Source organism: Micromys minutus (assembly GCF_963924665.1).
Source record: "Micromys minutus genome assembly, chromosome: 21".
Lineage (NCBI taxonomy): Eukaryota > Metazoa > Chordata > Mammalia > Rodentia > Muridae > Micromys > Micromys minutus.
In genome coordinates, this window is record NC_137956.1 from 9,644,141 (window position 1) to 9,705,088 (window position 60,948).

At 37.5% G+C, this 60,948-nt stretch overlaps 1 protein-coding gene across 1 annotated transcript; it reads right to left on the reverse strand.

The window, feature by feature from the left end:
• Positions 1–4,864: 4,864 nt before the first annotated feature.
• On the reverse strand, positions 4,865–48,974 carry GFRAL (GDNF family receptor alpha like; the record flags this gene model as incomplete). The annotated part of the gene is made up of 9 exons (XM_080934346.1): positions 4,865–4,928; positions 7,084–7,156; positions 7,613–7,705; positions 27,004–27,254; positions 28,447–28,777; positions 29,513–29,569; positions 43,386–43,538; positions 46,086–46,220; positions 48,836–48,974. The coding sequence occupies 9 exons, from the start codon at positions 48,972–48,974 to the stop codon at positions 4,865–4,867; spliced, it is 1,296 nt and encodes a 431-aa protein (XP_080790472.1).
• Between the last annotated feature and the right edge of the window lie 11,974 nt (positions 48,975–60,948).

A 60,948-nucleotide genomic window follows, 5' to 3' on the forward strand; every position in this document is an offset into this window, starting at 1 on the left:
AAACAGTAAAGAAAATACAAAAAAAAAAAAAAAAAAAAAAAAAAAAAAAAAAGACAACCCTGGAGATGGAAAACCAAAAAGAGAAATCAGGAGTCACAGATGCAAGCATCACTAACATACTACAAGGGATAAAAGAGAGTATCTCAGGAGCTGAAGACAACATAGAAAACATAGACAAAACATTCAGAGAAGATAAAAAAACCCAAAAATCTCCTAACCCAAAATGTCCAGGAAATCCAGGACACAACGAGAAGACAAAACCTAAGGATAATATGTGTAGAAGAGGGCAAAGAATATCAACTAAGAGGCACAGTAAATATCTTCAACCAAATTGTAGAAGAAAACTGCCCTACCCTTAAGAATGAGATGGCCATGAACATACAGGAAGTCTACTGAACTCCAAATAAATTGAACCAGAAAAGAAACGCCTCTCGACACATAATAGCCAAAACATTGAATATTTAAACAAAGAAAGAATACTAAAAGCAGTAAGGGAAAAAGGACAAATAACATATGAAGGCAGACCAATCAGAATTATACCACATTTCTCAACAGAGACTATGAAAGCAAGATCCTGGACAGACGTCATACAGACCTTAAGAGAACACAGGTTACTATATCCTGCAAAACCCTCAATCACAATATATGGAGAAACCAAGATATTCCAAGACAAAACCAAATTTACACAATATCTGTCCAAAAATTCAGCCCTATGAAGGATGACAAACGGAAAAAATCCAACACAAGAACAGAAACTACATTCAAGAAAAAGCAAAGAAAATAATCACACTAGAAAACCAAAAAAAAAAAAAAAAAAAAAAAAAAAAAAGAGCAAGTAAAAATAAGTCTACATCTAAAAATCAAAGTAACAAAAAAAATCACAATTTCATCATTTCTCTTAACATCAGTAGACTCAATCCCCCAATAAAAAGACATAGACTATCAGACTGGATATGTAAACAGGATCCAGCATTTTCATGCCTTCAGGAAACTCATCTCAGAGACAAAGACAGACACTACCTCAGAGTAAACTTCTGGGAAAAATGTTTCCAAGAAAACAATCCCAAGAAACAAGCTGGAGTAGCCATTCTAATATCAAATAAAATAGATTTTCAACCGAAAGTTATCAAAAAAGATAAGAAGAACACTTTTTACTTACCACAGGAAAAATCTATCAAGATGAATCTTGAACATCTATGCTCCAAATACAAGGGCACCCACATTTACAAAAGAAATTCTACTAAAGTTTAAAACATATATTACACCACACACAATAATTATGGGAGGCTTCAACACCTCACTCTCATCAATGAACAGATCATGGAGACAGAAACTGAACAGAGACACTAGGAAAGGTTATGAACCAACTGGAATTAACAGACATCTGCAGGACTTTTCACCCTGAAACAAAAGAATATTCTTTCTTCTCAGAACCTCATGGTACCTTCTCCAAAACTAACCATATAGTCGGTCACAAACCAGGTCTAAACAGATACAAGAAGATCAAAATCCTCCCATGCATCCTATCAGATCACCATGGAATAAGACTTGTTTTTAATAACAACAAAAACAACAAAACGCCCACATACACATGGAAGCTGAACAATGCTCTGCTCAATGATAATATGGTCAAGAAAAAAGTAAAGAAAGGAATAAAGGATTTTTTAGAATATAACAAAAATGATACAACTACATACCCAAACATATGGGATGCAAAGAAAGCAGTATTAAGAGGAAAACTGATAGTTGTGAATGCGTCCAAAAAGAAAGCATACACTAGCAGCTTGCAGCACAGCTGAAAGCTCTAGAACAAAAAGAAGCAGATACACCCAAGAGGAGTAAAAGGAGTAGACACCAGGAAATAATCAAACTCAGAGCAGAAATTGACCAAACAGAGACAAAAAGAACTATATAAAGAATCAACAAAACCATGAGCTATTTTTTTTTTGAGAAAATCAACAAGATCATAAACCCTTAACTAGACGAACTAGAAGACAAAGAGAGTATCCGAATTAACAAAATCAGAAATAAAGGGGGAGACATAATAACAGAAACTGAGGAAATTCAAGAAATCATCAGATCCTACTATAAAAGCCTATACTCAATAAAACTTGAAAATCTGAAGGAAATGGATAAATTTTTAGACAAATACAGAATACTAAAGTTAATTGACAATCATATAAACCATCTAAACAGTCCCATTACACCTAAAGAAACAGAAGTGGTCATCAAAAGCCTCACAATCAAAAAAGCCCAGGACCAGATGGGTTTAGTGGAGAATTCTATCAGACTTTCATAGAAGACCTAATACCTATACTCTCCAAACTATTCCACAAAATAGAAACAGAATGAACACTACTCAACCTGTTCTTTGAAACTACAATTACATTCATACCTAAACTACACAAAGACACTACAAACAAATGGAACTTCAGACCAATTTCTTTTGTGAACATCAATGCAAAGATACTCAATTAAATTCTTGCAAACGGGATCCAAGAACATATCAAAACAATCATCCACTTTGATCAAGTAGGCTTTATCCCAGGGATGCTGGAGTGGTTCAACATATGGAAATTCATCAACATATTCTACCATATAAACAAACTCAAATAAAAAAAAACCACTAGATGCTGAGAAAGCATTCAATGAAGTTCTACACATCTTCATGATAAAAGTCTTGTAAAGATCAGGAATCCAACGCCCATACCTCAACATAGTAAAAGCAATATACAGCAAACCAGTAGCCAACATCAAACTAAATGGAGAGAAACTTGAAGCAATCCCATTAAGATCAGGACTAGACAAGGCTGCCCACTCTCTTCTTACCTATTCAATATAGTATTTGAAGTACTGGCCAGAGAAATTAGACAACAAAAATAAATCAAAGGGATTCACATTGGAATGGAAGAAGTCAAAATATCACTATTTACAGATGATATGATAATATACTCAAGTGACCCCAAAAATTCTATCAGAGAACTTTTACAAATAATAACTACAGATAGGGAAAGGATCTTTACCAATCCTACTAAGTCCGATAGAGGGCTAGTATCCAATATATACAAAGAACTCATAAAACTAGACTACAGAGAATTAAGTAATTTTATTAAAAAATGGGGTACAGAGCTAAACAAAGAATTCTCAGCTGAGGAACATCGAATGGCTGAGAAGCACCTAAAGAAATGCTCAGCATCCATAGTCATCAGGGAAATGCAAATCATGAAAACACTGAGATTCCACCTCACACCAGTTAGAATGGTTAGGATAAAAAAACAAACAAACAAACAAAAAAAACAAACAAACTCAGGTGTCAGCAGATGCTGGCGAGGATGTGGAGAAAGAGGAACACTCCTTCACTCTTGGTGGGATTGTAAGCTGGTACAACCACTCTGGAAATCAATCTGGTGGTTCCTCAGAAAATTGGATATAGTACTACCTGAAAACCCAGCTATTCCACTCCTGGGCATGTACCTCAAAGATGCTCCAACATATAACAAGGACACATGCTCCACCATGTTTATAGCAGCCTTATTTATAATAGCCAGAAGCTGAAAAGAACCCAAATGTTCATCAATTGATGAATGGATACAAAAATTGTGGTACATTTACACAGTGGAGTACTACTCAGCTATTAGAAACATTGACTTCCTGAAATTCTTAGGCAAATGGATGGAACTAGAGATTATCATCCTAAGTGTGGTAACCCAGTCATAAAAGAACAAACATGGTATGCACTGACTGATAAGTGGACACTAGCCCCAGAGAGCGCTGAATCTCCTATACCCAAGAAACAATTCACAGACATTATGAAGCTCAAAAAGAAGGAAAGCCAAAATGAGAATGCCTCAGTCCTTCTTAGAAAAGAGAACAAAATTCTCATGGGAAGAAATGCAAGGTCAAATGGAGGGGCAGGAATCAAAGACAAGATCACTCAGAAGCCACCTCACCAAATCCAAGCACTATAGCTGATCTCAAAACGTACTTACTGGCAGGAACCAGACAGAGATGTCCCCTCAGGGACTATGCTAGAGTCATAGAGATACAGCTGAGCCTGCTTGCAGCTCTCCATGGGTCTGAACTCAGGGATCCCAATGAGGGTGCTAAAGAAAGGACCTAAGAGCTCATGGAAAGATAACATTTTCAACCAACCAAACCCTCCAAAACTCCCATGGAGTAACACACCAAACTTTGTGAGCACTTTGAGAGACCTATTGATCCAGTTGAGTATGTAGCTGAAGTTAACAGTGTCTGGCTTATGTTCCAGAGAGGGCATGTTTTCCAAATATAGGGGAATTACAAGGCAATGAGGTGGAGAGGGGCATCAGAAGGGAGTGCACCTTTGTGAAGGCAACTGGAGAGGAAAGGGGGATGGGAGCATGGTGCAGTAAAGGGATAGCATATCAAATGTGGAAAGTATCTAATTTAAAAAAAAGAGAGAAAAAGAAAAAGAAGAATATGGAAATAACAAACATACTCACCATCTCATTCGCATTTTAATTTTGTCAACTCAATAGGAGACTGTAACATTGTTCAGAAAAATGCACACACTAATTATGATGAGTCCTATAATATAGAAGTTGATGTGTGCACTGATAGTCTTCCAGCAAAACTGTCACATTTTATATGACACCTGTTGTCTTTAAAGAAAATGTTATCAACTAGTTGTGACACAACTCCAAATATTTACTCAAATATTTTCAAGAAAACAAAATGATCTGTGATCATTATACTATTCCACTGTACCAGGCATTGTTATATATAATCACTCAATATTACCAAATCCATTTTAAATTGGATTATTGGCAAATGTAATTTTCTATTGGCTAGCCACACAGACATATGGCTGATAGTGATCTGCAGCTCACTGAATGGTGACACCTCCAGCTATTTCGGTGGGTGAAGGATCTCTTTTCCTATTTGGTATCCTATAAGAAAATAAGAAAAGACATTAAGATGTTAGTGTCAGCTCCTCATAAATGTGCATGCTTATATTTGGGGATGGCATCTTTGTTGAGGGATGGGGATAATTAAGTTCCCAAGCACAAAGTTTCAAGAGTGGAATATTCTAACACCTTCCAAGAACTATCATATATTTTACTGTGGTTTCTAAATAATCTTATTTAATGGACTATTTTCAAGTAAGTAAGTTTTCAACTATATGTTTCTTACAAACTTATTTTAAGACAGTATTTCAATTTAGTATGACTATATAGAGCACAGGAAAAGCTCTTCATATTGACAAAGGATATGTATCCACGTGGTGACACTGGCTGTTTGGTATCTGTGACTGAAATCTCTCGGGATTCTCTAATTCTAGATTGTAGGTAATGGAAGTATTGTTGCTGATTATGTTTTATTCTGTTCTGTTCTGTTCATGATGCCTTTGATTTTGACACTTTAAAAGAATTCTGGGACTTATTACATAACACAGCAAGTTATAAATTATGTGGAAAGTATTTTTAGTCAGTAGTATGACTAGGTTATCCTAAATATATGCATGACAACCAAGTCTGTGACCCAGGAGTAGAGTTTGACCTAGCACACAGCAGACTATGTTCAATCCTCAGTGCCACAAAAAATTAATAAGTAGATATTAGAGCAATTTCAAGATTCTGTGTATAACAACAACAACAACAACAACAACAACAACAACACTCTCTCCTCTGGTGCAAAAAATCATATAATTTTGCTCAAGCAAAAAAAAAATGAGGCAAAATTATGTCAAATTCATGGGGAACTCCAACATATTGTCTATGTGTGGTGTAGGTTTGTATGTGAGGCCTCTTGAGCCCATTTAACCAACGTTAACTTTATATGATGTGTGTGGGTAAAAAGTAACATCAAGAGCCATCTGTGTATGGGTTTTACTGAGATAGCAAACTATGTTCTTTCAAATCATGGTGCTTGTCTTGAAATAATAAAGCAAGCAGAATAATTGAGAGGTTTTTCCGAATATTTTAAGCCATATAAAGGACATTCAGTTTACTGTGAATTCCTCTCCTTAGATACTGATATTAACTATTTTGTCTTAAAAATACATTGTAATCTATAGAATATGCTTTTAGACAATGCTTAAGATCTTGGATAATTCGGTTTGTTTTGGTAGATGTTAAATTAAGTGTTTAGAACATTTAGAAGCATTGAAGCCAAGAAGTAGATATACTTTTAAAATTGTTGTTGCACTTAAAAAAAAAAATGAACGAACTTGAGTGTCCTTAGGCAAAGCATCTATCCATCACCTACTCTCCCCTGTTATAGCTGGTTGCATTATCACTTCAGGTTTTCCTTAATAATACCTGCCCAGCTGCCAAGTCCTGTAATTAGATTCATTATCTTGCTTCTAGGGAAGCAATCTGTGTACATGTACTCTGCTGTTGACTGAACAAACCTTCATTTGTAGTCGATTGTCTAAGAGAAACACCTATAAAGATATGTGTTATTCAACTAAGCATACATGTGCCTACATGTCTAATGATTGGTCAAGCGGATGTACTTTATACAAGGTTGCCTTTTTCAATTAAAAGTGAGCAGGTTATCTACTTTTCAATACTAAATAGGTTAAAATATTTTAAAATCCAGAGATTTGAAACAATAGAAATTAACACATTGTGGCAATGAACGCAGCTAAGGTAAGAGAGAGTATTTGCAAAGAGTGCAGACAGTAGCACTCTTTTTACAGGTAAGGCATGAGGCCTTATTGAATATGTCTCTCAATAAATATTTATTAAAACTTGAACATAACTTAGCAATGTACGACAGTGTTCAGGTAAATGTCATTGAATCATACAAACGCATGACTTATGTGAGTTGATCAGTTTTCTAAATGAGTGAACTGGAAACAGCACAATTCAGTTTGTTGTAGGGAAGTATAGGTAACTGATTGATAAACATTATAATTGGAAGGAACTCATAACCCATATATACCTGCAAGTGAAACATAAAACTGATTCCCCATGGCCACATTTTTCCCTTACACAGGAGACTAAAAATCTATAGACTTATCCCACATACAGCTATATTTAATCTTCATTCCCCGCTCCTGATTTGTCCACTTCCCTCTTCTAAGTTGCATTCACATACCTTAGTTTGAGCATCACCGAAAAAAGAATGCCCCAGGTAACTACCATACACACAGAGACATAGATTAGCTCTCCTGGAAGAAAAGATTAGAAATCAGCTGGACGTGTTATTGTGTAGTGATGGAAGTCAGGGGTTTTCAAAGCTACATGAAGAACTACAGGCAACTGAGCAATACTGAGAGCTGGAGAAATGTTTGTCTTCGGTGAGGGCCACACTGATGGGTTATCCAATACCAAATGGCCAGTGCTGAAAACATACATACGAGTAGCATATGGACTGAGGATGTTGGGTTAGAACTATATGCACATATAGTTAAATGTATATAACAACAATTAATAAATAAAGAGGCCATGAATTTGAAAGAAATGAGGGATATATGGGAGGGTTTAGAGAAAGAAAAGAGAAGCTGAGGTGATATTATTATATTATAATCTCAAAAAATAAAATAATATTTTTAATTCACTATATTTTTAGAGACACTGAGCACTTTTTTCTTTTTTTTTTTTTATAGATAGAGTTTTTAACTGACCATTGAAGGGAGAATTGAATCCAGTCAGAGTCATTTCTTTGGAATGCTTTCTTTCATATGAGGATATGTCTTTGACATTAGGAGTTGGGTAATCTGAAAAAAAAGATTAAAAATGACACTGAAGCATTTAAAATTACACTTTGGCTTTATCAGATTGTCATAATTTGTTTCATATCAAATCACAGCAATTCGGTTCTATGCCACCTGTTTTATAAGTCCAATGATCTGTATAAAAGTACAAATGCTAAATCTTTAAAACCTTGTCCCTGCCATGTCTGATCAACTAAATTATGGAAACCTTCTTCTTACAAACCATGATTAGGAAAAAAGACCCCACTTTATGGCATAACTCACTGAGCCTTGGATATGGACAAGAGAGACAGAAGACAGTAATTTGAAACTTCAGGTTTGGACATTGAAGAAGATTCCTTCTTCACACAAGTGATTATTTCAATATGTTTTAAAGATACCATGTTTTTCAAGGAGCTACTGATACATGGTTTCCTATAAAAGAAAGTCTATAAACTCTCTGGTGCCCCCTTCTGCTCAGACCTGGAACCTGGCTGTTTAGTTCTACTGTTCTAGCTCCTCCACTCTCTGATCTCTCTGTTCCCCACTTCAAAATCTAAAGACCTTCAGTTTCTGCTGTTGAACCTTTACCACTCTGAAGGACTACTGCTAGCTTCTCTGGGGACACAGTCTTCTTGAGCATCTCTGAGAATATAATAGTTCTAAATGCCCACTACTCTGAAAGGCATGCTTCTTTGTGGCTAGGTCAAAAGCTATGTATTTTTCCTGTGGCGTATATCATTTCCACTGACTTTTCTCCTTTAAGAAGATAAAACCCTGTTGATAAGTTAGTGGATTTATTTCAGTACAACCCCTCCCTACCTATTTTATTATAACTGTTCCTTCCTTCTTTCCTCTCTCCCTCCCTTCTTCCCCCCCTCTCTCTTTTCCTTCCTTTCTTTCTTTCTCTCTCCCTCCCTCTCCCTTTCTAGTCTCTCCCTTCCTTCCGTTTATCAAACACGTGGCATTTATTGCTGGATCGCTTAACATTTGCTCTTGTCTCTTTCAAGTTCCCAATATTTGGACAGTTTCTTGGAGAGATCTTCCTGAGCCATTTTGCTGAAATGGGTCTATTGTCATATATTTTAAAAACCTGAACTCAAAAGGCACAGTATTTTAAAAGATTTTAGGAGGCAGTATTCTCAAACCATTTCCCACAACACTTGGTCTGTTTGCTAAGAAAGTATAAGGCGCCAGAAGAGAATGGTTGAAAAAAATCTGTTCCAAGATAACAATTCATGCACAGTTACATGCTACAAGTGTTTCTCTATGTGTATCTCTCTGTCTCTGTTTATCTTTCTCTTTCTCTGTGTGTATTTATGTAATGAACATAAACACATTAGTTAAAAATTAAAGTTCTCTCCCCCTGATCATGGACAAAGAGACGACTTGGGTAATGTTGGTCTTATATCAGCAGGGATAGAGCAGATGGAAGTTTTTTGTTCACCCTAGCATGATGCCAGGCTTGGTGGTCAAAGCTGCTTATACCCAAGACACATTAAAAAAAAATCAAACCAAATCGAGGCAGCAAAGTGTGGAAGGCAGAAGACAGAGACCCGCGTTCCATCATGCCAACGGGTGCAGGTATGAAAAAGATGCCCACAGATCTGCCTTCTGCCCCATGGGATGGGTGGGCCATAGGATGTACAGAGCCCCGCCTACACCTATATAATTAATGCAGGAAGAAGACAGAGACCTGGGTGCTGCTCTTCTACCCACAGACCTGCCCCTGAGCCCTCCAAATAGGAGGGCCACAGGCACCTGCTTGCTGGAGGATGTCACCCTGCAGCTGCTACCCAGGTGGCCAGCCTGCAGCAGGAGCTGCCACAGTGTGAGAATGTGTGGTGGACAGATGTGAGAGAAAGAGAAGTAGGGCTGCTTAAGAACTGTGACTTGAGAGAAAGCGAAAAGAAAGTCAGCCTTTATCTCAAATGTGGAGTGAATGGAGAGGGCCAGGACCTCTTATTAGGCAAACTGTTTAATCTTATAATACTGGGCTTTCATCACTTTTAAAAGTTCCAACCTGTCACTTCCCCGTGCACACTCACAGGGTCCATGCACAGCCACAACAGGAAAGGGAAGAACTTCCGAATGTGTCACTAACTGTTCAGATGGAGCAATGAATGCAGGAGGGTTAGAGAATGAGAAATGTGGGCAGTCAGCTTTTAGTGACCTTTCCACAGGTTGCTTACTAGAACATGTTTAATTGAAATGGTGAGGGCCATTTTATACAAATATAAGCATGAAAGGTTTAGAACAAACCACCTCAATCAGAACTGCATTGTCGTTTTTCACAAATACTTCACATTGTATTACAAGGTATTTTCTTCTTTTGTATTTTCAATATCCTGTTACTTTCTATAACTCTGAGAGATATAATGATAATTAGAAATAAAAATAAGTCAGAGCACTGTAGACAACAGAGTTAGTGAGGCAGGGTAGCATCATAGGAACAGGCCAACTACTGGTGTCTTGCCACAGATGTAAGACCTCCTCCTAATTTTCTAAATGTTTAGCTTGGACTAATTTTTGTTTTGTTTTTAAGTCTCTGTTCTCCAGTTTTTCATTCGACTAAATTAAGATAATGCCTTTTAGCTAATAATGAAGATTAAACAAGGCAAAACATGCAAATGATCTTGGGGATTATAGGCATAAAGTAGAAACCATATCTTTTCTCTTTGTGAGAGAGAATTTGACAAGGGTCATGGGAAGGGTTGGAGGGATGAGAGGAATAAATAGAAGAAATTGTGTGTATATATATATAAAGATAGAAAGATAGATAGATATAGATATAGATAGATGTATAGATATTTCAAATGTGAATGTGACAAAAATAAAATATCAGAAATAGAGAAATTGTAAGCCTTAGAAACTTCTAATCATGTTAGCTAGTGGAATGAAAATTTTTAATAAGAGAGAGCATATAGGGGAGGGACAGGGAAAGTCTAGGTTTAGGTTTATTACATACAGGAGCCAAGCAACATGCAATTGGTAAGGAAATGTATTCAGATATAAGGACAACAACAGCTGAGCCAACACTGAGTTAGAAGATGGCACTCAGTTGAAAATCTTTTCAGGTAGCTACCTGGCTATATTTAAAGAAAAATAATCTTCATTTACAGAACCCATAATACATCACAGTGGAGCAGTACATCAAATTGCCCCTTGAAACAAGCCCTGTCCACCGATTTATGTAACCTCCCACTTGTCAGAGTGCCTTGCCGTTCAACCTACGTATCAGAAACACTATCAGAAACTAGTGTCCTCTAGAGTCTTATATAACTAAGCTGTTTTGAAAGTCTTTATCATATGTCTTTGAGAGTTTTTAACCCACCAAACTCAGGTGCTGATGCAACAATATAATATAAACCCAACCTCTATAAACTTATAGAATACTGTTGGTGGGGAAAGTTAGGCAGCCATGGTGGTATTCCAAAACAAAACCAACCAACTCACCAACCAACCAAAGAATCCTTCTCACCCTAAGTAAAGAAATAGAAAAGAAAGAGACAAAGAAAAAATGTTGGTATTATAGAAGCACATTGTTGAGACATTATCGTGAACTTGTACAGGTCACGATGAGATTTATGTCATTCCACACTGTTTCATCGAGTTCAAAAAATGGTTCAGAGCCATGAATGGGAAGAATAAAAGCTGTCTGAGCACTTTACAAGCTTACAAGCTAACAGGGTGATTTTTTGAATATTCTTGCAATGTTTTTTAACGTTGCAAGGATTTTAATAGGCTCATGAGAAGGGTTCCAAGAGAAAATTTGGAAATCCTGATATCAATGGAAGATAAACTATTTGACTTTACCAGTAGAATCCTAGGAAAGCCTTGCTTGCTGCTTACTGGCCTCATCAAAGAGGCTCAATTTGTCTAAGTACCAAACATCCTTTTCCGTAGAAGTTCCACATCTGAGATAATGTCCCAGAGTGTAGGTGCCAGAGCAGTAACTACTCAATGCCCACATGTGGTATTTTATGGGAGGAATCTGATGCTCTTGGGTTGCTGTCACATGAATACTTGTCTTTTAAGCCAGGGATACACACACTCATAATAAATGGCTTTTATGACTTCACATACATAACCCCGATGTGCAGAAAGTACAGAGGAAAGATTGCTTATTTTATGCAGGCTTGGCATGAACTCCATCCCCAATTATAGGCAATGAGAGGACTGGATGAAGCCAATGAAAGCATAGACTGGAAAATGGAAAAGATAGCACAGTGCCTCCACATAAGAAAGACCGTTATTGTTCAAATTGCAACAATATTGTCTTGGTTTGTTTCTTTATATTCCTCCATGATCTTAAATGTTTCTGTCCTCTATAGTGGTGCCAAAATGTGAGCTGTCTCACTCATCAGTGGCAACTCTTTAATCTTTCTTTTTCTGGCAGAAGCACACAGCCAAGGTAGTCACGGATGATTCATGCGTCATTTCATGCTCGGTGGCAGACTTTTCCTTCTCCCCTCAAAACACCTAAGCCTTTAAGAGCAGAGTTGGGGAAAAAAAGTGAAGGTTGAGACAGATGTTCTCCTGTTGTTTCTGTTGAGGGTTTGTATACTTCAGTATTTCCAGATTTGAGCCGTGTGAAACATTTTCTGCAAAATAAGAAGCCAAGCCAAATTCGCTGGGTTTCAGATCTGCAGACAAAATTTGAACCAGCTGGGTTTTATTGGTAACGTTTGTGAGCAAGAAAACCGAGTGGCAAAAAGAAAGCCAGTATTTTCGCAACCTCGAATGGACGTGTCTTTTGGCTATCCCTTCCATCTATCTTCTCTCGAGAATATTTTGAATCTTGAAAGGACCTCAAATAAAATATGCCAGGTAATTCCTTGGAGTATCTCTTTGGAATATTAGCTAACAAAGATAGAAGATAGAAGCAAACCCACTGCCTCTCATGGTCAAAATTCAGAGGAAGATGAAAGAGGCTGTGGGTCTCTACATAACCTGGATTCAAGTTGCTCAAAGCATGCTCTCTGCATATACTTTCAGAAGTAAAAACCAAGAGGCATCTACTTAAATCCACAAACATACATCAAAACCTGACAATAACGGTACGCTATGGGAACTTTACTGGGTTGGTAGATGGCAAGGCTCTGCCCCATAGTTTAACTACATTTAGGTGAAAACTATTATGTTTATTATAACAACATATGCAGTATAGATTTAAATATATAATAGAAGCAAACAAACATGTCCTATTATGAGGAAGGGCAAAATATTTGCAATGATTTTTATCATTTTAAAAACAAGGCAATAAAAAGTAATCTTAGCAAGAGGGTACTTGCTTTTCTCCAAATTTCAGTTCTCTGTTACCAGAAATAATAAATATTCTCATGCAAATAAAGAAATGATGTAAACTTTCTTTTTTTATTTTAAAAAATTTTTATTTATATTTTAAAAATTGATAATAGAACCTAGTAAAGTATACACAAATATATTTGATGTATCCTGGAAAGCAATCTGTATGACTGTATATATATTTACTCACAAGACCACAAGGCCTCACCCTTCCCTGATGCCTGAAGTCTTTGGAGGATTAAGTGTCTCCTCTCCCACTGAGGCCACACCAGGTAGACCTATATATATATGTGCCAAGGGAGGAAAAGACACTTATAGGTGAGAATGGGAAGTGATCATAGTTTCCATTGTGCTAACCTACACATTTAGGAAGGCTATTATAATATAACCATATTATAGGTTATAGTTTCTGAAACTGACAGTTTTTATTATGGATGCTTTTTTTCCCATCCTATAACTTGATTCAAATATAAAACAAAATTTATTTTTTATTATACATTTAATTTATGCCTTATGAACTTCACTTAACAAAAGTGAATCTACTGATAGAAATATTTGGAACATGAGTGCGAATTCTATACTTAATACAGCATGAAATTTAACCTATAAATTCAACCCCAAATATTCAGGACATACCAGCTACATGTTATACCAGATTCTTTTTTTTTTTTTTTTTGATTTCTTTTTTTTAACCATGATATAATAACCTTTAATGAATGAATAATGCAAAGAAGAAACAAATAAATAGAAATGAAATTATAACTAATGAATCAAAAATACACATTTCTACATATGACCAAAATTATTATAGGTTTACTAATTCAACTTTTTGTTTTGTTTTGCTTTCTTTTCTTTTTTTCTTGGACTTCACACAGTCTGTGAGTTGTTTCTGGGGCAGTGCGAGCCTCTGGTGTTAGCATCCCACTATCACTGACTGCATATTATATCTGTTCTTTTGTGACTGGGTTATCTCACTCAGGATGATACTCTCTAGATGCAGCCATTTTCTTAAGAATTTGGTTAAGTCATTGTTTCTGGTGGCTGAGTAGTATTCCATTGTATAAATGTACCACAATTTTTGTATCCATTCATCTACTGAAGGACATCTGGGTTCTTTCCAGCTTCTGGCTATTATAAATAGAGCTGCTATGAACATTGTGGTGCATATATCTTTGTTGTATATTAAAGTGTCTCTGGGGTATATGCCCAGAAGTGGGATGTAAACTTTCTTAAAATTTTATCTAGTCTTTGAGAGGAAAAAAAATTCTCTTGCCCGATTGTCTATTGTGAAGTTTCAATGTAGGTGACAGCCACTAGGACAACATTATCTGGTCAAAGCTGAAAGTGTTTCCATGGCAAATATGACATGCCCAACTATTTCGAGCTCCATTTTAATGTGTGCAAACATGTACTATTTTTTTTCTTTTTTTTGAATTTATATAATTTTAATTAGAGGTCAAAGTTATTTACACATGCTCCAGATATTGAGAAGACTTTGTTCATTTACCAGGCTCGAATGCGGCAAGTTGTCTCTCCGTGATCCCAGAGAATCTTTGTGGCAGCAAGGTTTTATTCTTTCAAACACTGCAGATGTTTCTACCAAGCGAGTGATAGATCATGATAGTTTAAGCGAACCAACCACTCTCTCTCAGTTGGCTCTTCCTTAGTGGAAGCACATCTTGGAACTAAGAACTCTGACCCAAGAGGGGCCTGCCTCCGGGCTTTTTTTGGGAAGTGTTGAGGCTGATGTCCCATGAAAGTGACTGCCGTGTCTGTTGCTGACATCAATGTTCCCACTGGGTATGTTGCTCATTCCTCGGGAATTTAAAAGAATAACAAGTAACCAACAAATCATCAGAAAATTATAACATGTTACTCAATTCTTGAGAGCAAGCCAGTGACACTAACATCTGCTTCGGTGTCATCGGTATGAATTCCCAGTGTTTGAAGTGAGCAGTTCCTACCACATGCTGACCAGTGGCAAATCTATACAGGAGAGGCGAGTGATCATGGCAACATACTTGACCTTGAAGTGCGGGATAGGTAGGGCCCTAGAGGGAACACAGTCCAGAGGCCCATGACATATGAAATGGATTTGAGGTTGGCTGGTCTCAACAGCTAACTCTGCACTGGATCAATTAGTAACAATACATAGGCACATTATGTTACAAACCATAAGCGTGAAATATGTCAGAGTGAAAAAATGAACTTTTTTTTTTAAAGCAAACATGTACTATTGTATTGCCAAGAGGTGCACTTCTCATCCAAGCCCAATTTTACAATGGAAAGTATATATTCTGCACAGTTTTCTGGCTATTGTAGGGCGTGTCCTGATACTCAAGTGATGACAATATTCTGCAGCTGGCATCTCAATTTTCATCCATTAGAGCGGTGAAGTCAAGGAGAATTCTCTGAGACCCAAGTCATCCAAGCTCTGTTGGATGGCCATGTGCCCGTGCAAAAATGGGCAGAAATAATGAGTTATTTGAAAGAGAATGGAGATGGGGGACACATGTAATTGTGAGGAGGAAGGTCGACATGTAGCAGAAATCCAAGGGAAGTTGGAAGGAAGAAAAGGTGGCTGGATATGATCAAATTCAATTGTATAAATGTATAACAGTCTCAAAAAATAAGAGGTTAGAACTAGAAAAGTCTATTTTCTTTAAATAAATATATCTGAGATGATGTAATCACAGTTTATTTTTACTTAACAAAACATATCACCACATTAGTTTTTAATCACGTCTCTTTTGGTTGAATTCGAGGGTGTGTTTCTATATTTGAGATTATAGTATAATTATAACATTTCTCCTTTCCCTTTCTACCCGCAAAAACCCTCCCACATACCCCACCCCTTTTCCTTTCAAGGCCACTTTTATTTCCATTAGTTGTTGTTCAATGTTTATAGTTATGTTTTCTATTGCTGTAGTTAAACACCAAAATCAAAAGCAAGCTGGAGAGAAAATGGTTTATTTCCCTTACACTTTTACATCACAGTCCATCCACAGAATATGTCAGGACAGGAACTCAAAACTGCTGTTGCTGCTGCTGCTACCTTTTACTGACTTACTTATACCTCCCAGAACCACCTGCTCCAGGGTGGCAGAATCTGGCTTTACCCACATCATTACCAATCCAGAAAATGCCGTAAAGACATGCCCACAGGCTAATTCTATGAAAGTATTTTCTCAATTAAGAGTCTGCCTTTAGCCAGCACCAAAAGATACTTCATTCTGATCACAGGGTGATCAACCAAGAAGAAATTGCAATTCTAAACACATACAAATTGAACTTGGAGTTAAATGATATCACAGATCAAATGGAGCTGACAGACATCTAAAGAATGTTTCACCTGAGCATCACCTCATGTACGCTCTCCTCAGCAGCCCTTAGAGATTTTATAAAATAGATCCCATGCTGAAACACAAAATAAATCTCAGGAAATACAAAGATTTTGAGTTCTCTCCAGTGTCTTCCCTGACCATGATTCAATTAGCTCAAAATCAATAGTAAAGATTATTTAGAAATTACACAAACTCATTGAGATTAAGCAATACTAAGGAATGACATAATCAAAAAGAACATTTTTTTTAATTTCTGGAAATAAATGCATATAAAAGTTCAAGATGCCAAAACCTCTGGGACACACTGAAAGCAGTGGTAAGAGGGAAATTTGTTGTGCTAAGGTACAAATAGTAAAATAAACAAAACTAAGCAAAATGAAATGCCATAAAGATGCACCCCAAGAGTTTAGAAAAATGAATAATAAACCAAGCCTAAAGCCAGTAGACAAGAAGGAAGAATACCAAGTCACTATCAATAAAGTAAAAACAAATGCAACAACAAAAATAATTGAAAGATTCAATGAGATTCTGTTAGTTCTATGAAAAGAAGAATAAAATTGGCAGCTCCTTAACCAAATTAATCAAAATGAAGAACGACAAGACCCAAATTAATAAAAATATAGATTTGTGGGGAGCATTATAACAGGATTTGAAAACATATATGCTTAAGTTGAAAAACCTAAAAGAAATCGATGGATTTCTGAGTACATCTGAAACATCAATATTAAGCCAAGAGGAGATCATCAATTTAAACAGATCATAGATATAAAGAGTAACAAAAAACCTTCACACACAAAAACAGGTCCAGGTACAGACGGCTTGAGAGATTAATTCTACCATACTTTCAATGGATTAAAACCAGTGCTTCTCAAAGTATTAAAAAATTAGAAGTGATAGAAGCATTATAAATATATTTTTGTATATTATAAATATATATTTTGGTGTACTTTCATGTTGCTGCAATAAGCATCATGAATAGAAACAACATGGAGAGGAAATATTTATTTCACCTTATGGGTTAAAGTCCATTGTAAGAGGAAGTCTGCGCAGGAACTTAATGCAGGAACCGAAACAAACCATGGAGGAAATCTGCTTACATGCTTGTTGACTGGCTTGATCTTTCAGCTTTGCTTTCATGCAACGCAGGACCATCTGCCTCTGCTAACTCTGCCCACAGTGGACTGAGCCCTCTCACATCAATCATTAATGAAGACAATGCTTCTTGTTTTGCACATGGGCCGATTTGAGGGAAGCATCTTCTCTGTTGAGTGTACTTCTTCCCCAAATGACTGTAGTTTGTGTCAAGGTGAAAAAACTAACATGCATAGCCATCTACCCCCAATCAGGTTGACTTTATTCCTAGATGTAGGGCTGGTTTAAGTTAAACAAAACAATAAATATATAGTGAAGACTACATACATGTGAGACAAAACCTCACAGCCTGCATCATCCTAAACTGAGATAATCTAGAGGTAATTTCATTAAAATCAGAAATATGACAGCGCTATCAATATTTCCACTCCTTTTCAATATAGAATTTGAAACACTAGCTAGATTCATAAGACAAAATAAGAAAGTTGAAGGGTACAAAAAGAAAAAGAAGTCATCGAATAATTTTTATTTGCAGATAATATAATAGTGTCTTAGTTAAAGTTTTTAGTGCTCTGATAAAATATCATGACCTTCTACATCAAAGTCAATCATGAAAGAAAGTCAGAGCAGGAAGTCAAGACAGGAAATAAGACAGAGATCTTGGAGGAATACTGCCTACTGGCTTCTGTCCAGTGGCTTATTTGGCCTGTTTCTTAGAACATGCAGGGCCACTTGTCTAGGAATGCTATCATCTAGAGTGAATGAGGCCCTCCCACTTCATTCATTAATCAAGACAACCTTCTATCAGCTTCCCTTCAGGCCAATCTTATGAAGGCCTTTTCTCAGTTAAGACTTCTTCTTCTCAGATATGTCTAAGTTTGTGTGAAGTTGACAAAAACTAACCAGCACAGATAGGATCTATCATAGAGTACAATGATTTCACCAAACTCTAGATGATCAACACTGTCAGAAAAGTCACAGGGTCCCAAATTTTCCTACAAGGGTGAAGAAAAAATGGCAGACTACAAATTGGGAAGAGGTATTCACTAACCAGACATCTGATAGAGGGTTAAAATCCAAAATATATAAAGAACTCAAGAAGTTAGACTAAAAAAAAAAAAACCCAAATAACTTAATTAAATATGGAGTACAGAGCTAAACAGAATTCTCAACAGGAATTTTAAATGACCAAGAAACACTTAAAGAGATGTTTAACATCTTTAGTCATCAGGGAAATAGAAATCAAAACAACCCTGAGATTCCACTTTAACCCAATCAGATGGCCAAAATAAAAATCTCAAATGACAACACACGCTAGTGAGGATGCTAGAACACTTGGTTGGAGAGAACACTTTCTCCTTGCTTGTAGGAATGCAAACTTGTACAACCAGTCTGGAAGTCAATCTGGTGGTTCCTCAAAAAATTGAAAATAGTTCTACCAGAATATCCAACTATACTACTGTGGGGCTGTGGGCTGTGAAAAATTTCCTGATTCCTGGTCGACATAGGTCGAGGCCTGGGTACCCTAAGGGATCGTAGGAAGCTTCCTAATCTCCCAGGAGATTAGGCCCTTAAATGTAGCTATAGTCCCCCACTGCCCACACAGGGCAGTGCCCCAACCTCCTCCTCCACAGGTAAGAACATGACCACAGGTCACATAGACTCAAGACATACCAGTCACGTATAAGCAGGATGACTTCCCCAAATATATAAATGAGATATTCCCAAGCTTTCAGGCCAAGCCAAGAGGAAGTATCTGTTGTCAGACCCTGACCCACCCCAAAACTCTATATAAGAATCTTATTCAGAAGGATTAAAGGTGTGCAGGAATTACTCCATTGTCTGAGAGTTTCTGTCATAAGAGCTGTAACACAGCTGCTTGGGGAAGAGACCTGCTCTCCCAAAATTGCCACCAGAAGCTCCCCTGCACCCCTTGACAGCTAGTCAGTCTCCCGCTGGCTCAGCTAGGCTCATGTTCTTCTGCTGCAGTGGCAGAAGTGGAGAAGGGACAGCACCAGGAGTGGAGGCAGTGGAAGCAGTTCCCGCTCCTTGGCTGAGTCCTCCCCCTTCATCTGAACCAGCACACCTATCCAGACCAGAGATCTCTGTGTGAGGCCTCTGGTACCCAGGCCCAGATACCAATTTTGGGAATATGTTCAAAAGATGTTCCATCATACTACAAGGACACATGCTGCAATAAGTTCATATCAGCCTTATTTGTAATAGCAAGAAGCTAGAAGCAATCCAGATTTTCCTCAACCTAAGAATGAATACAGAAAATGTGGTACATTTACACAATAGAATACTATTTATCTATTAAAACCATCATTAACTTTGCAGGCAAATGGATGGAACTAGGAAGTATCACCCTGAGTGAGTTAACCCAGACATAAAGGTCATGCATTCTACATACTCACTAATAAGTGGATATTAGCTAAAATGTACAGAATGCCCATGGCACACCCCATGGACCCTAAGAAGTCAAACAAAAAGGAAGGCCCGAGTGAGGATGCTTCCATCTCACGTAGAAGAGGGAACAAAATAATTACTGGAATGAGGTAGAGAGAGGGAAGGACCTAGAGAGAAGGAGGGATATGAGTGAGAGAGGGAAGGGAGAGGGAAAAAATCAGGTATGTTGGGAAACAGGAGAGAAGCCTGGAGATCCAGGAGAATGAATGTAAAATATGCCACGGCTGGGGGTGGGGGTTGGAGGGCCTGAGGTGTGAGAGGCTCCTAGGACTTAATGGGGGAGACCTTAGCTGAAATTTCCAAGAGTGAGGAGATGAGATCCAAAGAGACCACCTTCAGTCCTAAGACAGGGCCCACTGGCAGGATGGGACACCCACCCTTTAGAAGATTTAGAGTGATTTGTCTCAGGCAGAACTAACATTATGAGAGATAATTTTGTACACAATAAATGTGTGTCTGTTCACCCCTTGTGGAACACATTCCCTACCTTTGAACAACTGTAACACTGTATTTAAGAAACCACTTCTCTTTTGTGGAAATGATTGCCTGCTTATGATATCATTATGGCAGTGCCATGCCTATGGATTTCTGTGATTTTCCATATTCCTCAAGTTTACTGTTCACTGAGCTGCAGATTCTTCCCATGATTTAGCTAGGTAAGTTTTGTGACATTGCTCTAGTTTAGGGATGATGAAGATTATGCCCGTTGCTGACATGTTGGTGCTATGTTGCCTCTACAAAACCACAGTGTACACTAAAGTCTGTTAATTTCCAAACACAACATTCAACCATTAGGGTTTTTTGTGTTGGTTTTGTTTTAAATCACCATTTAAAAGTTAGCCTGACAGAAAGGAAGGAAGGTAGGAAGGAAGGGAGGAAAGAAAGAAGAAGGGAAGAAAGGTAGGAAGGAAGGTCTCTGTTTATATTTTAAGTTTGAAAGGTAATAAATGTTAAAAAAAAAAATCTAGTTTTCTCTTGAGATCCAGGCCCAAAGAAACCCTTGGAATTCTAAGCCTATAAATTAAAATACACAAAAGGCAAAACGTACAGAATTTACCACTGTTGTATGTTTCTACATTGATTTGTAACTCAACTCATTTAAAAATTGTTTGTTTGGTTTTATTACTCTTTTCGTTACTAACTTAAAATACACATGCTTGATCTTTTAAAAGAGCACAAAAGCCTTTTCAAATAATGAAAAACAAGATCCTAGAGGAATAATCACAGAGTTCTAAAAGGAAAAAACATAAATTTATAAGTGGGTGTCTACGAATTTGATGACCTACAAATTCACCATGGAGCCACTTTAACCCAGAAAATACAACATATCTGAATGCTTAGAGACTACATAATAAATATGAATGTAGACTAGAGAGAGTCTGTTGAATGTTCCTTGAAAACCAGAAGACTATTTTAGCACCTGGACTGAATTTGAAGGAAACTAAACTTGAATTAAAGTTTTGTGTACACACCAAGAAAAAGTCAGTGGTTTTGGCTAGTTCAGGTGGTTTATTTAAAGACAGAACTTAACATAAAGTTCCTGGAACACTGCCTTATATTTGGCTGTAAGAAATAGATGTGTGTGTGTGTGTGTGTGTGTGTGTGTGTGCGCGTGCACGCGCGTGCGTTTATGAATATATGTTTGTGTGAAGGAGGGAGAAAAGACAAAGAGAGACAGAGTCAGAATTGCAATAGAAATGTCTTTTACTTGCTCATTTCTTAATTTATAGTATGTTATTCTCCTTCTCAGCCAGGCAGCGATTTCATGACACTGAAAATTAAGACAAACATTTTATAAGGCAAGCCCAAGCCTTCACTAATACATCTACACAGTCTCCAAATTATCTTTTAAAAGATGAACACAGTTTTATAATGCACAGAGAAATATGCAGTGATGTGTTATGCACCACCCCGTACACATGGGCGGGTTTAAGAGGCTGACTACGAATGCACTGACTGATGGTATAGGATTCTGGATCCAGGCCTTCACTGGAAAAGAGGCAGATGAATGCTGTAAAGAAAGAATAAATCATATATCCATCGCACACACACAAACATGATAAATAAAGCAGTTTTACTAGCATCTTGATATCTATGAGAAGGCATGAACAGACGGATGAAGAAATAGGGCTATAAAATGAAACTAAATGCTCGAGCATGGAATGGCCAGAAAGGTCCCCTTTTAAAGACTATGACCTTACTTAATATAAGCACACACTATTTCATTAAAGCCAGCTGTATGTAGAAACCCTTTGGAAACAGTTTTCTTCCATCTGTACATTTTCAGGTAGATACAGTGAAAACATAGGCGGCTTAGGTGATGTACACATTTAAGAACAAAACTGTGTTTGGTTGGTGGTTTACTTGCAGAACTGAATTGAGTCCAAGCACTGAATTGCAATAGACACTTACTATTCAGAACTTAAAGAGGTAAATCATCACAAAACAACAGCATTCGAACATAAAAACAGCCAATGTTGTCATTACAGTGAACATCTGCAGCCTGTGTGTGTTAGCTCCTGATGCTTTTACTTAAACATTTGAGTTGAAAATTTTTAGTTTAAGATGAAATAAAAGGTTGAGCCTGTTAATCTTAATTCTAACTAGAGAAAAAGTCACTTGTATTCAAGGACAGGGCTGCCACCAAGAACGAATTGCTGTGTGTCTGCAGTTGTTGGAAGAACTAGACAAAGTTTGCCACTAGAAGAGCTTCATGGCCTTGTGCTTAGCAACCTTGCTTTTCCCCACGCAGACCTCTCTACTTCCCTGAAAGGTTTGTGTGAAGGAGGCTCTTGGACTTCACACTGAAGACTAAAATTTTCCATGTGTGGATAAGAGTAGTGGCACCCAAACTTGACTACAGTCAGAGTTATCTGGAGAAGATTGGTTTTATATAAGAAATTCCGTAAATATTTCTGAGGGTGATTCAAGTTTGGGAACCAAATATTTAATGTTAATGAATTTCCTTCGATTTGGAGTTATGTTTGACCTATCAGGGGTTTCATTTAGAACAGAGTATTTATTCCAAATAAAATTAGGAGAACCAACTAGCTTCCATGAACATGTCATAGGAAATCTTGAAACTGTGTATGGCTCCTGTAAAGTATATATATATATGTGTGTGTAAAGATACAAAATCTGGAAGCCCAATTAATGGACTAGTTTTAAATTCAAAACCCAAACCAAAACCCAAAAGTTTTTAAAATAATGTATTTCGAAGATATACATTACTTACTATATATTAGTCACTTGAGACATGGAATGTTTTCTCAGTGTGGTGTACAGAATCTTTGATAAGCTATATGAGAATAGCTACAGGACACATCTCTATGATATGGAATAAAGTCATCCCCCACGCAAAGCCTGCATAAGCTGAAGTTTGCTGGAGAAAGAAGACAAAGGCCCAGGTACAAGTTGAAGCATCACTAAGTTGCTGGTGCACAAAGGCAGACTAGTGTTCTGTAGAAAGTGTTATAAGTCTTATTGTACGAAAAAAAGAAAAACTATGTATCCAAAGTAAATATACATTTCAGCTATAAGGCATCCTTGAATGTTTGCTGTTTGAAATATATCTTTGGGTATTATCAGATTACTTAGGTAACTGGTTCCAGGAAAACTGGGAGTAGTAGTGTGTCATTGCTCACTGTTCATGGACATTTGCCACAACCACAAACTCAGAGGTAGCCCTAGAGATCAGGCTGAAAAAGAAGCCCTCACTGCAGTCAGTGTGTGCACGATACTCAACTTCTTTGTGTAGAAAGGGAAGTAGCTAGATATAAGACTCACAGTTGGTGGTTAATTTCTAGATCAATGAGAAAAAACGAATAAATATGGAGATTCGTAACCATGGAAGGGAATGGGAAAGCAGCATGTACAAGGCTATTTGCTGGTGGTAAAAAGTGGTCATATTTTAGAAGACTCCATCCACCACAAATGCCCCCCATATCAAGGTGAAGTTGACAGGCTATGCAATGTAAGTCTGCAGGGTCTCTTTACAACCTCTCCATCCCCATGGGATGGAGTATAATATTGCTGTAATGGAAAGAATAGGAACTAGCTCTGGGTATCACAGAATGTGTTTTTCTTCTCTAAGGCTGGCTAGTAAAGATCCTTCTAATGATTGCAACTCTTCCAGCAACATTAAAGACCTGTAGGTAGCCCTTACTTTGGCAGATTAACAGTAAATTGATGAAACAATGAAAGGAGTCAAGGATGCCTTATAGCTAAAATGTATATTTACTTTGGGTACATAGTTTTTCTTTGTTTCGTACAATAAGACTTATAACACTTCCTACAGAACACTAGTCTGCCTTTGTGCACCAGCAACTTAGTGATGCTTCAACTTGTACCTGGGCCTTTGTCTTCTTTCTCCAGCAAACTTCAGCTTATGCAGTAAAATGTGATTGTTGATGTTGTTTGTTTTATATTGCTATGATATAGTCTATGATCAAAACAAATATGGGAAGGAAAGGGTTATTGAGGTTATATATCTCTATAAAGGTCTGTCTTTGAGAGAAGTCAGGACAAGGAAGAACACGGGAGAGGAGGTGTGCCTCTTGTGGCTTCTTGGCTTGGTTCTTCATCTAACCAATGACCACTTGCTCACAGCGGCACTATTTACAGCTTCAGCTCTCCCATTAAACATTAATCCAGAAAATGTCTCATAGACTTGCCTACAAGCCAATCTGATAGAGGCATTTTTTCAATTAAAGTTACCTCTTCCCAGAAGCCTTTGGCTTACATTAAGTTGATAAAAAAAATTAAAAAGTACAGGGCTTCATTCAGTATTTTGCATGAACATACTTAAGAGTTCCTGAAATCATGGTTAGTACAAAGAGGAACAGAGTTACAAGGATGAATATTTTGACTTTTTTTTCTTCTATGACATAGTCTCATGATATATTTGCAGAGCATTACAGAGAGAAGAAAACTACATATATCTGTACAAACTAATGACTCCTCCTGTTCTTCAAAACTGGTCTCAAATAGACTACTACCCGTGATCCATTGTTCTATGCTTCTATGCGTGACAGACATAGTCAGACATGAATTTGAATTTCCCAGCATAATGATGAATAAATTGGATCAGTATTAGGGGGGATGTTGCTTTACATATTTTGTTAGAGATATAGTGGCAGAAATTGTCTAGAAATACACAAAATTCATTTCCCTTTGTACCAGAAGCAAACTGATTTTCACAGCTTCCCTTCCAGCTAGGCAAAAGTAATATGCAAACCACTTAGAAGAGACCCAGTGAGGTGTCTGGAGCACATATTGTGGTTTTCGTTAGCAGGGTAGATGTGTAGGATGGGTTCTATGATCCCTGAAAAACGTGCACTTCATCCAGAAGAACATGCACTTACTAAATAGCTCTGTGAGACCTCAATTCCAATAAGCATCAATTTCCATCCTAACTGCTCTCTTTATAATGATTTTAGGTTGCTGAGGAATTGTATCAAGCTACTTATGTGTATTTGGTGCCATTACTCAAAAGGAGCTGGCTATATAGACACCTATCTGGAAATGTGCATGCTACAGTGTGATGTTGTCATAGTGTATGCCTGAAATACATAGGAATAAGCTGCCAGATGGATTGTGCCTGCTAGAGTCTGGGAAGAAAGCTGTTCTTTGTGTTCTACAGAGGCCAGCGATTCTGTACAACATGAAAACGGAGAGTCAGAATCCATATAACCCACAACTCAGGTCAGGTGCTTTTACTAGACAGCACGAACAACATTTCGAAATGATTATTCTACACTAGCACTGTGTAAGATTTTATAACAAGAACAGTGACTTGAACTAGGAACGCATTAGTTTTTCAGAGTTGAGAAGAATTAAAAATGTGAACTAATATTTGAAAAAAAAAAGATAGCTATAGGTCCCATTTGAGTAAGTGAATTGAGCAGTTTCTCAGTCCTTCACCTACAAAAGCCTGAACAGATGCAAGGCTAAGGCTGACAGGTAGAGATATCTGGTTCTGGAAAACTTCCTGTCACTGGCAAGAGAGGAGTTTCCGCAGATAGACTCACACAAGCTGAAGCTCCAAGCTCCTCTAGTATGTCCTATGAGCTGTTTTCACAAAACTGTTTTGAAAATCTCAAGTCAGTGTACTCATCCCCCAACCAAGCCCAGTGCCTGAATTTCAGTTTTCCTTTCCCTAAGTTAAAGATTCATTTTGAAAATATATTTGTGCAGTATTACTGGGAGCTAATAAGCGTGTCTGTGAAAGCACAAAGGGACAGAAAAATAAATCACAGGGAAGATCTACTCCAGGGACAGGTTACCTGCAATCGTGGTCTTTTACATCAACCAACCCTGGTGAGCCCATCTTGGCTATCCACATCCTTGTATAGTTTGCTCCTGAAGTCACTCTGAGGTTGCCATATGACTTGCTTTCCTCACTGGCACAGTCACAGCATGACAGCAGGAGACACTTGAGAAATACCTATGTGTTTGGTCTTAGTCACTAGGAATTCTGCCTTATCATGTAAATGGTCCCAGGCTGTCATGCTGGAGGAGACACCAGAGGAGAAATAGCCTACACCGGTTGACAGTGCTTGCTGAATATAGCAGCGTGGCCAATCCAGCCTCAGTAGAGACATGAGGTATCTATGAGTGTCAGTACACGAGGAAATCTAGACAAAAGGCAATTCACCCAAGGCCAGTGTATAAAACTGTTCAGCTAAGCCGCTAAATGGTTAATGACTTTAATCAATGCTTTGGAGTTGATTTGTTGTTACATAACAATGAATAATTGATAATGTTAGCATGTAAATGAAGCCTTTTATGCTTTTCACAATAAAAATCAGTAAATGATAATAAATAGTAACTTATCAATTTAAACAGTGTATCACTTTCCGATGAGAGAGAGAGAGAGAGAGAGAGATTGAGAGAGAGAGAGAGAGAGAGAGAGAGAGAGAGAGAGAGAGAGAGAACAAAACTGGAACATAACCAGAATAGCAAGCAGAAATTGTCTTTATGAACACTTTTCATTTTTGGTTCAGGTTGGCTGGATTATCTTTTTTCACCATTTTGTTTTGGTACAGTGGAAAACCATAGGTCTGTAAGTAAGTGGCACATCATAGACAGTGTTTTCATTGGACAACTTACTGAAACATGATTTGCTATGAAGCATGTGCTGGAAAGTCATGCACAAGGGTTCTTCATTCTGTGCAACGCTCCTGCAAGCACATGGCACTTGAAGGACTGTCCCAAAGATTCCCAGGTAGGCGGCCCTGCAGCTGTCACTTCCAGAACAAGTGAGGTCTTGCTGGCCTAACATGCTAATGCAGGTCTCATCAGCATGGCACTTTCCAGCCACATGGGGCCAGCATTCTGTCTGGAATGTTTGATAGTGTGCCCTAGAAGAAGGAGTGAAGGACTGAATTTAGTCTATGGATAGAGCGATTTCACATTAACATGTGATGGTCTCTTACCTAATGAAACTTTATGAGATCCAGCTATAGGGCTATTTTCTCAATTAGTAATCAATGGGAAGTGGTGCCATCCCTGGGCTGGTGGTCCTGGGTTCCATAAAAAAGCAGGCTGAGCAAGCTGAGGGAAGCAAGCCAGTAAGGAGTACTCCTTTATGGTCTCTGTAGCAGCTCCTGCCTCCAAGATCTTGCCCTATTCGAGTTCTTGTTTGGACTTACTTCAGTGAAGAACAGCAATATGGAAATACAAGCTGAATAAAACCATGCTTTTGAGTCATAGTGTTTTGTTTTACCAATAGAAAGCCTGACTCAGAGAATAACAGAAAAAAAGAGGATGGAGAAGGGGGAAAAAGAAACATATTTTATGTCATGGGCACACAGATATGCAAGGAATATCCACACCATACTCAAACTACCTTGTTCTTCTCAGTTTACAGCTGGAGAAAGAAAGGATTTGTTCTGAAGTTTAAAGAGTTACCTTGCCAAAATAAACAGCCTTATCCACACAATAGACCATGTGTGGTGGTGGTTCCTGCCTCTTAATCCATTACTCAGCTGAGGCAGGAGGATTGTGAATTCAAAGTCAGCTTGGTATACAGAGAAAGATCTTATCCAAAATGAACAACAATCCAATAACAATAAAGATTCTATAATCAAATCAATGAAAAAATCTAATTACAAAGCTGATTGTGGACCAGTGAAATATAAGGGTGATGAAAAGTAATTTCCAAATCCCTGACCAACTGAATTCAGATCATAGGACCAACTACGATCTGAAATAAGAAAGCCAACTCATAAAAATTGTCTGTCTGTATGCATACACACACGCACACACATATACACAATAAATATGAACTTTAAAACGATGATATACAGGACATTACTCTTCCACATAGTGAGTGTCTTTATTCTAAAATTCTACTCTGCATTTTACATTTGAATTTCAAAAAGGGTACCACACATGCACCACAGATTCAAAATGTGAATTGTCTGGCTCTATTTATACTATTTTGGATGATTTGTGGGAACTTTAGCAATGGAAGGAGATCAGATGTTAGGACTGGACTATAACAAATAAGGTGCCAAAATAAGAATGCAAGGTATGCGTGTTTTTACTCACCTGCATAATTCATCATTTCGGCAAGTGTGAATAACGCTGAGGCAAGTGGGGGGTGGAACTATGTTCAATGCACATGGCTTGCTGTGAAGAGTTTCTTTGGATTGCTGACAGGGTATATCGGATTGAGCGCAGTCACAAAAAGCCAACATCTGGGCAGTGTTAAACGGCATATTTTGATAGAAGTACCGTATGGCTGCTTGGCAGTGTTTCATATCACACAGATTTCCACTTGCTGAGCATGCTTTAAGGTAAAGGGCTAACTGTGCATTACAAACCACATCCCCTACACACGCCTCTGTCACTTCCAAACAAGACCGGATCTCTTTGAATCCTGAAAGCAAGAAAATGCCCAGGTCATACAAAAATAAGCTTAGGGTTGTACATATAGAACCTGCAAATAAAACTATGGGAATTCTACACGCTGAGTACAGAAACATCCCAAGCACAATGTCTGAACCATCTTTTATCAGCACCATACATGTGTTGTGATCCAGATTGCTCAGGAATGGACAGGGCCAATGTGGAGCTCTGGGGGATACAAGCATTCAGTCTTCAGAAATAGAAATTGAACTGTGTACCTTATTATGAGCTCACTGTCTCAAGTCAAAATCCTCCTTGTTCTGTCTCCGTTAATTGGGAATGTATGGATAGGAAATTCTGAACAAAGGTTAAGACAGTCTTTGCTGTCTAGGAAGATGCTCACATCCTGACAAAAACGTGTATGACTACTACCTCTGATAGCACTGCGGGCACACGCATAAACAGTTGGCTTTAAACCTTTCAGTTTGTGTGATCAAAATATCTTTATAAATTATCAAAACCTTTGATTTAGTAAAGTAGTATTTGATTCCTCAGACTATCCATAAATAGAGGATGGAAGAAAAAAACAGTTGCCTTCATAATTATTGTCAGAAAGAATGCCATAGTTTTGTTGCATAATTTTTGCAAGCTTTAAGCCACACAAATTATTTTGTATTGGCATATTATTGAGAATCCCCATAACAACATTTAAATCATAACACCGAGTTCTTACAATGTAGGTTAAATGGTAGTTTATACATTTTACCATGATATAAAGGAGTAGTTAGATTCCATTTATATTTATTATTCTTTTTCATGTTATTTAGAAGGAGAACAAAGAAAGTTTTTCACTATTGAAAAATTTTCTAAATTTTCCAGAAGCTCTAAATGCATAGGACAAATATGTACAAATGCAGACCAATACGTACAAACTTGCACAACACTGATTTCCCTTGACACTTAAAATTAATGATTGATAGGTGAAGAAATAAATTACTGAATGATAGGCAAAGAAATATCATGCAAGTAAATTGAAAATAAACCTATTCTGTGAATTCACTTACTTGAAAATATAAATTAATGCTGATGACTAGATCACGTACAATTGTTCAATGAAGCAAAAAAAAAAAAAAAAAAAAAAAAAAAAAAAAAAAGCCAAAGTAAAACAGAAGGAATATTCTCTGCACAAAAAAAAGAAGAAAAAGAAAAAGAAAGAGAAATGTCCATACCAACAGGATAATAAATCATATTGAAATGCAACTCAAAAGTATTTTTAAACCTGATTATCTTAGTCTCTAAGAATTCTTATGATTCATAGCTTTATAATTCAAGCTGTTCATTGACAGAATCCCTCATTGTGTAGTCACTAATTGGATGTTTACTGGGTACCAGAGAACATACTTGAGAACAATTGAGATGGAGAACAGCAATCCTCGCTGCTGGCATCCCTCAGTTTCCAAGGAAATAAACGTAACTAAAGGCAACACACAATTCAAGAAACAACAACAGCGGTGTGCAGTGTTAAAAAACAAGCAATGTGATCATAATTTTGTTTTAAAATATTTAATTAATGTTCTTATTTTGAAAGTGTTAAGACATCAAGCTTTTGTCTGATATAAACATTTCTTATGCTTGTCCTTCCTGAGCTATCTCTTTTTGCACATCAGCCCACTGCAAACTAAGAGTTGTACAACTGTAGGCAAGTTCTTTCCAGTGCATTGCCCTAGATGTTGTTACTGTACATTTCTAGTTTTCTATTGATTAGGTCAAAAAAAAATCATCATTTCTTCTTGACCCCAACCTCTAATCATTCTGACTAAGAGCTGACTTCTATCTATGTATTATTGCACCACATTAAATAAAATGCCAATCAATACATAAATCACTCATTCAATCAATCTACCAAAACAACAAACAAAAAGCAGACTTTAGTGAATTATACAGATTTCCTAAAATACAAGCCCAGACCTAGTAATACAGTTAAACACCACAGCTTGCCACAAACGGACAAGTGTGTGCCATGGACTAAAACATATTCAAGAAACTGCCTTAAACCCACCAAATTGTAAACACTTTATTGTTAATAACTGGATGATTCACAAAACACCCATATGCTTCTTCCATCCCTCCCATACCCATCCTCTAACACACACCAAGAAAGAGTCACATAGTTGGGCACAGTGGTGCATGTCTTTAATCCCAGCACTTGGGGGTGGGGGGCAGGCTAATCTTGATGAGTGTAAGGCCAGCTGAATCTACGTAGTGACTCTCAGGATAGCCAGACCTATATAGTGGGACCCTGCCTCAAAACACCAGAGAGAGGAAGAGAGATCACATAATGTCATAGCAAGAGACCAGGAAGGAAAAAGATTTCATCAAGAGAACACCCAATAGGGCAATCTGAGTTTTCTCCTTCTAAACTCAGAGCTTCCTTCTTCAAGGCCAGTTAGTCTATGGGGCTTTGTTTTCAGCCCTAGAACAATCAGCTCATTGTGTGAGCAGTTATCACCCAAACAACAATCTATTTATCTTTAGTGTAAAAATACATTTCATTACAGATAGTGTACTATTTTTTGTATGCTGTATGTCTTGCAGTACAATAAACTATCTGTATGTTAAATGCAAGCCTCATGTGACTTTAAATGTATATATGTTATATTTGTGTATGTATATATGCATACACTTTTCCAAGAGGGTATTTTAAACAGTAGGTCCATTTTTGAAAAGTAGTTAAAGGATAGTATGTTCTAGGAATAAACAAGTATGTGCTAATCATACCTTCACTGGAGTTATACAGTCAAATAGAAATGCATCAAAAATTATAAAACATTTTCTATTTAAAAATGGGGTACAGAGCTAAACAAAGAATTCTCAACTAAGGAATACAAAATGTCTGAGAAGAACCTAAAGAAATGTTCAACATCACTAGACATCAGAGAAATACAAATCAAAACATCCCTGAAATTCCACCTCACACCAGTCAAGAAAGGCTAAGATAAAAAACTTAGGCAACTGCAGATGCTGGTGAGAATGTTGAGAAAGAGTAACAGTCCTACATTGTTGGTGGAGTTGTAAGCTGGTACAACCACTCTAGAAATTAGTCTGGCAGTTCCTCAGAAAATTTGACATAGTACTACCTGAGGACCCAGATATACCACTCTTGGACATATACCCAAAAGATGCTCCAACATATAACAAGGTCACAATGTCCACCATATTTATAGCAGCCTTATTTATAATAGCCAGAAACTAGAAAGAACCCAAATGTCCTTTAACAAATACAGAAAATGTGGCACATTTTATACAATGCAGTGTAACTCAGCTATTAGAAACCATGACTTCATGAAATTCCTAGGCAAACTAGCAGCTATCATCCTGAGTAAGGTAACCCAGTCACAAAAGAACACACATGGTATGCACTCACTGATTACTGAATACTAGTCCAAAAACTCAGACTACCCAAGAAACAATTCACAGAACTTATGTAGTTCAAAAAGAAGGAAGGTCAGAATGTGCATGCCTCAGTCCTTAGAAGGAAGAACAAAACACTCATGGGAGGAAATACAGAGACAAATAGAGGAGCAGGGATTGAAGAAAAGATCACTCAGAGACTGCCTCACCTGGGAATCCACCCCATATGCAGCCACCAAACTCAAGCACTATTGCTGTTATTAAGAAGTGCTTACTGATAGGAACCTGATAAGGATGCCCCTGCAGAGGCTGTGCCAGAGTCATACAGATACAGAGGAGGATGCCTGCAGCTAAGCATAGGACTGAACACCAGGGACCCCAATGAAAGAGCTAGAGAAAGGACTGAAGGAGCTGAAAGGGTCTGCAATCTCATGGGAAGCACAACATTATCAACCAACCAAACCTTCCAGAGCTTCCAGGTACCAACCACTGAGTACACATGGAGAGACACATGGCCCAGTTGCATATATAACAGAGGATAACATTGTCTGGCATAAATAAAAGAAGAGGCCTTTGGTTCAGCGAAGGCTCATTTTCCCAGTATAGGGGAACGCCAGTGCGCTGGGGTGGAGAGTTGGGTGAGGGAGCACTTTAATGGAAGCATGTAGAAGAAGAGGGGGCATGAGGGTTGGGGGAAAAGAATAATATTTGGAATGTAAATACAGAAAATATTCAATAAAATAAATAAAATTGTTTCATTTGTACATCACAATTTTCTTCATTTCAGATTATTTTTTACCCATTTTAGTGAGATATAATTTGTATCCCATAAAATGAGTTTGTAAGTTTATAATTTATTTAAGAAATCTAGTAATAAAGCTGTAGAACCCTAATAAATAAAAACAATATTTCCTAAATTTGGGTCAGAATCACTCCTGTTTGTCTTCTCTTCCTTAATATGACTGTATCTGGAGCTGAAAGCTTTTGAATATTTTGATTTAAATGTCATAATCTCATAAAATATGCTTATTGTAAGCCAAAGATTTATTTTATAAGATAATAAATTGAATTAATTATAACAGAAGACTGCTTTCCTACTGATATTTAATGTAAACAAGATCATCAAAGGCAACTGAAAGAATCATCAATGAAGGAGAGATGAGTTTGAATAGTGGAGCCTGGTTCTTCTCTCTCTTGCTTTGCTACGGATGGCTACTTTCTCCCCATGTGGCGTCAGGCAAAGCTGTTTATATTGACTGTATCAACTTCTGCATTTTTCCTACATTGATCTACTTGAATTTACAGATTTGAAATTGGGCATTATCTGACCCTGCTACCATTCTGGCCAAAGACACCATAAACACTTTTAGTCACCTAGACTCGTCCAATAGAATTGTAAGTTATAAATAAGTAATCCCTTCTCCTCAATTTGCATCTTCTATGTAAATCTCATGTCTCTGCACCAAACTATCACCTATAAAGTTCACACTTAGTACTTGAGATCATCATTCACATATCCAGTAAACACTGCAGTCTCAAAAATGTACACATTGCATCTGGGTATCTCTGTCCTTTTTCTCCAGAAACTTCATATTACTGAAAGAATGACAATGGTATCACTGGAGACAGCAATTCAAAAACAAACAAGGAAACAGAAAACAAAACACAAACCCCAAACAAGACAAACACTCAAAAACAAACAAAGCAAAACTAAACAAAATAAAAACCCTGGAAAACCTGTAGGATCAGCTTCATCTCTTGCTTATGTGATTCATGAACTTAAATATAGATCCAGAATCTAACACTTTTTCTTATTGGTCCATCATCCAATATATTTTTGATGCAGAACCATTAGTCATGTAACAGTTATGAATACCACTGGAGGAGAGCTTACCTTTACAAGTGCTTTTACCCAGCAGGTCACTGACTTACTAGAGATCTTCAAGAGGAGGGCCGAGGATCTTGCCCCAATAGAGAGGAATTCTGCAGGTCCATGATGTTCTGTGCAAACACCTAAGCTCTTGCAGCCTTCACATTGCATTTCAGCTTCTCCATTAAAACCTGTGTTTGTTTCCAGGGCTTTCCCTGCTAAGCAGTTTTCTCAGGGTGTGCTGTGCATGCAAGCCTGTATTGCAATTGTTTTTGAGAGAAATGGCACAAGAATCTTCCTTCCAAGAATATAAGAATCCAGAGAGTTGTGATTTTGCTTATTTTATTTTTTCCTTATCTCAAGGGTTTAGAACCTATTATGGAGAAGTAGAGGCACTCTAAATAAATCAGGCTCTTGATGAGTTCTCTCTGTGTGTGTGTCAGTGTATCTCCCTCCCTTCCTCCCCGTCTCTCTTCTTTTTCAAGGTAGGGTACCATGGTGTAGCTCTGGCTCTCCTGGATCTCAGTATGTAGAAAAGGCTGGCCTCAAACTCACAGAAATTCACCTGCCTCTGTCCCCTGAGCACTGGGATAAAAGGAACGCACCACAACACCTGCCTCATTAATTTAAAAGGTCCCTAAAACAACAATTGACTTCAATGAAGGACAGATTTCCTTCTATCGCTACATTGACCTAACACATTGTAAATGTTTCTTAACTGTTTGCACAATGAACAAATGAAAAAATAAAACTGGCATTGTGCCAAAGAATTAAGTTCACTTTGCTTCATTTTTTCCTGATACTCTTTGTCCACTGTCGTGCTCTGGAGATCTACAAGCATTTAATTTCCAAGAGAAATGGCAAATAGAATCTGAAATTAAATATTCTTTAGTTAACTCTCTCATTGTTCTCTTTAACGTTTCTCTATTCTTCCTTTAAATACCAACCTGAAGCAATGTCCCCCTTAAATCCATCTCTGTTGTCTTGAAGGAAGGTGGGAATTGGATTGATTTGAGAATCCTGTATGCAAATGTCTCCAAACAAGCTTTTCCAAATCCGAACGCAGTCTTTTTCTAAAGGGAGACCACACCGACAGTCCCACAAAACGGTCTGTCTCAGGCTCTGTCTTAGGCCCACACACATCAGTCGGCTACTAAGAGTGTGACAATGCGCTGTTCCCGTGCCACAGGCTTTCTTGAAGTTCTCATGGAGCAGAGCGCATTGCTCAGATTCCTGGCAGGCCGCTGCAGCCCGGACACAGTCACCCCCTCTTAGAGCATGTAAAGATGTTTCTCTCTTTGGGAACCATCGGGTCATATTTGACCTTGGCACCACATCGGAAGGCAGTGGGGACGTCTCCTCTATGTACAGAATAAAAGAACGGTTCAACGTTAAGTTCTTTTACCCTTCAGGTATTCATCAGCTCTTTAGATACGTTTTAATAGTATTCTACTTTCAAAATATTGGAAAATCATTTCGAGGGAATGATTTCAAATGATCTGTAATTTAGGAAAACTGAGACGATAAGTTTCAATTGTGGATGTACATAACGTTATTACTGAGTTTTTCCTGTAAATACATTGCCTTTGTTTACCCTTGTCTACATTACATTTTGATAACTGTCACAAATTTTAATTAACTTAAATGTGTAAATTTAATATATTGTTCATAAAATTTTTATGGGTTCAATTTTTTTCTGGAAAAGTGTCTTTATTTAAGAGTCTCTCACATTTTTTTTTTTATTTCTCCCCTTACAAATTTTAGGAGTATTTTTTTCCTAACTCCCTTAGCTCCTCATATAACTTTAATTCCACATTTACACTATTTATTCATAAAATAAGACAGGGTAAATTAAAATATTTACATAGTTATAATTTATACTTTGCTTTTATGTGTTTATAAAGTAAATTACTATTTTGCCACTCTGAATTATCAATTTTCACCCTTTGGAAGCTATTTTAGTCTTCATAGAGCCAGTAACTCATACTGTGTTCATTCCATAGACAGAAGAGGAGAAATACAACTTCCCCGTAAAGCTCTGCGTTAGTATAGGCCTTGGGGTATGTTTCCAAAACATCTGTCTTCCTCTGAGGTACTTCAGCTTACTTCCCTGGTAAGCATCTCCCGGACATTCACATTCCTTCAGCATCTTTTTCCTAGTGGATTGTGCTACCCCGACTTATGCTTTAAAGGCTCTATTTATTACTATTACTATTTTTATTAGTTATTATTACATAAATGTCCCTCACACTCTCATTTTTCATAGTTAATGTCATAGTTCAAGATAATTGCAATATAACTAACTTCATGCTATGAAAATGTTTAATTATAATCTGCTATGATTATCAACATAAAACTTGTCCTTACTTATAACTACGGACTGTGTTTTGTAACAGCCACTATTGTAGCAGGTGAATATTTTTTTCAAGTAAGAGCTCACCACAAATTGCTGTAAGACAGATCCTTTAATAAGAATAGAGACCACGTTGGCTAGTAGCCTGGGAATGCTCATTAATATATATATATATATGTAAATGAAGGCTGCCCTCATAAATTAGTTCCTCATATCCATCATTAAATTTTTAATAAGCTTTACATCTACTTAAACATCAATTTTTAATGATATACATAAGCTATAACTACAAATATATATATGTATGTATGAACTAAACCAGGTTAAATTATATAATTCTAATAAATGTCTATTTTACTCTATGACATTAGCCACTAAATTGCTTTACTCAGCTTTATACCCATGTGCACCAGGTCCTAGTTTGTCTTATCTATATTAACTAAATCATAAATATCTTATGAATCAATATATGATTTTGATGTTCAAACGTTTTTGGGAAATGTTTATGTAATGTATTTCATGATAGTATGTTAAGTTTCAGTTACTCTTCTGGAATCTTTGGCACTATCAAAATTGCCCAAACTTGAAAATGCAGGTGTGAATGTACCTGGAAGCACTTTGGTGATGCCAAGAAGAGAGAAAGAGGTGATTGGTTTTGTAGTTGGTTGTTGTTATTGTGTTTTGTTTTGTTGGGGTGTTCTTTTTGTTTTTTTCCCCCTGCAGTGTGATCAAAGGCCATGTGGGAAGTACTGAAACTGACCTGGACCTAGAGGTGAGAGCACAGCTGTCAGAGCACAGCTGTCAGGAACGTTTTCTCTCTAAGAGAGTCGTAGACAGGCTGCTAAGAGCTCATTGGAACTGCAGCCCTCAAATAGTCTGAATTTCTGTTCTGTGAAAATGGTCTTTGCATGTGACATACTTTCAACCTCTTTGAATTTGTATGTACATGTTACCTGATGCTATTTTGTAAAAATGGAATGAGGGTGGTTATTAAGTTAAGAGTTTTTTGTTTTGTTTTGTTTTGTTTTGTCCGCCCCCCCCCCCCGATACATTCTTTATGGTTGTAAAAAGAAAAAAAAGAAAGAAAAAAAATATAAGGGATTTTGCTTTAGGGTAAGAGACTGGTGGCTTGTAAGATCAGAATTTACCTTGAAAACACTGATAAAAATTTGGACACATTTTTCGTAATTATAGAAATATTCCTGGGAGTTGAAACCAGGGCTTAATACCAGGCTAGTTGACTGTCATTGAGCTTTAGCCCCAGGATTTTCTATCTTTGTTTTCTTTTTTTTTTCTCTCTTCTCCTCTTTTCTTCTCTCTTTCTTTCTCCCACCCTCCCTGCCTTCCTTTCTTTTCCTTCCTTCTTTCCTTCCTTCTTTCTTTCTTTCTTTCTTTCTTTCTTTCCTTCCTTCTTTTCTTCCTTCCTTCCTTCCTCTTGTTCTTTTTTACGTTCCTTTTCACTCTGTGACAGCTCTCCTCCAAGGTGCTACGGTGGCTGCACTCACTTTGTAGCCCAGGTAAGTCTTAAACATGAAATTCTCTTGCTTTGGCCTCCTGAGAACCCAGGATTATAGGCCTGTGTCCCCAGCTGATCCAAAGTAATAGAGTTGGTAAAGTAAATGTTGAATAGTAAAAAACCCTAAAAAACATCTTTAAAATGTTAGGCGATAAAAATATAGTTTATTAATATCTCCTCAGTAACTCATGCTGAAATCTGTTTAGTAGTGATTATTTGTGATATTTTTGTAATATGTGGAGTATTTTTTAAAAATATTTTCAAAAATATATGAAGATCTGCCAGCATGGGAAAATTAAGAAATCAAAATAGAAATATTGAAATTTTGCTGTAAAAACAAAGAGTTTATTCTCTTGGAAAAAAACACTGAGTTACTATTTGAGTAAACGTTTCAAATGATTCCAACTCAGTCTACTTGTAACCTGAAACAAGGAAGGAAGACACTAATTAATTAATGGTATCATCTTTACTACCCATTGGACTGACTTCCTAGTGTGTCTGTAACTATTTACTACTTTTCTTTGTCTTCATTGTTCTGGCTTTTGAGATGTGATAATTCACAGTTTCCCTCCCTATTGCTAAATGAAAGAAAGAACATGGACTGTGGAAAGAACTTGTAGGAAGAATAGGGAGGGGACAAGGGCTGGCGAAGGTAGGTGTTATGGTAAGGAGATTCACTCTCCCAAGTAGTCCTTAATCAACTTGACAACTTGTGGGTTCCTCAATTAAATTGTAAGATTTTTCTAGCAAGTGTCATTCTTCATAATTTTTTAATATAGTGTCACACTCAAAGCCAGCTGGTCACCAAGTCTTCAGGATTATAATTCATAATTCCACTGAAGTATATTTTATAATTCTCAGAACCACTGTGTTAACTGGAAATTGTGTCACCTCCCCTAAATTTGAACAGGTGACCTCTCACCTTTTTTCCTTTTATAGTCTCTTCTAATCCCCAGATGTGACATTTTCTTTTTGAAAAGTCGGTTCTGCGTTTATCTGTTAAGTTCACTACAGCTCCTCACAGCAAAGCATTAAATCTAATCTCTTTGGAAGATGGTTCAGTTTTCTTGCTTTATAGCATCTGGTTTCTTTCTCACACGAGATGCTTCTGCATCTTCCAATCGAGCAGAACAAAGGATCTGTTGTGCCCGAAATGTTTGCTGCTTCATTTTATTACCTCTGCTTACAACTATCTTTTCATTTTCCCTCCCTAATGAGCCCAGTTCACCCTCCTTCTATTGCTTTTATGAAGTGTTTGAAGTCATAGTTATTCCCTCTGCTAGGATGTGAAGTACTCTATGTTCATGCTCATTGCAGATGAGCGCATGACCCTTCTGTAGAGCACAGCACGGTCTGCAAGGGGATACTTGGCATTTTCCCCTTTAATTCAAGCTTAAGATAATCTGAAATGGGGCTCCATGTTAAGGATAGGCTCCAATAAATGGTTCTAAGCCATGGTTACACGAATGACCCTAGTTAAACTCAGTGGGCAAGGGGAGAAAAAAAAGAGAAAAGAAAGGGAAAAGAAAATAAATGGAAGAAAGAAACAGAGAGGGTTAATAGGATGGAAGAGGGATTGATTGGATAGGGTAGAGGTTACCATAATCAGAATATACTCATGCTGAATAGTTTCTGTCAATCTGACACAAGCTAGAGTCTTCTAGGAAAAGCCAGCCTCGGCTGAGAAAATGTCTCCATCAGGGAAGTCTACAGGGAAGTTTGTGTGACACTGTAGAACAGCCAATTAAAGCTTATTCCTGATTACCTTATAAAAATGAGACTCAGGCTATGGTTATTTTATTTGGCTTTCACAATTACTGGTGTGTTGGGGGGGTCACCCCTAATCTACTCTTCTAACTACTGGCCTGACTATCTCCTCAGAGGTGTACCCAAATACTTGTTGTTTCTTTTGTCCATATGCTCATGGTTCCTCTCCCCTCATGGTGGCTTCCTCCCCGCTCTCATTCTTCCTCCTCCCTTCTCTTTGTCTCCCACAGCCAGGCTATTGCAAACACACCCTCCTCAAATCCCCCAGTAATTGGCTGTAAATAAAACCGAACAATTTTATTTACAGTCACTCATAGGCCTAGACCTACATAGGTATAGAATTCAGCATTACAATACATAGCAACAGACCAAAACTCAACAGGACACTTTCTTCAATAATGTTTGATGAGGGAAGGTCCAGCCTACTGTGAATGGTGCCATCCCCAGGCGAATAATCCTAGGCTATCCAAGAAAGCAGGTTGAGATTGCCGAGGGAAGCAAGCCAGTAAGCCTAACTCCTCCATGGACTGACTATCTTTTGTTTCCTGCCTTTATGTTCCTTCTTTGAGCTTTCTTTCTTTCTTTGGTGATATACTCTAAAGTATTAGCCAAACAAACCCTTTCCTCCCCAAGATTGTTCTGGTTATAGTTTTTATTCCAGCAGCAGAAAAGCTCACTAGAAGAGAAAGTGTTTCTAGATAGGAAGATGTTGATGTAATGGAGCTGATTGTGTGTTTAGGGAATTATTCTAGTAGCCTTTGTAATTAAGGGCTAGAAAAGCCATGGCGTGCTCGGAGCTTAGTGACCTGTTCTGTGGGATCTCGTCGGGTATGACTGAGAACAATACAGACAATGAAGGGCAGCTTGAGAAGCTTCAGATAGGAGTTGTGATCCTTCAAAGATTCCATTGAATCCTTTTGTGTGACAGAGGCTACCACATATTTGCTTCGGTTTGTTTTGGTTTTATGTTTGTTTTGACAGCATGAAGCAGTCATGGCAAGCAACTGAGGCTTGGCACCATGTGATTAGGATGGAGTCTTATTGAGAATCCAGGAGGCCACTTGCCAGGGTTCAGCCTTAGTTGAAGTGTAGGTCTGAGGATTGAAGGGGTCCTGGAGAGAAGCTGAGGTATGCTACCAAGTACCAGAGTCCAAATCCCTAAAGAGAAGCCAGATGCCTATTGGTGGTTGTTCTGCCTCAGTTACAGGAGACATCCCAGCACATTGGAGATGCATGTGATGTCCATCAAAAGATAGCAGTATGCTTGGGACTAGGCTATAAGGTGAGCTGTGGGTCCTGAGGATGGCAAAGGCAGAGATGAGGAGCTTCTTGAGCTCTATGGGGTCCAGAAAATTAAGAATGAGTCCCAGACTCAGACACTGAGTTAGTTAAATTTTTAGAGTTCAGCTTTACTTTGACCTAACTGCAACTGTGACCTGCGTTTTCCCTTTTGGAAAAATAAAACTTGTCAAAAACAAATTTATTCAATGTAAAAAGAACAGTTCTACCAAGGCTTTTTATAAGATTACCTAAGCCGAGTACAAAGGCAATTTTTTTTTTATTTTTGTATTATTATGTATTATTAGTTAGGGTTTTACTGCTGTGAACAGATACCATGATCAAGGCAATTTAATTGGGGTTGGCTCACAAGTTCAGAGGTTCAATCCATTATCATCAAGGTGGGGGAGCATAGCAGCATCCAGGCAGGCATGGTACAGGAGGAATTGAAAGTTCTACATCTTCATCTGAAGGCTGCTAGTAGAAGAGACTGGGCATCCTCAGACAGCTGGGAGGGGGTCTCCAAGCGCACCCCCAGAGTGACACACTACCTTCAACAAGGCCACACCTTCTACTAGTGCCACTCCCTGGGATGAGCATGTGCAAATTATCACAATGTTTTATTATTCTAATCATAAAATGTTATATTTTATTTATTTGTTGAAATTTTGGTACATATTTACAAAACATTCTGATCCTATCCACTCCTTATAAGTTTCTCTAACTTCCCATAAAACCCACCAAAGTGTCTCACTCCAGACTTCATATATTCTCTCTCCTTTATTAATATTATTAGTAGCTCATAGAGTCAAATGAAATGCTTTCTGGAAAATGGGTATTGAAACATCCACTGGAAAAACTACCAGCACCAATATCTCCAGACAAAGGTGATTGTCTCTGTGTTACTAACCACCAAGTTCCAACAACTTCAATATCTCCAGACAAAGGTGATTCTCTCTGTGTTACTAACCACCAAGTTCCAACAACTTCAATATCTCCAGACAAAGGTGATTCTCTCTGTGTTACTGACCACCAAGTTCCAACAACTTCAATATCTCCAGACAAAGGTGATTCTCTCTATGTTACTGACCACCAAGTTCCAACAACTTCAATATCTCCAGACAAAGGTGATTGTCTCTGTGTTACTAACCACCAAGTTCCAACAACTTCAATATCTCCAGACAAAGGTGATTGTCTCTGTGTTACTAACCACCAAGTTCCAACAACTTCAATATCTCCAGACAAAGGTGATTGTCTCTGTGTTACTAACCACCAAGTTCCAACAACTTCAATATCTCCAGACAAAGGTGATTCTCTCTGTGTTACTAACCACCAAGTTCCAACAACTTCAATATCTCCAGACAAAGGTGATTGTCTCTGTGTTACTAACCACCAAGTTCCAATAACTTCAATATCTCCAGACAAAGGTGATTGTCTCTGTGTTACTAACCACCAAGTTCCAACAACTTCAATATCTCCAGACAAAGTTGATTGTCTCTGTGTTACTAACCACCGAGTGCCAACAGCTCCTGTGCCAGGGGAGGGTGCTTCATGAGTTTCTCTCCTGCGCATGCTGGGATGTTGAGTGGCTTTGACTAGTAAGGGACTTGAGCAGGCACCTCTAGCTGGTATGGATTGAGTTGAGGATCAGCTTTGTCTGGTCCAGAGGACAGCATTCTCTCCCTCCCACCTTCCTGCATTTACATTCTTTCTCCTCTCTCTTCCTCCATGTTCTCTGAGCCATGATCTAAGAATGGGTTTATTACAGGTAATTCATCCACAGAAGAGCATTTGTTGCCATTTTTGTTAAAAAAAGGAAGTTGAAAATGAAGCACACACACACACACACACACACACACACACACACACACACACACAAACAAACTATCAATACATGAATAAAAAAGAAGACATTAGTGAAACCTGTAAAGACATTTAAAAAAATCAGAAGATGTTAAAAGGGGCAGATTACAGAGATCCACAGAGATAGAAGTCATAAAGAGTCACATAGAAACTAAGAAAACAAGCAAACTCTAATATCAATACATCAAATGGAAAATAAATTACAAAAACTAACTCATGGCACAGAAACTAGGCCAATTCTATGACATTAGATATACAAATTTACATTTTATATATCTCATGATGAATTGTGCAGATATAATACTCACTATTTAAACGTGTAAGTGAGGCAAGAGAGAATATCAGTTCTTTCTGTACTGTTCTCAAGTGTGGAGAAGAATGTACCTTCTGTTTATTTTTCACAGCTGGCATTAGACAGATAGCAGAATCCATAATACAAAATTATGCCAGTACCTTGCTTGAACTCAGGCATATAACCACTAAATATTAGCAATTTTAATAAGTTACACCACCGCAAATGGACACACATTGACTGAGTGGGGCTTAGGTTTGAAATAAAGAGTTGAATCAACACATGTCACCTGTCATATTGGTGCAGTTTCTCCCCAAGAGTTTGTTTATTGTACAGTGTAGGTCATCGGCACACAGACACTCTTTAAATTGAAAATTCTTTTCCACCAAGGACTGGATACTCAGGTTACAATTCAACGAATTATTTATCTTGCAGGAGTCACCTGGATTTCATAATCACATATAACACAGAAGATATTAGTCTGGACACAAATTTTTATTTTTTCCTCTCAAAGTGCTTTTAACATATCAACCCAAGAAATCAATAGATTTAGTGAGATTATCTTGCTTTGCTAAAGGTTCTTCATAAAAGTAACCACCCCTCCCAGATTTTTAACAATAAATAAAAATACTGTTGCCTACGGGGTGCATTTTACTATGTGAATATTAAATTTGTTATGGGGACAAATGTTAAAAGTACCAAGCCCTTTTGTCCTTAATTTACTCAGAGATCTCCAAAGAAGTCCTGTCTTTTGTCCCCCTAACACTGAGTCAACACTGGGAGGGTAGGAGGAAGGGGACTTGAGTGTAGTTTCAGGAAGGAAAGGGAAGAGGAAACAACATTTTAATTAAAATGCATAAATATTTAAAAGAATAAAATTAACCCTGGGGCAGGTATGCTGTTCCATAGTAGGCTATTGCCCTGCTGTGTAAATTGGGAAATTATGTCCCTCATGGGAAGGTTGGCAGAGGAAAAGTATGAGCTGACCCTAGCAGCTATGGCTGAAGGTATGTGATGTTGCCGTATAGCGAAACGCCAGTGTTTTCTGGTCAGTGATATTAAAGCTGATCGTACACAGGGTGACTTTATTCCAGTCTAGCCTAAGCTATCTTATCAAATTGACTATTTTGTTTGCTCTTTTTTCATAACCTGCTATTATATTATGCTTTTATTCTCAATTTTTATGAAAAGTTAAAGTTCTCCTAATACTTATAAAGCATCTTATAAGTAATGTTTAATAAAATAATCATTTATAATTATCAATATTTTATTTTCTGGTTTAAAAGTAGATTTCTTTTATCCTAATTTTTTATTTCTTATTTTGAAAAAAACCTAATTAAATTAGTTATTTTCTATATTTGCAGATATTTCTCTCTGCTTTACTTACAAAGTAATTTCTCAAGTATTGTAATATGCTGCAAATCACTCAGATTTATATAACAACATAATTTAGTTCTAATTAATGACATATTAAGTGTATTTTAACACATTTAAAGTTGCCTTAACAAATATAGATACACATTTCATCATCAAAAATATGTTTTTTAAAATTAACCTCTGACCTCTTCTTGAAACATTTTATAATGAGCAATTGCATGAGCACTTGGTTAGATAATTGTGTAAATATTTCTGTTTTTTTTTTCTCCAGGCCAGGGAAGAGAAGCTTTCTGGAGCATCCTGTAGAATCCTTGTGGTCCTGATGATGGAGACTCTGGTGTTGTTAGGACATTGCCACTGCCTTTCACCCAGAGCACTCTGTGTGGGAAGGGTGAGGGCCACTAACAAAATACTATTAAGCATTTATAGGTAGAGTGGAGCAGCCCCATGTCATGTAATACCTTTTCATTTCCCCTTTCAAATCTCTCATTGAAGTTGCACAATAAACATTAAATGTTTCATTATAACAATCGCAGTACAGAGATAATCAAATTTATAATAATGTTAGAATATAGTTTTGTAAAAGGCTTTGGCGTGACAACATCAAGGAAATATTTCTATCATCACATATTGCATAGTTGGCTTCTAGAGAGTGATAAATTACTCTCATCAATATTAACTCGGCTACTGGACCATTTGGATGACATTTGTTGATGTTTGACAAATACTGGACATTCATAGACAACTCTTAGCCAACCCCCAGCAACAAAACAAGCCAAAAAACTGGGGATATAAAAGAGGCTCAAGATTTCATGGAAATCTGAGAGCAGCTAACCCTATCATTGTACCCAGAGGTTGAAAAACCAGGTAATTCCATTTATCTCTTACCTGGCATTTTTTATTTGGCTGCCTCCTTCCAACTCTTAATCTCAAAATCTCTCAGAACTGCATTCAACGTTACTAATCGTCTGCACCCTTTAGAGACTGGGCCTCTGGATGCTTCCTTCCTCTCAGACCAGAACTCTGCTCTCGAAGGCTGAGGTGGAACTGAATTTCCATTTCATCATCTTCCTCTGCCTGAACACTTCTTACATGTTTCTGCAGTTTCTACAATCCTTGCTGTAACCCTGCCCATCCCTTCAAATGTTTGCACCATAGTGCAAGCTTTTAAAATATTTTAGTTTGTCCATGACATGGTAGGAATAAAAATAGTATACAAAATATCTTACAAATGGACAAAGAATACTTTTCAATCAAAAATATTTTTCTATTTAACCATGGATGAATTAACATAACTAAAGGGGTTCTTTGTAAAATTTTAGTCAAGTTCTGAGAAGTAGTCGTGTAATTGTAGGATCTTTTAGAGGAAAAAATTATTATTTTAAAGTTTTTGAAAGTTACTTTAAATGTCACTTTTCAAGGGCCCATTAATAATTAAGAGTGCTGTTTTGCAATGAAGTTTACTGACAACGAGCCAAGTATCAAGATTAAGTGGTGTTATTTAAAGTAAAAATAATTTAGCTCATATGCTTCTATAAGATAATATTGAATCTCACTGCTCTGTTGGAAAAATGAAATTATTTGTCTGGCCTTGAAACTCTGAGGTCTTTACCTGGAACAAGGCAGGTGTCTTCCATTGATCTCCATGACTGCCTGCAGCCGTTGGTATCAATTAAGCATCGCTGTATTAAACGCTCACAATCATTTGTTTGGGAGGAGGACTCATTTTCTGATGTTAGCCTCACAGCTTGAACAACAGGAAGAACGATAACAAGAAAACACCATGTTTGCAAGGTCACAGTGTGTGGAAATCACTGAGGAAGATTCTCAAATGAACAATCCAACAAAACCCCTAACCTGGAACTAGACCAAGCTCTGCCATTCCTGGGTCTATAACCAAAGACTCTTAAGTCCACAGGCCACAGAAATACTTACAGATCCACGCTTGTTGCTGTGCTGCAAGAGATTCTTAAGCAATGTTGGACAGTAGTCGTACACATCTTTAACCCTAGCACTTGGGATGAAGACGCAGGTGGATCTCTGAGTTCAAGGCCAGCCTGGTCTACAGAGTAGGTTCTAGGACAGCCGGGTCTACACAGAGAAACCCTGTCTCGAAACTGCTCCTCCCAAACGTTAAAAAACAAAAGATTCTTAAGCGAGATTAATGTTTGGCTGCTCTGCTCCTCTCCTTCCATTTATTCGTTTACTTACAATGTTGTTACCGCTACTGTTCCATCAAAAAAACCTCTAAAAAGATACCCATTCTAATTTATGTGTGCATGCCCATGGAGTCCAGAAGAGGGAGCCAGATCACCTGGAGCTGGTGGTAAAGTGACTGCAAGCTGCCCAAATGGACTGTGGGAACTCAGCTTACACCTTCATGGAGAACAGCGGGAACTTTTGAGCCCCTGAGCCATTTCTCCAACCCCTAAACTACTTTCTTTAAAAATGTTTTTAATCACTCCCTTAACATCAAATACAACACCTCTAACACTCATCCCTCAGTCTCTGGTTGTTTTGATGATCTCTTTAGAGTGGAGTCTGTCTCTTCTTCTGGAAATGTTCTCTTCCAGGTCTCTTGATGACTAGACCTTATAGAATCACTGGGGGAGGGAGAGCTTCCTGCTTAGTTCTCTTTTTAAGTTCTATCTTCCTTGTCGCCCCCTGACCCCCGCTCTTCATAGAGAAACCAATTTCTCTCATGGCTTGATGTGAAATATGTAGACTACGGATGTTCTAATATATACTTTAATCCTAAGACTGGCTTTAAACTCATGGTCCCTGTCTCAGATTTCCCAATGCTGTCATTGCAGTCATGCACCATCTCGTAAAAAACTCACTTAGAAAACTCACATCTGGTTGCGTGTCACCCTCCTCAGGTCCTGTGTGATCTCTTCCCTAAATCTGCTTTCCTTCCTTTCTCCTTTCTATGCCTTGTTGAAAACTCTATTTGAATTTCATACCGTTTTCTATACTCAATGATGCACTCAATGAACTAGAGAATTTATCTTAATGATCCAGCCCCCAAGAGTCGAAAACACCACTCTCTCGCTTCTTACTCTGCCTTACTTGTTCCTGGCCATAGTTTTAGACAATAGGAATTGGCTTTGTCATAACATGTAATTGTTTAATGCTGAACAGGAGCTGTGTAGGATGCAGAGATTTTTCAGTCCTAATAATGTTAGGAAGAAATTCCATTTTTTTTTTTTTTTTTTGTGTGTGTGTGCAACTTGGTGTCTGTGTGAATTTAGAAAAGATGAAAGCAAATGGCCACAGCCTTTCCACTGAAAACTTTGCGGAGGAAATGATATCCTTTGTGTAATCTGATATATTGCTGCAAAAGTAGAAAACTCCTAGATTTATCTTTATAACAAAACTATAAATACTAGAAACTAATAAAGAAGCAGGGAGACATTATTGGAGTGAGAAGAAGCAAAAGCTCTCAACACAAAAATTTCCGTAGAGACACTGAAAATGTGCAAAGGACCCTTCACTTTCTGGCTAATTTTCTTGGATTTGATTTATTTTGCTTTTCCTTTTAAAAAATGTAATTTAGAATAACATACATTATTTTCCTGGATCTTATTTAGCCCCATTCATCAACCACTATAGCTAACAGTAAAGAAAATATTCTGGTTTTGTTTATTAATATCCAGTGTGATCACAATTATCCCTCATACTGAAATTGAGACAGAGCCTAACATATCCTGAATAAAATATTAACTTTCATCAATCACATATCTACCAAATAGAGTTTTGTGGGTTGTCTGCTAAGTGAAAATGATTTAGACCAACTTCTTATAACAACCTAACCCAAAAGCGCTAAGCCCACACTTTACCTGTGGGCTGTGAGGGTTACTCAGGGGCAGGGTATTGAAGGCAGAGTTCAGTTTTTTCTCTCAACTCAGCCAATCATGATCATTAAGGTTGAAATTTAGATGGGTCTGTTTGTGTAGTTCTAGTTTTTAAAATCTGCTTTCAAAGCTAAATAGATATTTAAAACTTTGTCATATATACATAGTGTATGTATATATAGGACAGGTCTATTTTCAAGATATTCTTGCACATATAGGCGCTGCATAAATGTTAATAAATAGCCCAAAGTCATTTAGGTTGCTTTGCAGTACCAGGGGCAACGTGGGGAGCAATAAAATGCTTGTTTTTCTATCGAGCAAGAAAAAAGTGACTGCAGGTAAGTGTACATTTCTCAAAAGCATTAAATAATATCAAAGTACAAGGTAGTAACATTGAATAGCATTTCTTATTACATACCCCCATAAGCTTGGGCTCGATGGTACAGCATTCAGTTTATAAAGAGTTAATACGGTAACAAATTCAGAACTAGCAGCACAGTTCACTTACCAAGGAAAATGAACACTAGCATGTTGGACAACTTGAGCTGGTCACCTGGGAGAAAGGCAGATGAACCGACGCCAAGCAACATCCCAGCTGAAATTTCTGAATATCGGTTTCTGTGTCTGCCTTTGCTTCCTAAGAGCATATCCAGTTAGAGTCGGCTTCTGCTGTCACGAGGTCCTCACCAACCTGCTTTGAGCTGTGAACTTTCCTAATTATATACAAATTCAATTGTTCTCCTCGGTGTGTGAACACAGGATATTATGCTTCCAATAGAGCTTGCAAACCCAATAACCCGGGAAATGATGGATTCTCAGTACATCGGCTAGAACATTGAGCTTTGCCCCAAAATGGAACAGTCTTTTAAGAAATTTGACCATGAAGTCTCCTACTCATGAATAGTTCTCATAAAATTAGTTTCTTATAATGCAAGCAAATTAAAAATACAGAAAAGAAGCAAAGGCGACCAAGGGAAATTATTGCAAATCCAAGTTACATTCAAATGAGGAACCGACAATGCCTCATGTTTACAAATGCTTCAAAGCCCAAGATGACGAAAAACGATGCCACTTCTGTGATATGTCATTAGTCCTTCAAAACTTGGGGTGAAAAATGACTCTTTTTGGGGATGCATAACTTCTTTACAGGAAGTGAAGTATCCACCATTTCTGCCTCGATCTGTCTTGGATGCTGTAATTCACCACTTAAGTCTACAACCTCCTTGATGGGTGAGGAGACAGTTTCTCCTCTGATTCCTTTGTAAATCTGTGCCTAGTAAATAGAACATATTTTGTTTGGCAAGAACTTAAGGTAAAAATGGGCAAATGAAAAAAAAGCACCTGTTCCCACAGCCACATAATTTATTGTTTTTATTACGCTGTTAATGTTCATCTTACAGAAGACAAGTTAGATTTTATTTTCAGAATGCATAGTTTCCTCAAACCCAAAGAAACTATAACATTATAAATTATGTCTATAGATTTAGTAAATGACTTAATATCAGACATTACTTCTCTTAAAATGGATTGGTCAGATCATGGTTGTAAATCATAGTATGCTTGAATATATATTTTGTATAACAGAAGTCTCATTTGGCAACATTATACCCAGAGTTTGATTTAACAGGAGAAATACAGAACCAGAAATATTAATCTCCTGCCTTTCTGATGGCAAGAGTTAAAGCAAAGGTAACAGATGCCAATAATATACAAAATACAGCAATGAGTTTCATGAGAAGCCTCCAGAATCAGGATATGTAATTCACTGTAATGTTTTGGGAGAGGCAATTACACTGAGTTCCAAGGGGAAACAGGCCTAGACTCCACCTCCTGATGGAGAAGTTCCAGCACATCATTGCAAACACAGTATATGACATGAGATAGATCTTGGTGAGGCAGTAATTGGAAGATAAAACCTGGCATACCTTTTAAGCACCAACAGATTTCCCCATTGACTCATGCTGGGTCATTCTGTTATGCGATTAGACTTTAATATAAAACCTACTATAATTTCCATCATGTTCCTGCTGTTTTCATTACCTTCCCTCTCAGTTTAACCCCATGTTACACATTGTTCACCTTTTTCCTTCTGGTAACCATTGTGGTCCTCAAATACAGTAAATATATTAACCTCTGAGTTTAATTATCTTTCTTTCTCATCTGAGTATTCATACTAAGTAATTGAGAAAACAGTATTTCTCAATTTACTGGCTATATTACTCAAGGTTTTCTAGAGTATTGATACTTATAGAATCTCTGTCTCTCTCTGTGTGTGTCTTTGTCTTTTTGTCTTTCTGTCTCTTCATTTTCTGTTCATCTCTCTCTCTCTCTCTCTCTCTCTATTTATATATATATATATATAAAACAGGGTGTGTGAAAGAGAGAGATGGGGGATTTACTAAATGATTTACAGACTGTGATCTAGCTAATACAAAAATGGTTGCCACGGAAGGTTCAAGAATTCAGTAGTTGTTTAGCTCAGGAGACTGGATATTTCATCTGGTCCTCAGTATACACTGAAATCCCAAAGAAGCAGGCTTCAATGTCCATGAAAAAAAGGATTGCCAGTGAGAGCAAGAACAAGCAGGCAAAGAGCAATAGCTTCCTTCTTCTATGCCCTTATATAGACTTAGAGAAGAAGGTATGGATCAGATTAGAGGCGACGACCCTTCCCATCTCCAAAGATCTAACTTAAAGATGTCTCCCCACATCAAAGATGAGGATTAGAAGTAGACATTCCCACTTCAAATTAAGCAAAATTCCTTTTCAGGTGTGCCTCTTCTGTTTTGTAATTTACTTAATTCCAGATATAGTCAAGTTGACAAGAAGAAATAGCCATCACCCTGGTGATTTTTGAACTCACATTGTTTTAATTTTTGCCTTGACCAGGACTTTTGACACGAGTACCATTTTCTCAACTCTACTAACCTCAATTGCTCCTACAAACATTCACATGCAATTGAAATCTGCCCCAGTGCACCTCTCCCCATTTGGCAAACATCTAACTCCCTGTTACGGAATTTTTTCAGTTTTCTGACAATGTCCCCAGTCTTTAATTTCTAAAATAAACGTTCAGTTCTTTTATCATGGAAATGAGGACATAATTTTTGTTTGTATGAACTGCTGCTTTTCATCTACTGATTTAAAAATATTCTATTTCTCTGTGACCTACCTCATTACCTCTCTTTTTATCTGTCATGTTCTGTTGGCCTCTCTACACCATTCTCTGTTTTCATCTTCTTTTCCACTCCAGATGCCAGTGTTGATGATCTGAGTTCAATCTCAGGGATCTTCGTGGTAGAGTAAGAAAACCGAGTCCAGGAAATTGTATCTTTTCTTCCACACATACGAGCTCACACAGAACAAATAAATGCAAAAAGACAGTTATTTTGAATTAAAGCCACTTTATGTTTTGTTTAGTTTTAAATTGAGTATCAATAAAATGCATGCACTAGTTTTTCTTCCCTTGGGTCTCCAGGTAGCAACCTGAGGAAGAGGAAGAAGAACAAGTGTAAGAGTTAGAAAGGATAGAGGACACCGAGAAATAAAGCCACTAAATGAACATGAACTACCAGAGACTAAAGCAACACGTCTGCATATAGATTATGGATTCCGGCTGACTGCTTTCACATAACTCTTGAATGTATGACTAGCTGAGTCACTCATGCGCCTTCTTGTGGGCTCCTTTCCATTTGTTGCTTTGTATTGTCCAACTTTGACATGAAAGCTTTCGTTTTATCTTGTTATATTTTATTTTGTTATATTTTGTTTTTTATCGTTTAGAAGCCTGTTCGTTTCCAATGAGAGACAAAAAGGAAGTGTTTCCAGATGGGAGGGGAGGTATTGGCTTATAGATGATTCCATGAGGCTACTCCCTGGAACCTAGCAGATACTTCGCAACAGCTTACGTCATCACTGGCCACCAGTGCCAGCCAGCCAGGCGTGGCAGCTTAGAAGAAGACTGCTCTCCTTATCCCACTCTCTCCCTTTCTTTACTTTCTCTTTTCCCACACATTCCCAGTCCCTTCTGCTCTTCCTTTCTCTCTTCTTTCTTTCTCTGTTCTTCTCTGCCTTCCTTTTTCTCTGCCTCAGGTCCCTGCTTTCCTCCCCCACCCCAAAAATAAAATCTTTATACTAGGACTGATTCATCAGAGGGACAACTGAGCATGGACCCATCAAAATTTTCTCCCCTCTGCATTATACTGTGTATGAAACACAAGTGCAGGGAAGAGCCGGGAGGAGTAGAGGGAGGGAGACTATAATTGGGATATATTATATGAGAAAATAGCCCATTTAATTAAAAGGGGAAAACATTGTCAGATAATACTCCAAAATATTGATCTTGAGAGACTCTAATAGAATTTAGGTGAACATATTTCTTTATGCTACATGATAAAACTGCACACAGGCTGGGTATATCTGAGTGGAATTTGTCAAGTGGCTTTAGTTTTAAAAGGCCAAATAATAAAAGCAACTCTCAGTAAACAAACTAACAAAATGAATTTTAAGTTTTGAACTAATATTTATACTAATATTATTTGTGTATACCATGAGCTTTAATTTATGCTTCACCATTTTCCAGATTGCTTCTGAAACTAGGGTTTCTATGGGAGGAAAGGCTGAGTCGGTAAGTTGCCTACTGTGCAAGTTAGAGGATCTGAGTTTGGATCTCAATATCCAATAAAGGGGAGAAGAGTGGAATCCACCTATAACCCCAGGACTTGAGGGGCTATGACGTTTTGAAAAAAGTAGAAACTTGGAGCTTACAGAACACTCAATTTGGCCAATTTGATGAATGCCATGCCAAGGTAAGTAATAGGTGTTGTTTAAGTTTTTAAAATAAATCACTTGAAGAAGAGCCTTGAGGTGGATCTCTGACCTCCTACACACACACACACACCCACACACACAAACACACAAAAAATTCTTATTTTACTAATATTATTGGTGGTCAAATAGATCATGCATACATACATAGAAGATGTACAATTCTCCAAGGTTTAATTTATAGAGACAATTATTTTAGTTTCATATTTAACATTTGAATTGTATCCAGTTCTTTTATTTTTACAGTGTCTATGTTTGGTTAGTATATTCTTAAATTTATAGAAGTTTATAACCTTGGGTTGTACATCTAATCCTGGCATATTTCCCCTTTTGTCATATTTTCATCTTAAAGTTTACTGTGCCTACTTAAAACTAACAACAGTTTTGTTTGCACATGTCATACCCAGAGGTACCTTTGCTCAGAAGTTTAGTTTAAAATTTTTATTAATTTTTTAACAACTTTATTTTAAAGAACAAAGATAAATGTACAGATTTTAAGCATTTTTTACATAAAAGTATATAATACATTTTTGTCAGTACTTGCTTTTTAAATTTTTATTAATTTAACTATACTTGTTATAAATGACTAGTATCTTCGATTTTAGTGTTTGGTTTAATAATAATAATAATAATAATAATAATAATAATAATAATGTACATTTGTTTTATGCTTTTGTTGACATTTTCTTACTCTTGGTAGCTTTCTTCAAATTATTTTTAACATTTATTTTTATTTGTTTTATTAGATCTGTTTGTGTAGCAATGTGCCTGAGAAGGCATGTCTTAGGGAAGACCAGTACCATCAGATCCCCTAGAACTGGAACTGCAGCCATTATGAGGTAACACGTGGGTTCGGTTCTGGGAACTGAAATTGGGTGTTCTCAAAGATCAAACAACAGCTCACCATCTCTCCATCCCCTTGAAAACTATGGCTCTAATTTTCCACCTGTCTGACAACTCTCCTAACCAACATGTATTTTAAACACTGGTAGAAATGTGTTACTGCAGAAGGGTTGGTTTCACAGCAGATGCCTATGCAGCTGTTCTCTTCCAGTCTTACTTGAAGTACCAGTTAGGCCCTGTGAACTGCGGCCTCCTTGAGAGCTGGAGCTGGCAGTCACTCTTCCCAGAAAGGCCCTGAGAAGTACAAACACAGATATCATCCCTCTCTTCATCTTCCTCCTCCCTTTCTTTCTCTTATTCCACTGTCATTTGTGCATCGTCGATGCCATTTCCATGGCACTCGGATAGTCTCCAGACTGAGAGCACTTAGGTTTCCAGTCTAAGGGGTGGAATCCTCAGCCCTACCCTGCAGGATGGATGTGAAAGCACACCCTCTCCTCTGGACCCTGTATTGCCAAAGGGAGAAAGATGCAAAAACCTCTGTAAGCCACGCACTCAACTTTGTGTTCTGCATGTAAAGTGAATCCTACCCAGTAAATACTGAATTTCAGTTTGACACTGTGAATGCGGGTAACAAGAATTGACACTGTATTTATTTATCGTCGCTGTTTTCAAACATTTTTAGGTCCTTGTTTTAGCAGTATTTAGGTAGTATTTTAAAGATATCTTCCTGAGAAGTTTTCTTTTAGATTGATCATCTCAAATTGTCAGCCTTTGATATATTATGATTCAGAGACCACAGACCCATAGTTTCTTTTCCTACTCATACATAAAATCTAAGGATTTAAGGATTATATGGTGAATTGTAACACGTCAGCAGACAGGTGTAGCTTATTAAGAGACAGCAACTTAGGTACATAGTACCCTCCTAAAGAGCTTCAGAGACTAGACCCAGGGACAGGTTTTTGATATAAGACGCTCTTGGGTAAGAATTCATGAAAGAAAGAAATGTGTCTGATTTTCTTTTATTGATAGTAATACACACTCCTAAGAAAATGGGGGAAAGGGACGAAGGTAAAAAAAGAGAGGGGAAATGAGACAGAGACACAGAGAAAGAGGGACAGAGACATGGACACACACACACACAGAGAGGGGGGGGGGAGAATATGAGTGCCTCATTCACTCACTGCACTGCCCTGGAAACACCACTATTACTGAGAGCAACAAGCAGAGCCGTGGTTCAGGTCCTAACACGTTTGGCTAGAAGACTAGCAAACTGGCCGGCTTCGGCTGCTTGTGGCAGCACATGCTAGAAGAAGGTTAGGCTGCACTGTCAGTGGGGAGAAAAGAGTAAATGGACATTTCAATGGAGTAAGCTTCAACATGTGCTCACAACTTAGCCTCACTGTCCACACAAGCACACAGACTGAATGTAAACAAGGGTGACAAATGTCACTATGTCTTAGCTCTCTCAACTCTTGTAGGGGTACTTCTGCTAAAGTGGATCATTGCCAAGATAAATGTATATCACAATGTGATCTCCCTTATTCCCCAGATTTTATCTAGCCACCTGGTTTTAGATGCAAATTACCCCTGTTACAGAGGCTGTAGAGATTGCACAATGGTTCGGACCACTGGCTACTCTCACAAGGACCAGGATTTTATTATCAGCACTGTAGGGCAGTTACAACTACCAATTACTACAGCTCCAGGGTATATGATGACCTCCACTAACCACACATGTGGTGCAAACATATAGACAACACACACAAATACACACACACACAATATTTTTTTGTAGAAACCTATCTGATGTCTACCTAAACTACAGTGTTCACATCTCAGGTGACAGGGCCACTAATTCCTGCTCCAGGACGTGGATCTTCCTTGCCAGTCCTTTGGCTGTTTGCCATTTATTTTATAGCATGAGTTTCAAATTTTCTTTTGATGTCCATCATTTTTCACAAGTCCAATGCCATTTCCTGTGAGAGCCTGTTTTCTCTTTAAATGATGTGCAACTCCTGGCAAAAGGATACCCTCTACTTCTCAGTATGAATGTGTTACTTAGGCCCAGACCAGCCTTCCTTCCATCTGCTTGTAAACTCAAATAAGTGTTTCTATCCAGAACAAGACATGTGTTTATTTTTTTAAACTTAACTTTATGTTTTAACTTAAAATATTCTTTGCCTTGTATGGATATGGGTAAGAATTGAATCCTCTTGATCATAAACACTTTCAAATAATGTCTAGCTAGATAGAAAACACTATTTTTTTTTTGGTACTAACTATTCTAATTTTAGTTTGATGTCCTGATAAAACACTCTAGCCAATGCAATTTGGAGAAAAGGGGAAATATTTGGCTCACATTTCCAGGTTATAATTCATTGTAGAGAGGGATCGGGGCAAACTCAAGGCTAGAATTTAAAGTATAAGGAAGAATGTCATTTGCTGGCTCATTCTCTGACTTGCTTTCAGACTCATGTTCAGCTAGCTTTCCTATACAACCCAGGACCACCTGTCTGGGGATTATACTTCCCATAGTTGGCCAGACCCTTCTGCACCAATTAAGCCAATCAAAACAATGCATCACAAATATGTCCATGGAGTACCTGATAGGCAATTACTGCAAGATGTATTTAAAGTAATTCTAGGCTATGTGAAGTTCACATCAGTGGGTTCTACCAAGGGTTTCAGGAGAGGCGGGTCAATGGTGAAGAGGGGTTTGATGCATTTCCGGAGGACCCAAGTTTGGTTTCCAGTCTTACAACCACCTATAATTCCAGCTTGAGGGAATCACTAAATTCTTCTTCTGACTTCTGTTGGCACCCATACTCAAGTGCTGACACACATAGGTAAAAATAGAAATGTCTTTAAAATAATGCTTAGCTGGACATTAGCTTCATCCTACCTTGTTCCTAACCCTTAAGAAATTAAATGAAATAAAGTTCTGAGCAGAGATCTTTCACCTCAGTTTATAAGAAACCAATTTTTAAAAGGCACATTTGTGAGGCACTGAGCTCGGCAGTGACTGGCACACAAATCATTTGAATATAACATGGTCCCTCTCTGCAAATAACTATATCCTAATAGGAACAAAAAGGCTCAGTTTTACATTGACTTGAGAAAAAACCTGGTATTATAACTTAAGAGACACTAAAGAGGCCAATGAATTAGTAACATTAAAAAGACAACTATACTTATTTCAAGTATGTTTAGCTTTTTAACTTAAAAAATTGTATCTGTATTAGTTTCTTGTCCTTTTGCTTCCTTTACCTGATAAGCATATGACAGACATAATATAAGAAAGAAGGGGCTTATGGGGCATGGAGTTCAAGGTTCAGGTCTGTTATGGTGGAGGAAGCCAGGATGACAGGAGCCTGAAGTAGCTGGAAACACCCACAGGAATGGAGATCAATGGGTGTGTGTTGTCCCTCAGCCTACTTTGTCCACAAACATAGTTCAGTAGGAGAGCCATGAAATGGTGTCACCCACAGTGGGTGGATCTTTCCGTATCAGTAACAAAGTTAAGACAGTTTCCTAGAGACTTTCACTCTGATGATTCAAATCGAAAGTTAAGGATAACCATCACGGTGACCGAGATGTACATCAAGACTTGGAGAAAACATCAAGACTCACTAGAGAACTAAATAGACATAAAAATCTCAAAAACTGGTTTTGGAAAAAAAATCTGGATAAAAGTTATCTGTGGGCTCTATCATAGTGTATTGGATTATTAGAACACACCTGTGGGTTCCAAGATAAATAAACCAAGGTGACTCATACTTCAGCTGGGGCCTGGACAAAAATAGCCTATCCCATCCTTAGAGAAATTTGGATTTAACAGCTCTTACCTGCACATGGCGTCATGTTTGAGACTGAGACCCTAGATATGCATTCATTATTTTTCTGTATCTCAAAAGTTAAAGTCTGTGATATAGATTTAGTAACTCTAAAAAAGTTATCTCCTAGAACTAGATGCATTTAAGTACACTTGTATCTTCTCTCTCAGTTTTGCATAGCACCCATTTCCTGAATTTTTTAGTATTTTTACATTTTTTGGCTTTCTAAATGACTTTATTTATTTATTATTCAAACTGTTATTTTAGTGCCAAATGTAATCTTAAAAAACAACATAGCATGAAGTGGAAGCAAATAAAGAAACAGAGGTAATAAGAAAAGCTATTAGAAGAAATTAAAGAGCTCAATGGAGGTGATTACATATACTTTTGGCCGTGGCATTTTGTATATTTACAAAGGTGGGATGGAGCAAGCCACAGATTTACTTGTTATCTTTCCAGCCCTAGGAATGCTTCTCTAGAGTGCTATTATTCTATATAAACACACACATACACACACATACACACATACACACACATACACACACACACACACACACACACACACACACACACACACACACACACATGCTCCCTCTGCAAGAGAAGACAGATCTAACTGTGGTTAATATTAGGATGTATTCAAAATACTGAAGAGTAATAAAAGTATTGCAAACACCTATAGAAACCGTTCTAAAGATACCATCTTTTGTGATAGGTCTTGAGATGACAAAGAGCAGAAATAAATTCTTTGAATTTTTTGTGTCTATGGTTACTTTCTAAAGGTCTATCTGGAAGTCCATTGCTAATGAAGCCCCAGGTAAAACCATCGGATAGTGGTGGGGAGTTTAATTTTGACATATAATTTTAAAAAATGAACTACTTTAAGTTGAAAATTTAAAGCAGGAAGAACCTCTATAAATCTGGATGTAAGGCTAGAATGTGGCCATGTTATCAGAGAGGAGCAGAGCTCTGTACTTTAAATCATGTGATGGTGAGAGTATGTTGAAATTTCCTGACCATTAAGAAACCAACAAAAGGGCTAGAAAGGCATCCTTCCATCCTCAGTTAGATACGGAGAGATGGAGCCACAGATATTTTCTTTGAGACCAATGTCAAATGCTTTAAAATGAATAAGGGAATTGTTGGCCCCTTGGAGCATAGATAGGTACAAACTGAGAGAAAGAGGAAAGGGAAAATATTTACACAGCCAACAGAAGCCAAGAAAAAGCTGATATGGCTCTTAAAATATTTGATAGGAAAAAATGTCAAACAAAATCGTCAACGAAACATGAAGACCACTACATATTTAGAAAGTAAACAAATGCAAATATTTATGTATTGAATCTCGGGGATCCTATTTTTTTCACAGGACAAACACTAAAAGGCCTGACTGAGACGTCAGCTAAATCTTGCTGTAATTATTATAATAATGTCTTTGTATTTATTGTTAGATAGGTCTTCCAAACACAAAAACTAAAAAGAACATTTATAGTATAACACAAGTCAACTGGACATAATAGATATTTATGGCATACTTCATCTAACATGTAGGGAATGTAATGGCCCATAGAACCTTTCTAAAACTAATTATGTTATAGGATTCCAAGCAAGTGTTTAAAAGTACAAAAGAACCAGATTCTAGAGGAATGACAGTAGAAGTCATCATTAGAGAACCTGCAGTGTGTGAGTTCATCCTGTCCACTTGAGATGTGTAAGCTCGCCCTACACAGTGTCAGTGAGGGTGTTTTCAATTAGGTGAAATGAGAATGGGAGAGCCACTCCAGTGGGGATAGCATCATTCTGTGGGTGCAGGACCTGTACTGAACAGAAAAGACCCAAGAATGGGCTGGAGGGACAGTACCATGGTTAAGTTCCACCTCCGCATCAGGTCGCACACAACCACCTTTAACTCCAGCTCCAGGAGATCCAGAACTCTTTTCTAGTGCCCCTCTTCCATTGATAACCACATGTATGGCATATATTTACATACATGCACATAAAACAATTAAAAACATTTTGAGAAAGACAAACAAACCTGAGCACAAGCCTTCCTCTCTCAGCTTGCTGACTGTAGATAACATTATAATTCATCCCAGCCCTCGTGATTGAATCTTCCCTGAACCATATGTTAAAACAAAGCATTTCCTTCTATGTTGCTTTGTATCAACACAGCAGGGAGGAAAATAGTGAATATATACAGAAACAATACAAGTGACTGGAAGTACAACATTATACTTTATAAAGAACTGCGGGCCATTGAAGAGCCAGTAAAGATATTCTAAAAAAAAAAAAAAAAAAAAAAAAAAAAAAAAAAAAAACCTTAAAAGCATAGGAAATAATGATATAACTTTCTCAGGTGTCTGAGATGTAGCTTATGCAGTTCTAAGAGGAAAGTTTCCAACTGTAAGTATTGCCATCAAAAAGATAGAAAGACATAAAATAAATATTCAATGATGTACTTCAAGGTCCCAGAGAACAGAAACAAGCCTACTACGAATACACCAGATAGCAAAAAGTATTAAAGATTGAGGGAAGTTTTAAAGAAATGGAAACCAAATGAACAATGCACAGAATCTGTCCAGAAGTTATTTGAAGAGATAAATGAATTTTACAAACTCCTAGGCATACTAATCACAATATAAGAGAGGTGTCCAAAGTAGAAAAGATTAGAAATGAAGAGAATTACTCTAAAAGGCTCTAGTAAAATGCCAAGATTCATTAGAGAAGAAATATCCTACAAACTTATATATCCTTGAAAAATGAAAATCAGTAAGAAATAGATAAATCTCTATACACATCTGCCCTCCTGAAATTAAATCAAGAAGATGTTAGCAGCTCAAATAGGTTCACAACAGGTAATGGGACAGATAACTAAATGTCACACATAAAGGGAATGTCAGGATTTAATGGAGTGACTGCTTACCTTCAGAGAAGAAGAAAAGTGATGCTGCTTAAACCTGTTCCACAGGAGTTAGCCTTCTCTAGGGATAGATCACCTGATATTCCCAAATGGTGAGCCCAAACACAGACATATGAGCAACACTGAATGAACTCAGCATGTTTTATTTATAAATTTACATATACATATATGTGACAATAACAATTAGAGAAG